General features: G+C 41.0%; 1 protein-coding gene across 1 annotated transcript; it reads left to right on the top strand.

The window, feature by feature from the left end:
- The first annotated feature begins 11,116 nt into the window (after positions 1-11,116).
- On the top strand, positions 11,117-58,593 carry KPNA3 (karyopherin subunit alpha 3). Its single transcript, XM_084226354.1, has 17 exons — positions 11,117-11,256; positions 30,751-30,795; positions 38,849-38,938; positions 39,134-39,163; positions 39,252-39,304; positions 39,389-39,484; positions 41,532-41,617; positions 44,706-44,792; positions 45,197-45,366; positions 46,487-46,531; positions 49,020-49,151; positions 50,296-50,424; positions 52,063-52,167; positions 52,300-52,371; positions 52,493-52,655; positions 53,560-53,654; positions 55,984-58,593. Exons 1-17 carry the CDS (start codon positions 11,179-11,181, stop codon positions 56,080-56,082), a joined length of 1,575 nt encoding a protein of 524 aa, XP_084082480.1. The 5' UTR covers positions 11,117-11,178; the 3' UTR covers positions 56,083-58,593.
- The last annotated feature ends 8,237 nt before the right edge of the window (positions 58,594-66,830 follow it).

Here is a 66,830-nt window from a genome sequence, read left to right as displayed (position 1 = left end):
TTTACCAGTGCCTTGGATGTCCCTGCCCAGGATGTGACAGCGTCCATTGGTGGATGCTGGAGACAGGAATGGCAGTCATCTGCAATGATGACTCCCTGCCAAGCTTGGAGTTAATGGGCCCCCATCTCCTCCAGCAGGGGCCTGCCAAGTCCAGTGCAGCACCTGGCATTGCCCCATGCTGGCCAGAGAGCCATGAGGCCTCAGTCCCCTCATCCAAGTCCCATGGGATGCTTGGGAATGCCCTTGTTCCAGCTGGCCTGCGAGAGTCAGGCAAGGGGCTGAGGACACTTGCCTTCAAGCAAGCTTGCTCGCAGCTGGCGAGATGTCATCGTAGCGAGAAGTTGTCATCACCCGCTCTGCTGGTTGTGATAATAAAAAGAGACAATTTAGAGTTGTACAGCTCCAACTGGGAGTGTTTCCCAGCTGTGTGTGCTTCAAGGCATGCCACACCTTTGCTCAGGGTTGAGCAGAGCTTGAAGTGCCTCAGCCTGTGCGACATGAAAAGCTCCTGTCTGGAGCTCTGCAGGCTCCTCACTGCTCCCTGCCATGCTGCTGGGATCTCTTGGACCCCCATGCAACCCACGTTGGTTTTGTCTTATTGCCCCAGCCCTGCACCTGCAAGCCCTGTTATGACAATCTGCTGTGAAAAGTAATGGCCACAGCGTGAGAATTGCCTTCCTTTTCTGTCTCTCTTCCTATTCCTGGGCTCTTGCTCTCAGCTTACATTAGAGAACACAACAAAATGATGGAATCATATAATGATTTATAGAATCATAAAATCATTTAGATCAGAAAAGACCTCATTGAGTCCAACCAGCAGTAAGTTTGAGTGGGTCAAAAAACTCCCCCAAACCCCTATATACTTACCATGGGAAATTTGTCTGCAGAGAGGTGACAGATGTCAGCAGAGAGGACGCTTAGGGGGGACTCTCCTCTGAAGACCTCCTGTACCTTCTCCTCCCAGCTGGTCGTGGTGATGAGCTTTCCTTTTCCTTCTGTTTCTCTCCTTTCATTTTTTTACATTTTCCAAAGAGTAGCTGTTACTTCTGAAGTCAATGCATGTCACAGCTACATGTGAATAAAGCTCTGTGTGGGTACAGCTGTCTCAACATCCTCCACACAACAACCTAGGTGAGACTGCCAGCAGCTGAATACCAGCCAGCAGGTGAGCACCACTGGTAAATAATGCCCAGCTTCTCGAGGGACTCTGTGCCTGCCAGCTCCTGGCATTCCTGCATAGGGATCACACAGGGCCAGGCTCCAGAAGTGATGCAGAGTTGGGCAACCAGGAGAGAAAGTCCATGTGTTAGCTGGTGGCCTGCAGGGAGAGATTAATTCAGTCACAGTCCTGCTGGACCACCCTCAAAGGACTAAATGAAGGTCCCTCAGGATGGCAGAAAGCCATTCTTTACTCAGAGTGAGCAAAGAAACTTACTGTGTAGCTGATTCTTCCTTCATCACACGTTATCTTCCAACACCTAAGGCAGCACCAAAGATGAAAAGAGATTTCTATTCTTAACCAAAACGACTCACAAGGCTTCCCATTTTGATTAACAGCTCCAGTTCAAAGGGGGAACATATGGTCATCCAAAATTAAGCTAGAATATATTTTTCTCCCTCTGCCCTTCTGTGACACCATTCCAGTGGCTCTTCCCTGGGAAGAGTAATGCCTTTAGGATTCCTGGTGCACGTATGCCACGTCATTAGAAAGCCATTCAAAGGGGTGAATGCAGATCTGGCTTAAAAAGTGACAGTATAAAAATGTCACTCTTTCATTTGACACATCTGACCAAGCAGAGCGTATCTTCATGTGCATTTGGAAAATTGCTGTTTGCTTTCATGACTGAAATGAAACCCTCACCCCACAAGCACACACTGTTACACTTAGCTTTATGCATACGTGGCATCTGGTTTATTCAGTCAAAATAGCTGTGCACATTGTTATTTTCAGGCTTTGAGAAGCTATTGCCATGGGGACTGAAGATCCAAATAGATCCTGAGATCAGATCACAGGAGGTTTTAAAATAAAACTGCCACTTTTGCCAATAATCATGTGAAACCAGCTTCGATGTGTAAGCACAGAGACTCACCACCTTGGTGACTCCTTACAAATCATAGTTACTGAAACAAGAAGGACATTCTATGTCATTCATAGCAGCCTGGTACCAAATGCATTTCCAGGATTTAAATGTACAGAATGTCTCCTCGAAGGAGATGGCAGTAACCAGCTGTAGAGGGTTTGTGTTGGTACCATAACCATAGCTCCAGCTGAATTTTTTTCCATCAAGGAACACAGAGGCAAGATCTTGTTCCAGATTCACATAGAACTGCACTTGTGACCTTCTTATCTCAGCAGGAAGACAAGCTATTACACAGACAGAGAGAGAACATGTATACATATAAAACTATGTATAAAAATATTTATAAATATATATGTATTAACTTATAGTGGAGCAGAAACTAGAACTTGTTTTGCAGAACAGAAGTCACTGGAATCTGCCTCTACTTCTGTGTAATCTCTGCAGTGAAGCAATCTCAAGCTGTGCTATCAGCTCTGGTAAATGAAGCGATGTCAGGGCAGGTTAATACTTGGATATGAGAACGTGAAAGAAAATCCGCCTTTCCAAGGATGCTGTAATCAGAGCTGCATTAACCAGGGACAGAAACAGCCTGCTCTGCCAGGCTGTAGGGAGGCACTGGTTGCACAACAGGCACACAGTGTGCAAATGCTTGTTGTGTTGCTGGGATTAAGGGAGGGGGGGGGTGGGAGGTGGGGTGGAATCAGAAGTCCCCCAGATCCACCTCAGTAAATCTTTGTGGTTTTTGTCATAATTATTGTCATTAAATTGCCTTTGCTTACACACAAAGAAATTCTTAGTCTGAGTTAGTGAAATCAGATCAAATCCAAGTGAAGGCTTTGGTGTCACTGCAATTCCACTTTTGAGATACTTCTGCAGGGCAGATGTAAGCCCTTCAGCTCTCAGCAACTGTGTTTAGGGGAAAGAGTGTATCACTAACATGTACCAAAATCTGAAGCAGGTCATCATGCTTTGTGATGGTGTGGTGGGTTGACCCTGGCTGGACCCCCAGTGCCCACCAAGTCACTTTATTACTCTCCCTTCTCAGAAGGATATGGGGAGAAAAACAGGACAAATACTCATGAGTTGAATTAAGGACAGGGAGGGATCACTCACCAATTACTGTGGGCAACAACAGACTCAACTCAGAGAAATTAATTTATTGCAAATCAAATCAGAGCAGAGTAATGAAAAATAAAACCAAATCTTTAAACACCTTCCCCCCACCCTGTCCTTGACAGCTGGATCCATCTTGGAGCCACATGGCATTGGCTCTGTAGGACATAGGGGAAGCTTCTGGAAGCTTCTCACAGCAGCCACCCCTGTAGCCCCCCTGCTGCTGAAATCTTGCCATGGAAGCCCAGCACAGATGGTAATGTGCTGGCTCTTCACATCTGTGCTAGCTAAGCACCACTGACTATGGGTGATCAAACTACTCTCTCCTATGCCCATGTTAGCTATTGTGTATCAGTCATCACCTCTTCAAAGCATCAGTGTCCCGGCACCGTGGTGTTGAGGAAGCTGTCAGCATGGCTTCTCATTATCCTTCTGGAGCTGATGAAGGTCACGCCACCCACAGAGCTCCAAACCCACAGTTAGGTTATTTCAGAAGTGATCCTTCAGTGCCACCAAATCAGAGGCTATAAGAGGATACCCATCCTTTCTCTTGTGCTGCCAAAATACAAGACCTTGTCTGATATGCAGGAATAAGACTTGGATGATACTTGTGGGTCTGTTCCAACTCAGGATGTTCCATGGTTCTATGAAACTTCTCATTGCTTGGGGTTGTCAGCATAAGGGAGTTTGCAAGTTGAGATCTGACCTCGCAGCACTCCAGAGACTTTCGTCTTCACTAAAATGAGGTTGTCCTGTCTGGATCCCCTTTGAGAGACCAACCAGGGCTCTCCTGTATTTAATGGTCGAACTGAAGCCCTGAGGTGGGTGTACAGGTTTGCAGAACCTTCAATAGTTCTGGGGAGTACAGGCCATGGGCATGCGTCCTGCCAGCTGTTAGGAGTGGGCTGTGACAGCAGAGCTGCCATCCCTGCTGAGCATCACCAGCAGCAGGCCTGGTCAGCACAGCCAGCTCTGAACTGTCCATCTTGTGCACATGCTGTGGCCACACAGACATGTGCAGCACCAGCACCCTGCTGCAAGTGATGCTGACAGTTGTCTCCATGATCCCAGTGGCCACCTCCTCTTAGATGGAGAGCAGTAGCCTTTATCAGGCCCATGACTCTTGCAGGATGCAGTACAGGGGCTTTGGGTAGCTGATGTGAGTCCCACGGCTCCCAAGACAGGCTTTCCCTCAACCACTGTGACATTCTCCACTTGCCAGTTTCCACAGCTTGCATGAAGGTTTTGAGGAGTCCTCTTGCCCAGAAGATGCAGCGAAACAGGGAGTTGGAAGAGAGATGTCAAAAGATAGTGATTCTCACACTGGTGGCCATCATGGCTCATGGGAGAACATCATAACAGGGCTTGCAGGTGCAAGGCCATGACAATAAGACAAAACTCCCAATTATGGCAATTGAGTTATCCACTTTGAAGTATAAATTAAGAGTCATCTTGTGGACAGTCACTCCCAGGTCCTCAGGGACCTTTCCTGTACATTGCATTCCTTTAATATCTCCTTCAGCTACAACATTGCCTATGCCAGAGATTTCCTGGCCCTTTTTGGCTCTGGAATCGGGCTTCAACCAGTGCATTTCTGGGCTGTCTGTGCCAAAGGCTCTGGGCCATGGGGAGGACTGCCCAGAGCCATTTCTACAAAATGTTTTTTATAGAAAAAACACTAGCCCATCAGGCTTTGCTGTTTGTGGCACAGCCCAGCCCAGCCTCCTGAGCACCTGCATCTCAAGGCCAAAGCCAAGGGGGTGGTGGATCCACACTTCTGCAAAGAGTATCTCAGAAGCCCTGCTTGGATCCTCTGGGCAGAATGACATTCCGGCTCCTGATCATCATCTAACTTAAATCTGGAAAAGCTGGCGTTAATATCCGTGACCCGTCAACTTTTGGTGGCTGTCTGGAGCTCAGACATCTGGAGAAAGAGATGTCTTCAGCTCTAGGTGGGTGCCCAGGCCCCCAGCACATCCCCCTCCTCCTGGGGCTCGGGCTGCCTGGGCCCAGGGCCAGCTTTGACAGTGCAGCTGCCTGGCCTTGAATCAAAGAGCTGTTTGAGAACAAGCTGTGAGGAGCCTTGGCAAGGACTCACTCCCCTTATCTCAGGCACTGTTTTTAAGTAGGGCTTTTGCCCTTGGTTTCTGCCTGAGTTACATTGCATCTATCCCTGTACCTGGCCATATTACTCCCTGGTCTGGACCTGGACATGACCTGGCACCTGCCTCAGCTCTTCTTGCTTGGGTGCCATAGCAGAAGATCCTTGCCTATGAAGCCCCTATTCCATGCCCACCTTGCTGTCACCCCCAACAGCAGCTCACCAGCTCTTTTGTGGAGCTGCCTAAAAACAGGGAACAACAGAAGATGAGGAAATATTGCAGACTCTGGGACTTCCTCTGAGAATAGAAGAGAAGGAAAGTGATGCTCTGAACCTCTTCTCCCAGTTAAAGTGTGGACAAAGATGCTGAGACAGCAACTTGGCTCAGACAGAACACATAGAACCTATGAATAACCAGAGGTTTCATGGTTCCTCCTTCATTAACAATGTTCCCCAGATTCTGAAGATGCTGGCAGACTATCCAGCTGCTCCCTCAATGCTTCTGTTCCTCGTCTGCAGATAATGAGGCATTTGTTAATCCTGACCCTGGGCTGTTCACTGGTTCTCCAAAAGCCAGCCTCGTGCCAGCTCCCTCACCAGCTCTTTGTGTTGCCCCCAGAAGTGACTTCTTCCAGCAGAAAGAGCAACTCTCTGGGACTGGTCCTGGCACAGAGATACTGAGGAGGGCCCTCATTTCCCTGAGCCCTTTACCAGTCTGCACAGCTCCTGAGAGCCCACTGGAGCTGCTTATTTGTGCAAGGTGCCGTTGACCATGCTGCTCATGGGTAGTGGGATAAGGTGCTCTGCTGCAGAGAAGTATTTCAGACTGCCAGGTCTACTGAGACACTGTTGAAAGACTGGGAAACAACATCAGAGAGCCAACTGGATGAGATACACACCCCACTGCAGCCAGAGAGTGTTTCCTTGTGGGCATCATCCAAACCTGTGGCTGGAGTTTTCTTCCAAAAAAACAGCTGTTTTCACCCCAGACTGCAGTCTGGCACCAGGTAAGCTGTCTCCAGGGTGGGTGACCTGAGAAGGGACAAAGCAGCAACAGGACAGCCAGGTGACACCCATGCCAGGTGACATGCCTGCTTTGAAACTGGATGACCACACTATACTCTGGGACTACTCAGGTATCAAATTCACATTGACATGGTTCACTGAGCACTAATTATCTGCTGTGAATATATGAACTATTGTGGGTCAGAACAAAAGCATGTCTGAATAAGAATTCAGTAAGACTGTTGCATCTCCAACAGTCACCAGTAAATGGATGTACCAAAAAAGCCTAAGAACAAGAAAAAAAGTGATGCTCCCCCCAGCACTTTCCCAGAGTTTCAACTGTTTTCAGCTTAGGGGTTTCCTGACCTGTGGGTTGTGGATCTTTCTACACAGCAACTCACCATGGGCTTCTCTTCAGTGGATCTATCTCATGTCTCTGGAGTGTGTGTTACCTCTTAGCTCACATGGCATTTGTTGGCAGCCCTTAAAAAAGCTGGAATGTCTACCAGGATTTAGCTCACTGTCATTACTAATGACAGTTGCAATGAGGTGAGAACATAACTCTTTTCCTATGAAGACAAATTTTTTACCTCAGTGATGGACAGAACTGCAAACACGCATAATGGTCTCACCAAAACAACACATGTACCTTAAGGGAAATTGAGTGTCAAAGGCACTGCTTTCATTTACTTCATGTGTTACTCATCCCTTTTTGTAAGAGAGCAACACCCAAAACGCTGCCCAGCCAGCTGCTGGGGATCTGTATGTACGGTGGGACAGGCACAGAGGGCCTGGGCAGGGACACCAGCCGTGCAAGGGTCTGTGCCTGCCCCAGTCACGCTGTCTCTAGAGGTACTAGAAGGCAAGGCCTGAAGGTTAATGTCTGCTGAGAGTCAGAGAGCACATGAACAGGGCAGATTTCATAGGGAAAAAAGGCTTTCTCTCACTCTGTCGTGGTAACATGTGGTGACAGCTGTTGTGCATCCCAGGTCAGAGGTGCCTGGCAATACCATTTTGAGGTGGGCAAGCAGGACCCATGGGCGCTTTAGGTAACAGCTTAAACTTCTGTAGCAATCCTTGTACCTTCCTGTGATTACAAGTTGCACAATTTTACAGACTGTTCATGACACGTGGTTTGTAGCCAAGTGAGCAGCAGTGTTTCAAGATGATCCCACCTTGCCAGCAGCCATCCTGCTCCTCTGCTGGGGAGCCATCCATACCTCCTCCACCCCAAGGCTTCAGCTGCTCCTGGCTGTGAACAGAGACTGGGGAGCTGACACGTTTTATTTGTCTCTCCTGCCTCGCCTCCCAATATCCATTAGCAGGGTGGGACTGCATCTCAAAGCAGTGCACCTAAACCTGCCCAATCCTTCTCGAAGGGATTGCCAGCGAGAACATGACTCAGGTTCATTACATTTTTTTACATGCTGGTTTCCTTGCAGCTCTATTGACTGGTGGATACAGACGAAATCGCTGACTGCAAAAGAACAAGCGACTGGCAACCACAGGGTGAGTGGCCTCTGACTCTGATACTGCACTGAGCTGACCATGTGCTTTTCCCAAAATACAGCAATATTCATTGGGCTGATCCAGTTTTGCTGGAGCCAACAGGTCATCCCAGAAACAAGCACTACTCAGCTTCATCCAGTAATGGGACACCTGAAAAGTTCTTATTGCTCTAATCTTTGAATTATGAAAGATCTTTCTTCCTCATAACTCTTTAAGCTACAGAGTTTAAGTTGTCAGGGCGCTGAAGGCACCCACAGACCTTGATGGCCCTAACCACCCTCTTTTGCTCCCCTTCACCCTTTCCCATTGCCCAGCCAGGACACCCAACACCCACATTTGGGCCAGGGCAGCAACAGAGCTTGAGACTGGCACCACTGCAGCATCACTGGGGCAAGGGATGGAAACGGAGCACAGGGACGCTGCTCAGGGTCAGTGAATCCTTTAAATGTGCTCATGGCCCTGACACATGTCTTGCAGGTCTTGACAACATGAACACATTGATATGAAAGTCATGGTGATGAAGAACAGCCACCCAGATCCACGTGGCTTGTTCTGTTTTTAAAGTAGGAAACTACTGATTCGTTATATTTTAGTACTGTCTGTTAATTACTGTGCCAAAAAGTAGGACTTCCTTAACTGCATCAAAATGTTTTCTCTGATGCAACTTAAATTACCAAATCAAGAGCTCCACCACAAAGCTTTATTCAGGCAGTAAAGCCAAGCAAACTTCCCTGTAGCTCTGTCTAAGAGGTGTTCAAGTCCCGAGTCTCTACCAGAACTAATGAAATGCACTATAGAAACTCTGAAGGGCTTATGTCAGGAAAGAAAAAAACCAGTGAATTTATAAATCCTATCCAGTGGAATGGGTATAGATTTATGGATTGGTAAATTGAGTTCTCCCAACCTGGAAACACCTGATATTTAGTTGCAAGTTTTCCTTTTACCTCTCTGTTTACGCTGAGTGGTGCTGAACAATAATCCTTTGTTCATGGTAAAGGTGGCCAATTCCTCCAGAGGGGAACAGATCCTGCCTAGCAGAGATCATATCAGCATTGCTCTGCTGTCCTACCAGGCCTGAGGCTGCCACAGCCACCTTCCTCGGGGGGTAAAACAAAGCTCTCGGCTGCTGAATCGGATTTAGGAGCTCTCCTGAAAACAACTGGATAGCTGGAGCTAATTTTCCTACAAACTTCCAGGCGACAGAGCCTAGAAGCCATCTCTGACAAACACCAGCCACACTGGTTGTGCCTTTTTGGCTTTGCCTGCTTCTGACTCCTTCTTGTCTCCCACTCTAGCAACAATGGTGCAGCATGTCCGGATAAAGCTGTTGGGGAAAGGCACGGAGGAAAGTGCGCTGGGAGTCGGAACTACTTGGAAAGGAGAGAGATGGAAATGCGATATTGATCTGTCAGATAAGGACATTTGGCACGCAGCTCAATGACGGTGAGGAAGAGCATTCCTCTTCCAGATTTTTACTCATCTCCATCAGGCTGCAAGCCTTGTTTTGCCAGAGCTGTGAGGTACAAGCTACAGTCACTTGAATGATCCAAAGAGGGGTTGGGAGAAGGCAAATAAAAAGCTGAGCTGTCAATTAGAGACCGCTGAAAGAAAAATTTATATATAGCTGTAAGGATCTGTTGCAGACCCTGATGTGGTGTAAGATGAGCTAAATTTGAACGTTACATGTTTTCATATTATTTTGGGGTTTTGGTTTTCTTGGCTACTACTCTGCTTTATGCAAGGTGTTAGATCACTGCTTACCACTGCCTACAACTACATCACCCACGCACATCCTCTCTTCTACCATGAAAATGCCAGGTGTGACTTCAGGGCACTGTATTTGACCCCAACTGCTGTGCCCAGGCTACCATCAATCTGGGGGTGCTGGGTCTGCCTGCAGTCTGCACAAACGCTCCCAGAGCTGCACGTGGGCAGTCGTGCTGCAGCAATTTTGAGTCTGGGGACAATTTGTTGGGCTGGCAGAGCCCCTTTGTGCCCTGCATCACAGTCGGTACGTGGCTCCAGCTGCCTCGTGCACGCGTGGTATGAAGGGCATGTTGGCAAAGTGCTGGATTTGCTTTTTCCAGGCAGGGCCACCAAAGGGGGACTCGAGGCTTCCCAAAACACCTGGATTTCTTAGGTGCTTGTTGTGCAGCTCTTCCCAGGCTGTGTACAGGGATGTTAGTGCAGTCGTGAGGAGCAGAGGGAGGTGCAGAGCAGACCCATGACACAGCTCTGGCTGGAAGAGCTGCTTGGGCCACTCTGTGCATGAGCCGTGCCAGTGGGGCCACCCCGGAGTGCATTTGAGGGAAAAACCCACAGGTAACAAGATCAGTGGAATCTTGGGATGCATTAGGAAGAGCATTGCCAGCAGGTCGAAGGAGGTGATCCTGCCCATCTACTCAGCCCTGCTGAGGCCACATCTGGGGTGCTGTGTCCAGTTCTGGGCTCCTCAGCACAAGAGGGACAGGGAGCTCCTGGAGCAGGTCCGATGGAGAGCTACAGAGATGAATAAGGGACTGGAGCATCTTTCTTGTGAGGAAAGGCTGAGGGAGCTGGGCCTCTGCAGCCTTGAGAAGAGATGACTGAGAGCTCTCATCAGTGTCTATGAGTAAGTGAAGAGAGGGTGCCAAGAGGATGGACCCAGGTTCTGCTTGGTTGTGCCGAGCAATAGGACAAGAGGCAATGGGCAGAAACTGATGCACAGGAAGCTCCACCTGAGCATGAGAAAAATGTTCTTTTCAGTGTGAGTGACCACACACTGGAACAGTTCGCCCAGAGAGGAGACTGGAGTCTCCTTTACTGGAGATATCAAGAACCATTTGGACACGATCCTGCGCCGTGTGCTATCAGCTCGCCCTGCTTGAGCAGGGAGATCGAACCAGATGGTCCACTGTAGTCCCTTCCAACCTGACCTGTTCTGCGGTTCTGTGTGCCCAGTACCGTCAGGCCCTCGGTTCTCCCCAGAGCGCCCGGCGTCGAGCCGGAACGGCGCGACCGGGCCGCCGCTCCACGTGCGGAGCCGCCGCCCGCCGGCACTACACGCCCCAGAATGCCACGCGGGGCGAGGGCGGGACCGGGGTGGTGAGGGGGCGGGACCAGAGCCGCGAGGCCGCGCCGCGATTGGGCGGCGTCCGCCCGCCCTTTGCGTCACGTGCGCTCGCGCCGCCCGCTCTCCTCCCCCCCCACCCCTCTCCCAGTCACTCAGCAACGGCGCGCGCGCGCGCCAGCGGCCCCCCCCTTCCCCCTCCCCGCCCGTTTTCCCCCCCGCGCGCTCGTCACGGAGCGCGTCCCGCTTCCCTCCGCCCCTCGCGCGAGCCGCCGCCGGGAGCCGCCGGAGCCGCCTCGCAGGAGCCGCCGGGAGCCACCATGGCCGAGAACGCCGCCGCCACCGGCCTGGAGAGCCACCGCATCAAGAGCTTCAAGAACAAGGGCCGCGACGCGGAGGTGCGTGTGGGGCCGGCGGGGCCGCGGCCGGGCCCGGCCTCCGCCGGCGGCCGCCAGAGGAGGGGCCGGGCCGGGCCGGGCCGCGCTCGCGGCGGGAGGAGGCGGCGGGGGGAACGCCTGAGGGGGGGTTTTTCTTCGCCGTCATGCGGGCGGGCGCGGCCGGCGGGGGGCGGAGGCGGCGGCGGGGGAAGGGCTGGCGCGGCCGGGCCGCCCGCGGGCCCCTCCGCCTCCTGCCCGGCTCGCCGGGGCCCGAGCAGGGCCGGCGGGATGCGGCACCTTCTCCTCCCGCGGCGCTCCCCGCTCCCACCCCGGCGGCCTCGCCGTCTTGCCGCCTTCCCCGTGCCCGGGGCTCGGATGGGGCCTCGGACAATGGTGCCGGCCGTCTTTTGTGCCGCCCCCCGGGGCGGTGGCGGCCCTTCCGCCGGGGCTCGGGGCTGCCCTGCCCTCGCCCCGCAGTGCCGCTGCCGCTCACGGAGGCCTGTGCTGGTGCCGGGGACCGCTCCCACGCTCTGGTGAGCCTGGTTATAGTGTGCTGTGCTGGCCCGTTTTGTTCCTTGTCCTACCGTGTATCAGCTCCTTTTTTCTTTTCAGTTTTTATATTTTATTTTCAAATGCTGGGAGGCACATCAGTAATGGTTTGCTGGGCATCTGCGTCTAAATGGGGAAGGAGTGCGGTGCTCGGTAAGGTTAATGTGGTAGTAGTTTACTCCCCCGAATTTGAGAGTTTCAAGGGTTATTGGGAGCTTATTATTCCTCAGAGATATTCCAGAGGTCTCCGAATCTGCGTGTCATTATCGGACACATCTTCAGTTCTCGCAATTGAAAGAGGAAATCCCAAATCTCGTGTTTAAGTTTCTGTAATAGGAAAGGAAGGGGGAGGGAGCTCTGAAATCAGGCTAGGATTGAAATCGGCTTAGGCTTCGCTAGAGTGAAAACCTAAATATGTGTCAGATTACTTGGACTTCACCTGAGGGTGTTTTCCATGCTTCTGTCGATTTTATCACTTAACTTTTGTAATCAGTAGACTGGAATTTTAGTCCTCTGAAAGCACATTTTGTATTTTAGTAGAATTCACACTTCTGCTGCTATTGTTTGGGTGGAGACAATTTTATGCAGGTCAGGCTTAGCAGCAGCAGTGTCTTTAAGATGACATTCACACTGTAAAGTAATCTTTAATTTTTATTTAAGTCTGCAACAGTGACTCTTTCTTTCAGAAAATCTTGCATGTAAAGAATATGATAACTTCAACACTTCTCGCTAACATTAGTAAACGTTAGAAAGTAACTAAAAATTGCACATCCTTCTGTTTAGCAGTTGCTTCTCAGGGTAAGGAGGGGGCGTGGTGCATTTCTTTTTCCCCTTCTTATCCAGTGAGGCTCTTCCTGCTTGCTGCTCCTCATTCATTTTGTCCTTGTCTCATCTCTCCGTATTGGTTACCGGCTTTGTTGCTGCTTTCTCAGTCACTGGCCTGAATCCATCAGAGCTCTAAACTGGGAAAGGTTAGGTATGTTCGTGCCTAGTGTGAACTGATCTGTCATCCACGCTTGCTTATATTATAGCATGCCCAAGACTAGGGGAATTGAATGTCTGCCTCCATGGGGAGGAAGGAGGGAATGGACCGCCTCAGCTTTGCTGTGATTACTTCTGCTAGACCAGCTAAGGTGGCTTGGCTCTCGTTTCCCCCTGAAGGGGAGTAATTATTTTGGAATAGTGTATTTGCTCTTATGGAGAAGCATATCCCTAGGGTTGTCTTCCAGTGTGATGACTGATTTCCTTTCTGTGGCTGAGCCTAAGACTGGTGCAGAGCTCCAGTAATGGTAACGTAGTTAAAGCTGTCATATCTGCTTTTGAAAAGGGTTAAAATCTAGGTAACATATTTCTTTTGTACCAACAAGTAGATAAAATGCAGAGGTGTTTTAAGGTTGTATACCCATGGAGATATGCTAAAATGAAATTTAGGTTCATTTAAAGGACTTTTAAAGATTGGAAATGTTTCAGTGTCTTTAAAAACAGCTTAATTTGTATTAAATGTCTGAGGTTTTCTACTAAACCTCCTTTTTGACTCTTTTCTGATCTGGGTATTTAAAAGTTCATGTTAGAAGTACCCCTCTGGAGTAAACTTTATCTAACTTAAGCCTCTAAAAGTGAAACAATGTAAATTAAGTTTAGAGTGGAGAATGAATGAGCACAGCAGAGCTATATAATTGCCATTAGTTACTGTGCCTCTCTTGAGGAACTGGTACACAGACTGACCTGCTGATTGCACAGATTGTCTCTATGTAGTGCAAGTTATTGGCTCTTCACAAAGTGTTTGTTTTCTAAATCAAATATACCTAATTCCCAACTGTCAGTGATTAAATACACTTGGTTTGCTCCCTGTACTGCAATAAAGAGTTTGACATAGAGAACCTGCTTCCCATTTTCTGTGCTCAGCTTTGGAAATCAGGAGGCATCAGTGCTTTCATTGGCATTGATCTACATCTTCTCATTTTGTCAAATTCCACCAAAGAGAAATTAAGTATTTAGAATGATGGCGTAATAAATCCTGGTCTGATATCTAGATTATATCCTCTGGATAATTTAAAATATTCAGAGTTCTACAGTCTCAGCTTCAGTTTGAAAACAGTGGCAATTGAGTCACCTTCTGCCTGGAAACAGTCATTGCCTTTGAACACATCAGGCTTGAACACATTCCTTGGTAATCTTCCTTTGACTGCTATTAAATACTTGAGAGTTACTATTGATCCCCTCTGGGTACAGACTCTTCTGGCAGACCAAAATACTTACTCCTTTAATTTTTACTTAACTCATATTTTATTACTGGGTTTGCTGGGACATATAATTGTCTTTACTTTTTCCTAATGCAACTTTAAGGGAAACAAAAGATGAGTAAGTACTTTGAGATTTTTCTCTGTGCCCCCCACCCCCCCCCATGCAGCTTCTCATTGTGATTTTCTAAGAGCAGAGGAATATATCTGTTGAGCAGAAATCAAAGGTTCTGAATCTTTGACCTGTACAGGTTCATTCTCTTTTTTTCTAGTTTCAAGTTTGGGTGGAAGTTCCATACCTCTTTGTTGTCTTCCTCTTTTAGGGAAGTAAAGTTGTTGATACTGAACTGGAATTTTGATTTTGGGGTATTAATATTCAAAAAAATATTTAGCCCTCCAAAGGGATAATAGCAGTATCAAATGCCACAAATTAAGTGTTCACTTAATATGAGTTTCTGTTCTTTCTTTAATTAGTGAGATTTTTCTATTTTTATAGGTACTTACATGTGATTAGCAGCAGACAAGGTTAACGTCAACCTGCAGAGCTGATCAATAAGGAGCCAAGACACTCATGGCTTCATCTGGACAAACAGCTGCCAGTTCTCTTCTCACTGTCTTCTGAATTCTGTGTTCTCCTGAGATGTGAAAGAGGTTTTTTAATTGTTACACAAAAAATGAGAGGGCTTTCCTGTGTTGATTATGGACATGAGTCTCAGTGAAGTCTTTTTTCCCTAAACATCCAGCACTAATTATTCCAGTACAGTTGAGGCTTCACAGGACAAAATTAAATAGTTGCAATCACTTAATTTGTGATACTCATTGTAACTGTGTTTATTTGTTTATATTGATTCCTAAGCTAGCCTAGTTTTTGTAAAACCTAATTTGAACCTTATGATTTTTGCACTTCTTCAGCTTCATTCTTTGCTTAGTAAAATCCTTCCTAGCATTATTTACTCCTTCAATGTTTTGGATTAGAAGTGTTGCTTATTCTTTATTACAGTAGCAGGCACCCATTTGTTGACTCACAGTTCTGATATTTGAGGTGATGGATCAAACAATCAGCCCATTTCTTTCTGTCAGGATTAGTCAGCATCCCTGACTAAAACTGAGGAAAAAGTCTTGATGAGCAGAGGTGTTATAATTTGTAGGGGTGTCTGCATGACTTGCTGGTGTTTTTTGTGTGTGATATAATGAGATTGTGTGGTCATGAAATTAGCAAAGTGCATACTATATTGAAACTATGTGCTCTCATTTAAAAGAAAATCAAGGAGATAAAGAAACCCAAAACCTAGAAGGGAGTAAATTAACTGAATAATTAACTTTATGTAAAAACACTTCAATGACTGGGATTAAAATTTCCTTTTTGTATACTTGTCATACCCCTAGTCATAAGTCAAAAGAAGATAAGTCCTTGATCTTCTGTTGGTTAGGCTGTAGGGTTATCCTTCTGAGATTTGCTGAGGGCCATTTACCAGAAAGAAATATAGTCACTGTGTCATATTTCACCTACTCCTGCTCTTATTTGATTTTTGGTTTCTGAAGTCCTGGTCACTGATGTCTTTTTCCCAGTTACAGGCAGGTGTGTGATCTTTAAGTCTGTATCACCTTTGGGATCAGGAACTTTGAAGGATACATTTTTATTCTGTGCCTTCAGCATTCTCACCCCAAATGAGGCAGAGAAAGAAAGCCCAGATTTCCGTCATCAGCTCTGGCAGATTCAGTGTATTTACTGCTCCTGTGTTGCTAACAGCAAGGATCTAGTTCTTGAGGATGCTTGAATTCAGCCCCATTTTTCTATCATGCTGCCATCAATTTTTTGTGAGCACAGGAATGTTGTTCTGGGGAGGCCAAATCGGTGCAGTCTCTGGGAATCTGGGAAAAGGTACAGGTTGGCTTAAAGCCATGTTCCTATCAAGTGTCAAAGGCTTTTTGCAGTGGAGGCTCCATACCTGCACAGTTTTAGTGAATGAGTGGACATGCTGCTGCCAGCTCAGTTCTGGGTACTGTTGTGTGCACTAAGTAGAGTTTTTGCTGTCTCCCCATATTCCCCTCCAAGGCTTCATGAAACAAGTAAGCATTGTAGCAGTCCGAGAAATGCTGTTACTCCCAGCTGCTATGAACCAATGCAGTTTCTTTCAAAATTTCACAGTACAGATTGGTCAGCTCTCTGCATTTCATTTGGACACAGGAAAGGATACCAGAAGGGAGTAAGGATTTAACAGCTGGGTTAGGTGGGTTTAAGGTACTATGGACCTGCTGTATTCACTGGCTTGTTTAGTCTCAGTAGGTAAAGTGAAAACACAGGTGTCAGGTAACTTCCTGTTGGGAACTCGATGTAATACAGTACTCTCATGCAGAGTTTTTTAACTCCAGCTGCTTCTTTATTACCCTTTAAACCCAATATATATGCTCTTGGGAGAACAAAAGTGTACATGTTTGTACCTTGGAAAGAATTACATGGGTAGGAAGTAAGGTACAGAGGTGGGAAGCCTCTTTGGTTGCTATTGCTACAGAATTTTCCAAGCTTTAGTCTGCAAGTAAATAGTTCAACACTGAAATGTTCATGACTCTAAGTCCATTTTGATGTACTGTGTAGTGTTTTCTGTGAGGTTCAAAATCAGTTGAATGCATTGCATTTTAAAAGATTTAAATACACAGATACATTAGGAAATCATTGTTTATTTTCAAAATACCTGTGGAGAATGCAATTTGGAGATGGTATCTTGTGATGAACATAATCTTCATAAGCTGATTGGGATCTGTGCTTGCTGTATTGAGGCCCAATTATTGTTGTTTGCTGTTGTGATACACCAAGCCTCTGGTAATCTTCCTGTAATTACAGAATTTGTTTTTCTTCATTTTTGTGTATTTCTAACACTGTAGCAGTGGCACTGGTATCTCTAAAGCTTCTTTTATGAAAGGATTGATTTTTAATTTGTAGAATATTGAAGTCTGGTCACAGCTGGTAGCCGAGTAACAGTCAGACTAGTTTTAAAGGGCTCTTTAACTATTTTTTACATAAGTTCTTTGAGGCTTTTATAATTGTACCGTTCCAGCACATATCTAAGCAGGTTGTTTTGTCCTTTAAAATGCCATTATGTGAAAAGACAGCAATTAGGAAGATGCAGCAGCTACAAGTAACTGATCAGATTTGTATTTGTTGTGGAATTAGAAGTGGAATTAGGTATCTAATTTATAACAGGTTAGAGGAGGCAATGAACTAGTAGATAATGGGTTGTGTCATCAAGTATTAAAGACAAATTATCAACTGACCTGATTTGAAAACGAAATCCAAAACCTGTATCTTTTCCAGTAATAGTCTGTCAGTTGTTTCCAAAATACCTGCTGTGGGAAACTCTGATACTGAATTGATGTTCCTGCTTACTAATATAATAGCAGAAACTGGGCTTTGTATTCCATTTCACAAAATTTGCTGTGGGCTGTCAAAAGCACTGGTATCTTCCAAAAAGTTAGTCCTGCATCAGAACTGTCTGTGCCTTGGAGTAAACTAGTTGCAAAGCTCTTCATGTTTCTTTAATTTTCTGCTTCCTTAGCTTCCTGAGCCAGCCCTTCACATCTGGAGAAGACCAGTGGTGGCTCAAAGAGGTCAGTGTGAAGGGGAGAAGGTATATCTTGTCTAGTGGTATTTAACTGTTGGATTGTTATCCCTTCACAATCAGATTAACAACCATTAAAGCTGCTGGGGAGGCTTCTTGGCTCACCTGACACTTGTCTCCCTTCTCAGGCTAAGCAAATGTTGCAGTCAGCCTTGAACTTGATTTTGTGTGTATTAAAAAGTACAGCAAGTACAAAATAGGAGTATATAATGTACTAGTGTCTGCAGAACAGGAGACAAATTTGTATCTTCTTCATTCAAACACCTGTTACTGAATTACTCATTTCCCTCATACTCTGTCATGTCTCATCAGCTGAGGACCTCTTCTTGAGCATTTTTAACCTTTGTCATTGTCAGATTCAGTAACAGGTGGACTTTGGAGGTGGTGATAGAGTAAGTGATTTGCAAAATCAGTTTGCAGACACAGCTTCCTTTAAAGACTTGTAAGCCTTCATGGAGATGTGTTTTATTGAGTGTTCAAGCCCCGCTGCAAACTTGCTGTGTGGAACATAGAGCTAGCTCATCTGTGTGAGGAGAAAGTGGTCAGTCTCCAAGGGTGCTAGCGTGGCGTGTGCCCAGGTTTTCAGAGGTGCAGTAGGGGATTCCTGACCAGGTAGTGTGTCAGATTTCAGGTTTGCAGTTCTTGGAGTGCCAGTCCTTGCCTTTTCTTAGTCAGCTGCAGTGTAAGTCAGAAGGTTGATGAAATTCTGCAGAGAGTTATTGTGTCTTGCTGAGGTAACTGAAGTCACCCCTAACCAGCAGGTACTCTTTGCATGCAGCTTTTGGCATCAGGGCCTCTCACTTCTTTTCATGCACATGTAATGTTAGGTGCAAAGTCAGTGGTAGTGATTTCTCTGCAATAGAGATCTGACTTTCAGCCAGATACAGAAGGCTTTCCACATCAGGAGAGGGTCCTGAAATGAGAGCTCTGCTGTGATTGATCAGGATCCTGTTAACCACTGTTTGCCAGGTGTGCAAGAAGAATCTGTAGTGTTCATAGCACTGATCAGACATCACTGAGGAGCAACCTTCCAGACAAGAAAAGGCATTAAAGGAACACTGACGTGTGCAATCAATGTGACAGCATCTTTTTTTTTTTTTATAATGGAAGGATGTATAAATTGGAATTTTATGAAACTGAGGGAATCTTCCAGGAGAGCTGTATGATACCCAAAATGTTCAAGTAATGTAAGCACACTGATTCTCTGTTTCTGTCACATTAAAAAGTGAGGGAGAAACATCTAGAATTTAGGATACTGAAATGATTAAATCAAAAGGGCACCTGACAAGGTTCATAAGATTGTGGGGTGTTGCTAGAGTGTATTTTCTGATTCCTAATGCTCCATCTTCTTCCTGCGTTGTCGGCTGGGTTTGTTGTTTGCATCTTGAGCAGAACAATCTCTTCATAGATTTAATTAGGCAGCTAGCACATGTTTAATCTTTTTTTTGCCTTTTGATTATATCTTTCAAAAAACAGCAAAGAAAATCTGATTTCATTTCAACCATGTAATATTATACCAAAAAAGTCTGCTGTGGTTGAATATAGAATAGCTCTCTAGGGACTTGATTTATTGGGTTTTTTTCGTGGCACCCATGTGAATGTATGCAAATTGCAATTATTTTCCCATTTTATAGATGGAATAACAAAACTTTTTTCCCTACTTCACAGGGAGGTGTTTATAAATATATCATGGATTCATAGAATTATAATTTTGATTATCATCTTGGGGTACTTTGGTGTTACAGTTGAAGACTGTTTAAGTATCTGAAAAGGGAGTGTCCTTATTCAAACACATATTGCACAAGAAGGTAGCTGGCTAGTATTTAGCCTTGTATGGGGTTTTTTTGTTGGTTTTTTTTTTCTTTCTTTCTTTCTTTCTGAGGGACACTAGTATAAATATTTGGCATGTTTGAGAATCTCTGGTCTTCTGGTGTTTGCCCCAGAAATCTGTGAAGCCTTTCTGACCAAACACTTAATTTTGTAATGAATTTCTTGAAAGTGGTTATCTACAATTTCATATAAGTTTTTATGTTTGAAAGTATTTAAATCTTTATGTTGATGTGATCAAAATTGAAGTCACTTGTTTGCACCTAGTTACCATGAAAGGTTCTAATTTTTCTTTGCTGCTTTGATGTCCTGTACGCATGTGAATATGGTATTTTGTCTGTGCTAGTTACCATGAAAGGTTCTAATTTTTCTTTGCTGCTTTGATGTCCTGTACGCATGTGAATATGGTATTTTGTCTGTGAAATATGGCATTAGGTGGTAGGTTAGGCTTCTGGTAACATCTATTAGTAAAAAAAATGAAACTGTACCTGAGTTGGTCTTCTAGACTCTTCTTCAGACACTTCTAGTCTTCTGGACTGTTGAAGGGGAAAGGGCTTCCTTGTCTTTTGTGAAGGCAGTTAGGTTTTTCCATCTGACTGACAGGTCTGCTGCTTTCCTCCCTCAAAAGGGATGGGAGGGATGCTTGCTTAGAAACTTTAGGAGAGGATAGAAGAGGTGTCATGTCTTAGGCAAGACCAAGGAGTTGTGTAGGTGTTTCATTTGTTCTCCCTCAAGGACAGGGTAAGCTTCGCTTTCCAGGAAGCTCTAAAGCATTTACTATACTGCTCGTGCAATATAGCAAAATAACTAATTGCCTTTTTAGAAGTTTGTGTACTGGCAAAAGCAGATTCCTGTAACATAAAAGTACCAAATCTCAAATCCTTGTACCTATTTAATGTGTCAAGAAGCCTTGATCTTTTAACTTTCAAAAGAAGTATGGACTGGATTTTGTATTCCTTCCTTGAGTTTTCGTGTTGAATAGAGAATTCCAGCTCTTTTATTCTATACCAAACCAGGAGATAACATGTTCATTGTATTCCGTTATTGGTGCAATTTGTGTTGAATGCAGCCAGCTTGCTTTGAGTCCAGTCTCCTGAGGGTTGTTTGATAGGTTTGTACTTGTAAAGTGGATAATTGGTATATGGGAATGAAAACAGGAGCACTTGCCTCTCGCTTCTTTGCTGGTAGTAGCTCAGTATGGAGGTTGACCAGTTGCAGGGAGGATTTCAGGACCTCAAAGAATATCCTTACAAAAGAGTTGGTAATAAACAAACATAGCAATTGCTTTTCTGCTAAGATCTTTTGGAGCAGTAGAAGCAGACAATGTGGATGGGCATTGGAAGCTCTGTCATGGAAGCTCTGTCTGCTTCCACAGGGCTTTCAGGTGGGTCAGCATCGTGAGTAGTAATAATTGGAGGTTTGTGGCTTTCCATATTGGCATGAAAATCTGACTTCAGTGTGTCCTTACCGTCCACTAAGTAAAAGCGTTAAAGTAGATATCTCATTTTGCTGAGGCTAGCCATGCTCAGATACTTGAATTATCTTGCCACAGACTAGTTAACAGAAGGCAGCTGGGCTTAATTTCAGGGGCCCCAAATGGGGGATTAAAAAAAAAAGTGTGGCATCTCCAACTGCAAAAGAGCTAGTTTTCTTTTAGTGGCCTTTATTAACCCTGAGGAACATAGATCCCAGACAAATTATTGCATAAGATACAAGAAGCATAAACACTGCACTCTGCTCATTATATACCCAGTACTGTGCTAAATGTTACAAGCCAAAAGGAAGATTTAAAATATTGTGGTCCTGCAGTACACCGGGAATCTCAACTAAGTTTTAATACCTTCTGCAAAATAATAGAATGTTTACCTAAAAGAAGAGCAAATACCTTTTAGGTCAAATAGTAATCAAATGAAATAAAACTGTCTTGGAGTATTAGATTAAGGTACAGACAGATTTTAAGTTTGTTTGGCTGCTTTGTACTGTGGAATCCATGCCCCCTGCCTGCATTTTTAACTGGGTCAGCATAATTTAATGTGGAGCTATGATAACAAAGCCAGAAGTGAAGTTGTTCTAACTTTGTGGTCTTTACAACTGGGAAAAAAAATCCCTTTTTTTTCTTAGAAGGACAATTTGGAACTTTATATGGGAGCACTTGATAATTAGGCTAGTCTCAAATTTAGGCTTGGGCAAGAAGAGTCTTCCTAGAACATACTCTCGTTGGGGGAGAAAAGATGGGTAATAATCCATGATGCTGGTGAGTAAGGAAATAAACCTAGCTGGAAGGGTTAATTTGGACTAAACATTTGGTTTACTTTGGCATGGATGTCAAATCTTCTTGTATGTCCAAAAGAACTAGATGGGATTGGTGTACAGAGCATCATTGTTTTTAATTCCTCCAATTGTGATTAAGTAGTTGCAGTCAGATCATCATGATGCAGTCCCAGAATTCTTCTCTTCTGTATTGTGTGATGCTTGAAATTCTTGGAGTAAGTGATATACAATTTGAAGGTGTGAACAGGTAGAACAGCAGCGTCACCTCCTGTCAGTGTTCTTAGTCTTTGTTTTTATCTGAAGCCAGCTGTTATCAGAACAAGTAGAATATCATCAGTTTAAGCCTCAACTTTACACGTACTAATTATATGCCTATGCAAATTGGGAATATTTAGCTTCTGATGTTAACCAAAGATAGGCAGCTGGCAATCTTAATCATCTCATCAATTGTATACAAACAAGCATTTTTATGGGGTCTTTTCCTGCCCCAAATCAGCCTGGCTCCTGAGGCTTCTGCATTTTCATGTGCATTGTGGTATTTTGTACTTTTGAAGAGGTGTCAGGGAAGAAATAGGGAAAAAAGGCCAGTAAAGCAATTTCTAGGGAAGATTGGTGTTTACTTCATCTATACAAACATCACCTTTTATTGTCTTGCACCCACACCTATGTTGTGGAATATAAAAATTGTACTCAATGATATGCTCGCATGCAAGAGGGAAGGCATTAGCTACAGCCAATCCAGCTGTTGGAAGTGGGCCAGATTTTCTTTCAGTTAGGCAGGTAGAAGTAGTCTAGAATTGACGTGCAAATGCTAAGCTGGTTGGGCTCCCTGTATGTTTAATCAAGCTGCTTTACTAACCCAGCTATGTGTTCAGGGTAGCTCTTTCCTCTAAGCATGTAACTGCTGATTTTCTGAGACCTGTTTCTGTAATGTTGAAAGACAAAAGCAGAAATAAAGGATTTAATGATGCTTATAGATTCAGAGAAAATAGAATTGGTCAGTGAATTTGTTCTCTCAATCTAATAGCTGAATTTTCAAAGGAATTAAATGCACATCTTAGTAAAGTTCCTGGAAACATAACTTGTGTATCCACAGGATAGCCAAAGCTGACATAGGGCTGTGGTGCTCGTCTTGATGCCTAGTGAGGCTACCTAAACAGAGGCTAGACAGTATTAAAGGAATAAAGTAGATATTTATTAAAATGCCTTTAAAGGATACACCTTGGGCAGTGCAAGAGCCCAGCCATGGCTCCACCCAAGATGGACCCTGGGTCATGAGTTTTCACACTTTTATAAGTTTTGGTCCATTTACATGTTGGGGTTAATTGTCCTATTACAGCTCGAGAGTCTGAAGTCCCATCCTCCCAGATTGCTCTCCTCAGTTCACTGTTTACACTTTCTGGGCCTGAAGCTGCAACGGTGTCCTTGGTTCTCAGGCTGGATAAGGATTGTTTTGTCTGACTGAACTGTGACAAGAACTTGCTAACACTTTATATGAAGTTCGGAGTTCTATACTAGCACAGTTCAGAACATGAAAAATATCAAAGCTAAAACTTAAGGCATGAGTCTTGTCAAGATGATGCTGGCTTTCCCACTGCCATGGGCTTGCTCGAGGCTGATATTGCTTGCTGGCCTACAGGAGAGTGGGGATAGGCAGATCTCTGGTTGTGGGGCAGCTGACAGTATTGACGTGCTGCCAGGGTAAAAACATCTGCTTCCTCCCTCTTAATTTCTGATGGTTTGTGGACTTGCTTGCTCAAGTTGTAATGGAAGTGGTCTAAATGTGTTGATTACAAGTTGAACTGCAGAGGTATCCCACTTAATGAGGTGAATGCTCAGGATAAGCACCACCCTGAGCTCCCTATGTTGTTGTTACAATGATAGATAGATTTTTAGTTGTAGATGCTGGTTATGCTTTAATCTTCCTTCTGGCACAATTGGTATAGCTAAAAGTAGTTAAAATTATTAAAATTCATACCACTTACTGTTGCAGCATTTGATTATTTTTTCTGTGCAGCAAATTACATCATTAAGCACTCTGTACATGAAACTTAATTTTTAATTTTGTTTAAGGATTCTGTATCCCAGCACACAGCCAGTCAGAAGGTCAGGTCATTGCATTTAATTTCCTATCACCCACATATTTAAATAGTTTTGGTTTGCTGATTTCTGCTGTAACTGGGGATGAAGTAATTTTACCAAATGTCCAAATTCTGTGACTCCAAAAGTGATATACTTAAGGGACCTCAAAGTGTTTATAGTCAATTAAGATTGATTTTTAGATATGAAGCAGAAACTTAAAATTAACAGAAACCCTAAGACTAGCTTTTGTATTTAATTGTGGATGAGATTGAGTTGCTTAAAGTAGTAACATTGTTTTAAAACTGTTTTAAAACATTGTGTCATAAATGGATGACTGTTCTGACTGCTTTGTCTAAGGTGTGATTTTTATCCTTTTGGATTAGTTTATTTTTTTTTCCCTGCAATAACTATAATAGTGTTTGGGCTTTTGTCCCTTCCCCATTCTGGTATAACACTTTATGTATTTGCTACAGACGATTTTGAAAAATGTAATCTTGTTCTCATGTACAAGTACAGCTGATTGGTTTTGGGATTCCTTGAATTTTTATTTTTTTTCAGTCTACAGAAGTGTGTAGAGGCGGCCACTGGGCCGCTTTTAGCTGGCTAGCGAGATCTATGCAGGACCAGGGTTCCTCAGGCGAGCAGTCTCGGGCCGAGCAGCTCAGCCTTCCGCAGGCTGGGTGTCTGAGCCCTAAGAGCTGTCTTAGCCTGGCACCTTAGCAAGCACAGTGGTTATCAGCTCTTAGTGATTTTCAGCTCTTTTATAATTGCAGCTCTCAGCTTGCTAAGGTGCTGGCCGCAATGGCTTCCACAAAGCAGATGGAGAGAGAGGAGAAGGCAGCCTCGGAGATTCCACGATGGTTTATTTGCAGGGAGTTAGCAAAGGGTTCCGACAGCAGCTCTTCTGCCAGAATGGGCCAGGGTGGCTACTTATATAGGGTTAGGGGGGATTGGGAACTGACCAATTGTAAGGGTTAGGGTGAATAGCCTGTAGGGTCACAGAGAGATAAGCTAGGCCGGAAGACCTAAGTGAAGACTCCAGGCTTAGCTATTCTGACTCAGCATTTCCTTATCTCTAAGTTTCCATCCTCCATGGGGCCTTAGCCATCTCAGTGTCTGCTACACAGAGGGTATATGGGTTGCCTTTTCAAGTAGTTTAATGTATTATGCAGTTAAATGGTTTTATGTTAAACAAAGGCTCAAAAAACTTGTGGGACTTAGCTCCATAGAATCTTAATGTTATTCAACACTTGAAAGTAATCCTTTTCTTTTTCAGAAAGGTCTGCATGGCTCGTGGTAAGGCACCAAGTGGCAGTGTGATAGGAGTGGTATTGGCTCTTTAACACATTATGAGCACATACATCCTGTGCACTCTCATATGCAGTTTCATGAATGGTACTTGTGCAGTGTGTGTGGTTCGGTAAAAGGCTTCCAAATATTTGAAAAATAAATCTTTGAATTGCTGGTGGTATAGCTTATACTAATAATTCAGAATTTCAGAGGCCATTGCTTTTTGATATCAAGAGTTTGATGCAGTTTTGTGTTCTGTCATGTAACAAGTATCAACTGAAAAATAAGGAAGACATTTCCCTTCACCTCAGGTGGCTGAAACTGAACTTCTGAGTTTCTTGTCATCTTGTTGAGAGAGATGCCACCCTTGTTGAGAGACCTGAAACATTGATCTGATGAGTACAACTATATTCTGTGTTCTTTCTGCCCATTGAGTGTGTCAAAGGCAGTTGTACAGGGACCGTGGCATTCTTTTCCTCTTTTTTCCTCAAGGTCTAGTGTCTCTTAAATCTCTTGTCTTTTGTCAGCTTAGCATTTTTTTGTTTTGTGTCACAGTGAAACAAAGTTCCCTTGCAGCCCCTTAACACAGCAACCCTAATGTGTGCAGTAATCTTCTTCTTTGGCATATGAAATTAATTTCTGGTTTGAGGGAACTAGGAATTATTTTTCCTTCAAGTGGAAGGTGCTAAGGAGTGATTCCTCATAGGTAACTGTATCTGACTTTGGAAGAATATTCAGAAATTCAGGGTAGAAGTGAAACACTGATTTATCCAACAACATGTAGCAGATTTTGGGGGGTTTTTAATGCTTTATTTTATAAAATAACAAAATGCTGAGGAATTTGAAATTAGAAATACTGCTCAACATCTACTTTGGACTTCTGTTACAAGACTTAGAGTCCTCGGTGCATTACTGTGGTCATGTCAGCTTGTCAAACATACTGGTAAATAATTGTTCCTTACATACAGTGAACTGGGGAGAAGAAATCTCTTGTTACAAAAGCCTTATGAACTTAAGTCTGCCTTGAGTCATGTGTAACAATTGAGATGTAATGTTGTGAAGGGAGACTAGCAGTGGTACTTAAGACTGCTTCTTTTATACGCTATTGCGTTATGTGTGACTCTTCTGAGGCTGTAGGATCTTCCTGTCCTATCCTGTCCCACTCTCCTCATCTCACCCCACCATTTAAGATTGGAAATTGTGCCTTTTAGTCTGCAAGTTTTAAAATAAAGCTTCCAAAAGTCCAGCAAGAGTATGCAGAATATGGTGCTTTATGTGTACCTGCACTTCTTATGATTGGATGAAGCTAAAATATATTTTAGGTCTTTCAAGGCAAGGATGACTAGATTGTGGACATTCAGAGTCTTACCATAGAGTAGTCTGTCACTAGTGTATCAGCTCCAATGGTAAAGAGGAGAAAATCAAGCTGGGCAACAGTCTGGAGAAATCCCCTAGTAAGAAGCATGAATAAAATTAGGTAATCAAGCCAATGTGAAGTGCATTCATGTGTTTTTCATGTTCGTCTGTAATTGCCACAATTGACAAGTATGAATTAAGTGGAATCCATGGGATTAAACACATTGATATGCAGTGGTCATGTCTTGTGTCAGGGACACAAGTGTTGGGTTAGAAGTAGTGTCAGCAGACTTCAAGCAAGGAGCACTGATCATGATCCAGCCATGGCAACCAAGTTTAACTGCCAGAATGCACCACAGGTTCTTTGGGAACTTCAGTCCCATGTGCTTGTAGGAAGCCTCTAGCCCCAACATTTTATCACTGATTCTTGATGATCTTAATGACCCTGACAAATGGACTTTTTTTTTAAAGATGGAGAGCCCTGGGAGCAGGGGCACTAAACTGTTTAGTAACAGTCATTGGTTCCATGGAGTTAAAACCGATATCCCAGTTATCAACCTGTACTGCCTTTAAGAGGAGGAAGGTAGAAAGAAAAAGTACCAGAGCTGCTTTAAAGAGAAAATACTCATAGTAAGTTTAAAATTGAATACAAAAAACCAGCTAAAACCCGGGTAATACAAAGATTGCCTGAAGAGTACTAGAGCTCAAAAAATCTCTGGTATTGGACAGCAAAAATGTCTGCAGAGGTGATAACTTTTTTTATGAATGTTTCTAAAGAGTGGTAGCTCTCTAAATGAGGAAAAGATGGGAGATTTTTGTACATTAAATGTGAAAACTGTGTGTAATGGAGTAGTGAAATATTTTGAAGATCAACTTGATAAAAAAGGAGAAAGAGTAAAAAAATATTGAGACAGATTTGTAATAGGGTAGGATCAGACAGGCTGAAGTAATGGAAGCTTGAAGAAAGATAAAACCCTAATGGAAAATCTGAGTGAATTATTTGTCCTTAGAAAGAAGCTTGGGGTTTTCAATAGAGACTTTATGGATGGCTGACTCTTGAGTAACTGTCTTTAGTCAAAATATTGTTAGAGAAGGTTTTAGAGTAAATTGATGAAATGAGTAGTAATGTCTTGTCTGGGACTGCTCTGTGTTTGGTTTTTTTAAACCAGAAATATCAAACTGCTGAGCACAGCATATAGTGTTCCTTAAGTCTGCCCTGCTTCCACAAGAGTGATAGGTGATAAATGGTATCGTCTGCTAAAGAACTTCAGATTTAGTCTAGTTTTTCTGTTCGGTAGAAGTGTTCTAGAGTATTCTTGCATAGATAAATGAGTAAATTGTAGGTAGGGAGCAAACCTAAAAGTGAACTGTGCCTTGCGTCAGTTAAATCATTGAGACTTCAAATTTGGCACATACAGTATTTGATTTTGGAGAGGAACATTCTAGTGGACGCTCGAGTTCACTGATTATGATAGGGGGCTGCTCAAAATTAAAGATCAGTAGGAATAAAAGGTGAGATTTTAGGGGAAGGTGGGATGATGTCGCTAGTGAAAAGTTCAGTAAAGAGTTTTGGTGTCTAGAACACAGAATGATCAAGAAAAGGAGACTTTACAGCATTGTTTAGTTACATTTTTTTTTGAAATGCAGAGTTACAGAATCAGAATGGAGTGAGTGGAAAGGAGCCTTGGAAATCCATTTCTAACCCTCCCACCATGGACGAGGATACCTTCCACAAGACCAGGTTGTTTTCAAAGCCTCGTCCCACTTGGTCTGGAACAATTCCAGGGTTGGAACATTAACAACTTTTCTGGGAAGCCTGTGCCACTGCCTTACCACGTCACCTTAGCACGACTTCTAGCGTCCTTATAATAAGCGCAAGGGATTTTATATCTCCAGGGCCTCATACCTCCTTGAAGTTCTTTCTTAACGCAGCTCCTCTATGTGCTGCCTGTCCCTGGTCCTTGCAGCAGTCATCTGACTCCTCTTCCTCACAGCCAACATAATCATCTTGCTTCACAGTGCAGCCAACAAATGCCATCTCTCCTCACAGCTACCCAGCCTGCTCTTTTGTAGCACTTGCCCTTATTGGATACAGGTATGGCTTGTTAAGAGCTGGGCCTGTTTCTAATCTTTAGTAATTGCCTCTGCAGCAACTCCTCAGGTGTGAGACTACCTGCTGCACTATTTTCTTACATTCCATCTCTCCACATTACCACTGCACAGTAAAGAATTTCTTCTAATGTCTAGTCTACACCTGCCCTCTTTCAGTTGAAAGCCATTCCCCCTTGTCCTATCTCTCCATGCTCTGGTAAAAAGCCCCTTTCCAGCTCTCTTGTATCCCCCTTTAGTACTGCGAGGCAGCTGTCACAGGGAAGAAGTGTTGAAAAACTTCAGGCTATATGGTGTCCTTAAATTTGACACAGTTATTAAGATTATTCAAATATAAAGTTCTAATAAAACAAGAAATTTGAATGACTGGTCTTGCTAGTTGCATATGATGACTTCTTGAGTTCTTCGTTTGTTCAGACAAATGAACCTATGCAATGCCCTCCCATTCCCCAGCTACCCAGTGCCTATCATACTGAGCTGTTGCAGCAGGCTCAGATGGTCACAAGTATCAAATAGTTTACCAAAATGATGAGAGGGGGAAATAACATGTAGTTCTGGTGGATGCTGTAGTGCTGGTGTCCTCTTACGGCAATGAGGACTTATTTTGTTTAAAGTAGAGTTCAACCCTGTAGATGTGAAAGGAGAATTTTGTCCATGTTTACAAGAGTGAGCAGTAGGCAGGAAGACAAGCCTTTCTTACTCTCAGGTGAACCCAGGGTAATGAATTTCATGGAGAATTTGATGAATTTCATAATGGAGATGAGACAGCTTCAGGGAGACCTCATTGCAGCCTTCCAGTACCTTAAGGGGGCTTACAGAAAAGGAAGGAGAGAGGGTGTTTATACAGGCAGATAGCAAGAGGACAAAGGACAATGTTTTTAAACTGAAAGAGGGCAGGTTTAGATTAGATGTTGGGAAGAAATTCTTTACTGCGGGAGTGGTGAGGCACAGGTTGTCCGGAGAAATTGCTGATGCCCCTTCCCTGGCAGTGTTCAAGGCCAGGCTGGGTGGCGCTCTGAGCAGTCTGGTCTAGTGAGCAGCACCCCTGCCCATGGCACTGCTGTGCAAACTGGCTGAGAACAGTGAAGCTATTGTAGCTGTCCTGTGTATATTCATAGTGCTCATTTTTTCTACCTGTGTTTTGTCTTTAGCATGCTTGGTGTTTTCTTAGGTGGCTAATGGGGAGTGCTGGTGTTTACTGTTTATTGCTGATCTTCACTGGTAACTTTTTTGCTCAGGGAGTTATTTGCCCTAACTCAAAAGGAACATGATAGTGGCAGTGAAGGTCAGTAGCAAGGATAGGACATAGAAAGTATTTTAAAAGGCTAATTTTAGTTAGTGTGGGTGATCTTGCTGGACTGCCAGCAGTCATCCGGTCCAGTTCTCCTTTGAATTGCCTTCTGATGGTAAATGTCTTTCCCACTGATACTTGAATGAACTTCAGGAGATTGCCTTCAGCAGGCTAAAATTCTTTTTCAATCTTCTGGTCTTTCTTATCTGAGAGGTACAGCAGCATTGTCAGGAATGCATTCTGAGTGCCCAGTATCTTTAAGGAGCTGAGATGCTTGTGGGTTGGTTTTCCTTTGCAGTGTTTTGGCAACAGAGCCTAAGGAGACTCAGTACCACTGTACTACTTTGTTTCCTTTTTCTGCAAGCCTGATTGGTCTTGTTGCATAGAGCTCAGTCATGATTGATTTTGGACAAAGAACTGGTATAGGTTATGTATTTAGGTTGTGAATGTGATTATATGGGAATATGAGATTGTCTGATATGAGAATATGAGAACCTGGATTTACTGCTGCCTATGGTCTGCACATATAAACACACCTGGAGAGTCATTTCAGTGAAAACGCCTGGAGAATCATTCTAGTGGAACTCCATGGGGAAGTTGATATTTTGTACCTTTGGGATGGATACTTGTGGTTTATGACAAAGCTATCTGTAAGGTGTATGATTATAAAAAAAGAGAACAAACCAACCAAACAAAAAAAGCCCAACCGATCAAAATATCACAAAAAACATGTGCGTACTCCTAGAAAAGATTGAGTTATAAATTATGCACAGTTTTTTACGTCTTTTGATGAATAACTGTGCTTTTTTTTTTACCTAGAAACAGCTGGTTCCAAAACGGAATACTACTTTCTTGACATACTCTTTTTTTTTTTTTTTAACAGACTATGAGAAGACACAGAAATGAGGTTACAATTGAATTGCGGAAGGTGAGTCTGCTTTTCTTTATCAACTGTGTTACTTTGCTAAAAGTGCTCTGGTGTCTTAAATAAATATTTTTCCATAAGCTTTGCTTTATAGCCCCAAACTTGTATAGAAAAGGTGTAAATTTGTTAAATACTAACTGTGGCTTCTAATTTTTCTTCTCCAATTTGTGAAGCTCAGTACAACAGAACAGCGCTGCTTTACTCCAGTGTATCACTTGGAAATAATCCATACTCAGTTTCTGTACCAGTTATTACAGTAGAGTTCTCAGCTGTTCAAATGTTTAAAATCTCTGAATGGGAAAAGGGAGAGTTTTAGCATTTAGAAAATGAAGTTGTTCCTTTATCTTGTTTTCTGAAAATTATTGCTTCCATGCTGTAAAGGGAGTTAATTTGGGGGTCTGATTTTGGCTGTATTGGGTAAATGTCAGTATGGTTGAGAAGATCATGAGTATGAGAGCTGATCTAGTTTATGGTTCTGCCTAATTAGAGCATTTGTTACAGCCTCATCTTTCATAACTCTTCCAACTGCCTTTCTTGGCACCTCAAATAGGAAGGGTAAAACTTTTATTTGCTTTGTGGTACCTTCAGTGTACTTGAGGACTTCATACTGGCCCCTTTACCTTTATCCTATTGAGACACCTTCAGTTCTTCACCCTTTTCTTGAACATTCTCTTTCCTAGATTTGACTTGTTGCTGCTTCTTAGATCCAAATTGCCTGTATTTTTCTGGAAGTGTGGAAATCTGAAAGGATGCAGGTTGCAGCTGAGTTTTAAATGGAATAGTGAAAACCAGTTCCTGATACCATATTCCTCTTTATACTAAGTATAAAGTTGACAGGCACACAGTCTGTGTATGCTTTGTACACTTCTTCGAGTACCACAAAGCAAGTGTAGTTATTTGTTTTGTTTGCATAGTTGAATAAATGCAGATTTTTTTTTTACAATTGACTTCTATCTTCTGAATTAGATATGCTTTTCCAGGCTTTCCCATTCTGTTCCCCAGGATGTTTCCAGGCTTCTCCAGCTTGGTATAACCTATATTTTCTATTCTTTTCATTAATGACCTGGTAAGTATTTGGTTGGAATATTCTCAGTATAGCCCAAGCTCCTTTTGGTCTCCCATTTGATGCTTATCTCCAGTTTGCCAGTTGAATCCTTGACAGTTTGAGTAGTGCTTGCTTAGAAGTGCACACCCATCAAATTCTCTCTTTTTTTTTATTTTTTGCAAACTGAGAATGCAAAATCCTTGCTAAAATCGAAGTGAAGGGTTTGTAAATAGAAACTATGTTGATAGAAATTAGCTTGACTTATTTTTTGAGAAATTTTGTCTGCACTTATCACCTGATTGTGTAGGAGCAACCAGAAAGTTTTGTGCTAGTATTTTCCTGGGATCCTTCTGTTCCTCTTGGAAAAGGGGACTTTGTTTTTTCAGGTCTTACAGAAAAACTTCTCTATCTCACTGCCATGTAAACTATAAATATTTCTAAGATTCATCCTGAGACTATAATAATTAGTCAAAGAAATCTAATTTGACCCAGAAGACTGGAAAATGATCAGGAGTGAAAGTTTATGCTGACATGTTAGAGGTCCTCTTTGTTCAGAAATGGTATAAAACTTGCTGTGTAACTGTGAAATCTGTATTGGGAAAAGTCATTCATAGCACTTGGGCAGCCTGTGCGTGCTAGCAAAGCAAACCTGTAAAAGGTGGCTTAACTAATGCAGCATATCCTTATACGTCTTAGTAAATTGAGATGGAATGTGAGCATTCCAGTGCAATCTTTGGAGAGAACTTTGCAGTGCAAAGTGAGACTTTTAATTTTAAATTAATTCTTATAATTGGTGTTTGTAACAGGTCACAATTTCAAGGCCAGTTTATTACAGAAGCATGGTGGGGAGCAAGTCAGGCACTTAAGGCAAGATATTATCCTGTGTGGAAGGAATCCAGCATGTGCCAGTAATATGTGAGTGAAAATGAGGAGGAAGCCTATGAGCTGCCAGTGACTTCTCACTGAAAGCTGCACATGCAAAGATCAGTTACACATTTAGAGGAGAAGCCTAAGCACTGGATATAGGTCAGACTGTTAATCAAGATTGAACAGCAGCTGCAGCACTCTTAAATGCAGGAATTGGTGTTCTTGAGTGTTGGTTAAACATCTTCACTGCAGGGACCAGAAAAAAATCTGCTTTAATAATAAATTCAGTGTGTGTAAACTCAGCTGGTGTTGGTGGGCAACTGGTTTGCAGTGAGAATTCTGTGGCAGATGAGATTCTGTACCATTGCTCCTGGTACAGAATTGAGACTGAAATATTAAGGGATATGTTTTATCAAGTTCCAGCAGTGGAAAGGATAAGTTGTAATATCATTGCTTTAGTCTTTACAGTTAACGCTGCTGCTCTAGTGTGAGTATGCCAAAATCAGGAAATTTTTGGCATCACCTTAGTAATCCACTGATGCCGCTTCAAAGGAAAGGGATGTGTTCTCTTCATCCCAGCTACCCAGATGCTACATGTACACCTGGCTTTAAAGAAAAGAGACAAATTGAGTGTATTCTTGATCTGTACAGTTGAAGCACAACACCATCATGGGTTTGTCTTTTGAATCAGTGTGGATATAAATATTAAATGAATGGATCTGATGAAATTGCTCACATCTCTGTTTAGTAAGATGGAATAAATAAAAAATCATGGCTTTGAACAGTAGTAAACAATTTCTGCATGCATCAGTGTGAGGTGTTTATTCTGTTGAAATTACAGCCATCAAGGTGCATTTGCAACTCAATCTGTGTTTCAAGAATGTATTATCTCTATTCACTGTCTTCACACCACAGCTCTTACTCAGGAAGAAACTATTTTTTCCCTGCTTTTTATTTCTCAATCACTTATTATTTGTTTAGGAATTTATTTGACAAAGATTAACAAAGCTGTCTGACATGAAAAGGTAGCAGTAGTCTGGCAGATTCCTGGTTGAGGCATGAGTTGGCATCATGAGCCAGTCAGATGACACTCCTCATGGTCAGGTGCCCTTTTACTGATTCCATATTGGCTTTGTGTTTTATGCATTTTGAGAATGGATCTACTACATTTCTGGAAATATAGTCTTGGTTTCTGATTATATTGTTTGTACAGCAACAGCTCTGAGAGCTTAAACAATAGCTAATTTCCTTTCCTGGTAGATAACAGTGTCAGTTTTGACACTGTAAGCATCAGGTGATGGAGACTGCATCAGGATGTAGACTGTCAAGCTCTTCAGTGCAGTGTCTTGGTGAAGTCTCATTTAGAGTGTTTATCACTTGGTTTCAGCATCCCAGAAACGTGAAGGCTGCTCTTAGTAACAGGGATCCTGGAATTAATTGGCTTAGTCTGTTAGTCTCAGTCTAGAGGGCCATGGTGGATGAACAATGGTTAGGATTCAGTTTAAGGTTCTATATCTAAATGAATCCTGTAACTCCATTGCTCTGAGACATTCTTTGATTCTGGTTCCTTGGCTTTCTCTGAAGATGAAGTTTGACTTGGGCCACTTGTATGCCTAAAGAAAGGTAGTCCTTAGCGAGGTTGATGATACAGTCATTAAATCAGATGTCACCCTTCAAAGGAAGCCTTAGCACTCCTAACTTCAGCAGAAACACAGGATACTGTCCCACTAACTGGAATCCTAAGAACTTCCATGATCTCTTGCAAGGTTTATTTTTGGCTTTCTTGGCAAACTCAGCTGCCCCTGAGAGCTCATAGACATGAGCACATGAAAGCTCTAATTGCCAATTAAGTTTGGTGCAAGGCAAAGCAATTATTTGCTAAATAAGTGGTGGATTAAAGAGTCATGGGCATATGTCTTTTTTTACCACTTTCCCTGGCATACCGTCCTTGTTTCTACTCTGATCTTTCTTAAGTAAGATTGCTTATGTCCATGATAGCTCCTAAATAAAGGAGAACAAAGAATTTCTTTTATGCTGCTGGGAGTGCTAGGGTGGAAAAAAATCCTTTTCTGATTCTCAGTAAGTCTGAAAATCCAAAAGAAAAAGAAAAGATTTAGTTTCAGGATAGTAAAGCTTATATCAGTTGTGTCTTTTCCAGTTCAGTGTGTATGTATAGCTTTTTGTTCGCTGTAAAGAACATATTTTAGTACATAATATAAGTCTACCAGTTTGAAGAATGACTACAATGACAGGGACACTGAAGCACTATTAGTGTGTTCTTCTGGAGACTTCCTATAAAGTGTTAGTAGCACAAATTCTTGGAAAATAATTTGCGTTTACCCTGCCTCAACTGATTCATTAAAAAAAAAAAACCTAAGAGGAAAATTACATTCCTAATGGATTCTTTTAGAGGCGTAGTTGAAAAGGGCTATGAAGAAATTCTTTGGAGATTTGCTTGAATCCATTTGGGTGAGATCTTGCTGTTCCCTGACTTAAGAGGTCTCAATCTTTGCAATCCATGCTTAGGCTATCTACTTCTTTTTAGTCAATTTTCTCCTTTTCTGAGACAGATGAACACTAACCAAACAGGAACATTTTGATGGCTCTGTGTTGTCACAAAGGTGAATTAGCAGAACTCAAATGTAGGGAAGTTGCCTACCTCTTCTAATTGTGAATCTGTAGCTAAATCTTTATCTGATGAAGAATCTTGGAATCTGGCTTGGGCTCAGTGGTAGCTTAAAAGGGATATCCAGAAAACCTCCATCACTGGCTTGAACCCTTAGTCTCTCCTTGGATGTAATTACAGGGGCAAGAGCTGCTTGTTGTCATCTGTGAGTATATCTAATACTGGCCAGCATTAGGAACTCCAGTTTCTAATGTTGAAATGTTCTTGAAGTTCTCATTTTTGTCCTCAGAAGACTCAAACATAATTATGCTAACTTTTGTGCCTCAAGAACTTCTACTGGCTACTGAGTTCCTACTAAACTTTCCCCTGACATGAAGAAACATTTTGTAATGGTATTTGTTACCTGCAGGCAAAGATTTTTCTGTTAATTTCTTTTCCCTTTTAATCTTGGAACCTCATTACAGTTGGCACTCTTTACAGAGCTTTCCTGCATGTCCAGTGCTGAAAAATATGTATAAATTCATATTTGACACCTTTCCCAGTTCTGTTAGAGCATCCCATTGGCTATGTCCCCTAGTACTAAGTTCAGTGTAGCACAGAGCTTTTAGGATGTTCCCTTTACCCACAAGAAGTCTTCTGTTAAATTGGGTTTTTCAACATTTGAAACTGCCTTGCATTAGTCTATATTTTTTTTAATCCTGTGGCCATCTTCCAAGAAGATAAACAAAAGAAGTACCAGGATCTGCAGGACTTGAATACTTACTGTTCGTGTAGCTTAATCATCCCACTGTCAGTGAAGCAAATGATTGGCATCTGTCATAAAAACTGGACAGGAAAGTGCACTCCTGGTATCATTACTGTTATCTATTCATTTGGCATGTTTACCAATGCCTTCTGTTTGTACAGTTTGTTTGTTGAAACCCTTGTAGGCTGCTGTAGTGGGATCTCTCCAGAATGTTGGCAATACTTATAACCAGCAGTCAGCACCTGTTTATGAGCTTCCGTACTTACTGCACATAGTATACATGGTTCAGGCAGCAGGCAGTGTTGAGGATCTTCCCTTTAGAAGGAGACCTGCTGCATTTTGTTTGTGACAAGGTTTTACCCTTCATGAGAATTCTACTCTGATGCTTCTACCTTTGAAAGGGCTCTCTCACAGGCTTTGAACACGACAGCTGTATCCAGGTATATTCATTTGTCTTCATTTTCAGCACAGAAGCCTGCAGAAGAGGTCACTGCTTTGATTTAGGCAAAACCTTTTTGAGTTTGCTACAATATGTCCAAATACAAGCATTTTAAAGCCATGGCAGACTGCAAATCATCTTCTTTTACCTTCTGTAGGAGAGTGATTGGCCTGTCAAATTACTGGAGAGAGCATTTTAGCTGTCTGGGGATTGGACACTTTTGCAGATGGACAATGATATTTCAAATAGCCTTAGGGGCACTGTTTAGAACTGAAAGGTTTTGTGAACATTTTGACTTTATAATAAAAGCTAATTAGAATAGAAACTTCTAGTACTTCTCGGTAAGTAGTAGCCTCTCTGTCTCAGGCTGCTGTGGAAACTTCTCTACTGGTCCTGACAGTTGTTTTTCAACCACGCCACCTGCAAACAGTGAAGTAGCTACAGAAACGTCGTTGCTCCTCCTTTCTTTCCTTGGCTGAACTAATTTTTTCTGGAGCCTATCGCGCCATACGACTGAGGGCCTGAAGACATTGCCTGCACTCACAGAAATTGTGGTGTTATTCTGTGGTCAGTTACATCCTGTGAAGTTTCTTTCTCTTAAGAGAGTGTAATATCTTGGCCTTAGAATATGGACTGTTACTCATAGTTACTCATAGTTGTTTTGTTTAAGGTTAACCGTAGAAGGCATTCTGGGAGGTAAGCTCGTGGTGCTGAACAGTTGGATAGTTGGGTAGTTGTGTGTGCAGGTATAGAAGGCTTACTGGAACAGGAGAGGCTCTTGTTCAGCTCAGTGTCTGGTGTGGGAAAATCAGGTGAATACATTATAGGTCTTTCTGGTGAACCCATCAGTTAATGTGTTCCTGCCTGATGCTCTTTGTCTGCATACACTGCTTTCTTGGTGCTCAGCTGCCTGCTCCTTTCCATCTCCTTCTCTCCAGATGCACTTGCCAACAAGCTGCCCGTGGTGCTTGTCGGTGTTGATGTGCTCCATGTATGCAGCCGTTACTGCACGGCTCTGGAGCCAGTCTAGGTGGTCTTGTGCACTCTGAGGATCTAGTTTCTGTACTTACAACTTGACTAAAATTAAACTATGCTAAGTCTGTGGGATGTTGTCTTCTGCATTAAAGGGTTATTCTCATGCTTGTTTGTAGTTCTAGCTTTCTTTTATATGAAAAGAAAGCATATTAATTGGGAGGATTTCAAACTTGTTTTAAGTATTTCTAAGATGTCTGAAAGGTAAACAAGTCCCAGAAATTTTGGACCTGGAATTGCTGGTTTTTATAACATAAAATAAAATATTGGGGACCCTTCAACGCATCATTCTGTTTAGATGCTTTTTTAGATATTACAAACCAGGTGTGGTATAATAAAATTTCTAATGAGTACTGTGGTTACCAGATAATTGGAGACTGAAAAGCCTGCCTTTCCTTGGTAGTATACTGGATTTATTCTAGATGTTAGAGCTAGCTCTTACTCTTTTTCAACATTTTGAATCATTAAAGAATTAAATCTGAATTAACTTACAAAAAACCAAACATAGAAAGGTGTTCCGATATATATACTGTATCATCATCTTCCATTGCCCCTTCTGTCTTTGTACCTCTAGACATACCAAACAAAATATAAAGTCTAAAATTTAGAAGAGACCATTTCACAGTTTTGGTATAATACTTTTAATGCATTTTAAATTTGTAAAAAAGTGTAAACAATTGATGGTTTGTTTTCTTTCTTTTTAAATTACTGTTTTATGTCTTCAAATTCATTAATTAGGAATGTTAAAATGAAATGTTAAATGGGTATTTTACCACTGAAAAGATAATTTTTATTCTTTTGTAATTCCTTAAAGGAACTAAGACTGGAGGGTGTCTTGTTTTTTGTCAGAAATTAGGCTAATAGCATGAGTGGGAAATACTGCAAGTACCCAGTGTGCATGGAACATGCTACTTTACACAGAAAATGCAAATAGATGTGACCAGGGAGCTTCAAAACAAGGTTTAGCTAAAAAATAATCTTACACTGAAAAAGAATTTCTGTTACGTGTGGCTAAATGTTAATATCATGCAGAGCTATGAGTATTATGAATGCCTGTTAGAAAACCGATCCCCAGAGTGTGAGTTTTAATTAATTCAAATGTCATGGATTGTTGTAGATCTGTCTGATTAGCAAGCTGCCAGATTATTACAGCTAAAATACTGCAAATTCTATTTGCAGTTACAAATGCCTTTAAAAAAAGGCAACCTTATCTATACTTATATGTTGAAAGGGTCCGTTGTGCATCACCACCCTGTACTAATAAGTATTAAAAGTGGCTTTATTTTTGTCATTTCTTTACAGAACAAAAGAGATGAACATCTTTTGAAAAAAAGAAATGTTCCTCAAGAGGAAAGCTTAGAAGATTCTGATGTTGATGCTGACTTCAAAGCAGTAAGTTCCTTGATTCTGGAATTATTTTTAAAACTTTGGTGATGTCTCTATGAACAAGATATTCTGTTATCTTGCAGTTATTTGAAAGTAAATATATGAACTGATACACTGTTAAAATAAGTTTTCATGTATTAAATGTTTAAGAAGGTTATAATTTATCAGCAAAATTACTAAAATTTTTTTTTTCTTTTCAAGCAAAATGTAACACTAGAAGCTATACTACAGGTATGTTACATTTAACTTTTTTTTTAAACTAGAAGTGTGTGTTCTGTGCATTCTTAATTTTTACTGTGTTTTTAATTTTTTTTTTCAGAATGCCACAAGTGACAACCCAGTGATCCAACTGAGTGCAGTCCAAGCTGCAAGGTAAAAATAAATAAAAATACAGAAACATAATTTCTAAACATTTTTTGTTATAAAAGTTACTTACTTTTACTTTCAATTTCACAGAAAACTCCTATCCAGTGACAGAAATCCACCTATTGATGACTTAATAAAATCTGGAATTTTACCAATTCTGGTAAAATGCCTAGAAAGGGATGATAAGTAAGTATTCTTTTAAAAATCTTCATTGTTACTGGAAATTTGCATTAAAAAAAAAGACTATTTGAAACAAAATGGAGGATTCCAGCACCATATAATCTGACACAGTGGGTCACATTCCATGGTGATACATCACAAGTTCTCCAGGAATATTCATTCTGCCACTGAAATGTCATTTAATTTTTTCGAGTGTGTTTGAACAGATCCAAGTAATGGAGAAAACCTTACTACATTTCTCATTGGTTTTGAATATTTCAGCCTTTTACCAGCTTTTTTTAAGAAACCTGCCACAGACTTGTTGTGTGTATTTGCATGAAGGCAGAGAAACACACCTGGTTGTGAACAGGGGATTTTTCCAGAATACATTTGTCTTTTCCATTAAGATTATTAGCTTAAGTTTCTGGTTTCTTCTCACTGCAAGGTGTGTTTCCTTCTGGCTCTCTGCTGCTCTCTTATGTGATGGTAGAACATGGTGAGCATGCTCTCTGAATCTATTGGAAAACAAAGAGCTTCAGTAAAGAATGTAGAGAACACTGAGCATATAGCTGCAGGCATTTAATGACATGTAAGAAGCAAAGCATGCCGTATTCAACCAATCTTGAGCCCCTGATTCAGATAGATAGGGATTAACACAATTGAGGTAAATATTTTAGCCTGTCTTTGATCTCAGGCAGACATGAATGTATTTATATTATTTCCATTTTCAATGTTATTTCTGCAGCTATGAGAGCTAGGTACTTCAAAAATATGGTTTTGGTATATTTGGTATATTTTGATGGCTGCAAAACTATGAACTGTGAGCAGGATTTTTTCCGAGCTTGTTTAACAAAACAGTTGCTTAGAAGGCAGCTGACAATAACATTCAAATCAGGAAAGAATTTTAAAATGGGTCATGAACGCTTGTCTGTTCCAGAGGTAGATGGTTCAGTGCTTTGAAAATTCTTTTTAATTTGAATCTTCTGCTAGTTTTTATATAATTTACCCTTGTAAATATTTAATAAGTCTTTCAAAATTGAACTCAATGTTTTTTTAAGCAGTCTTTTTAATCGGGATTCCTATATAATATTTAGCAGAGTTAAACTCTGAAAAGACTTTGCATAACAAATCATTAAAGCTGTTGTTCATGGTATACTTGAAAGCTTATCATGAGAGAAAGAAAAAAGGGACTAACCTAAAACTAGAATTTTAATACACTTGATTCTAAAATTTAAAGGTTTATAGGTAGCTACTGACAGGTGTGATTTGTTTTTACCTCGTGTTTAATTCTTTTGCAGTCCCATCCCAAATAAAACCTCAAATTGCTTTGGAAATTAATACACAAAAAAGTTTAAAATAAGCAGGAATTTAAAACTATATATAAAACATGACTGATAAAGATACAAAACCCATGGAAATGAAACAGTCACCTAACAGTAAATATTCTCTGTTCTTCCTAAATCCAGACACTTACAGTTGTGCTAATGACCGTGGGCTCTTTTGTAGCTTATAGAACTCTTAACTATTAGTATTTGCATAAACAGCAGTTTTTATGCAAACTGTTTTACTAAACTGCTGTTGGCATAGACAGCAGTTGACAGACATCTTGGAAGAGATGTTGTCCCAGCTATCATGATATTTTTTACTAATTTTATCTGTATTTAATAAGACAGGTGTGATGCTGTCTTTTCATACTGATTCTAGATATTTTGCCTGTCAGTGATGGTGCAGTAAAATTTCTGTATCCAGGTATAACAGCTTGCCCTTGATCTGGAATGTAATGGTGGAAGAATCAAGTTTAATTGGTTGGTTGGTTGGGGTTTTTTGTTACAAATGTTAATTCAGAGTGATGGATGGTTTACAGAAGGTCACGGAATGCAAGATCTCTTTTTTTCTTAGAGCTTTTCCCCTGAAAAGTCCAGGCTTAGATGTTGGAGTTTTTTACATTTTAGCCCAGTGGTGCTGCCTAACTGTAGAGTATTTCTTATGGATACAGCTAGCAATATTGAAATTAACCATAAAATAGTCTTCAGATGATGTATCAACTTACTAGTATAAAATTCTTTCATTACAGTCCTTCATTACAATTTGAAGCTGCATGGGCATTGACTAACATAGCATCAGGCACTTCTGCACAGACTCAAGCTGTTGTACAGTCGAGTAAGTATTACAACTTTATTTTTTCAGGGGAGGAGGCGGTGGGGGTGCATATTGTGGGAAAAAGAAAGTATTTGGATAACAAATGCCATTTCTCATCACTACCATTAAAGTAATAAATACATGCTTGTCCTAAAGATTTAGCGAAGATTTCTACATTTGCTCATAAACATAAATCTACTTGTCACTAACAATTAATGTTAAGGATGCCAGACAGGATTTCCCATAAAGAAAGTAGTGAATGACAGATGACACAATAACTATGACAAAAATCTAAGTCCTTTCTTGTTCTTGGTTTGATTTCTGAAATCATGTACCATTAATTGCTCTGTGGCTAACACTTAAGTTAGGAACAGAGTCTTTCTGCCTCAAAGGTGTGTTCATAAATCTTATTAAAGTTGTTAAATACATACAGTTATGTAAGGTTGCACATTTAAATTGTTAAGAAAATGACCATCCTTTCCTTGTCTGTGTGATTAGTGTCTCCTGTACACACAAGTTTGTTGAGCTGCTTTCATTTCTTGTTTAACTGGACAGTGAGAAAGGAAAGAAACTCTAAAGTCAAATGTAGATAAATTAATCAAATAATTTTTTCAGGATTGTATCTATAGCTTTTATGGATCACCTTACTTATCTTAAAACAATCATCTTTGTGCTAAATACAATATGTTGTCATTAAACACTAAATTATAGATGAGCAAATATATAATAAGCTATCTTGACTAACTTGTATTCCCGTTTTTATATGGGAAAGTGGTGACTTAGTTGTTTGAATTTTTTTTTTTTACTGTATGAACCTGCTTTTCAAATTAAAATGCTGGTTTGTATGTTTTCATGGCTAATAAAATAACTAAATAATTATTAGATTCTGTATATTTAAGATATTGGAGCAATATTTTTGTTGTTGTTATTATTGGTTTTTTTGGGTTTTTTGGGGGTTTTTTTTTTTGTTTTTTTGGTGGTTTTTTTTGGTTTTTTTTTGGTTTTTTTGTTTTTTGGGGGGTTTTTTTGTTTTTTTTTTTATTTTTTTGGGTTTTTTTTTAATTATACTACAAAATAAGATTTGGATAAAATTATCTTACCAAAATGAGCTTTGGATAAAAATCCAAAGGCATTAAAACAAACAAAAAAAAAAAATCAAATAGGTATCTTGAATTTGTTTCAAAAATTTCTGATGTGATTTGGGCACCTCTGTTTTTAGATTGCTTTTCTGGTGTCTAAGTACATTTGAAAATCTACTCCCAAGTTTTTTCTTCCTTCTCAACTTGTACATTGGTTAGTCTTTGTTTTCTTTCTTTTTCGTGTCCCACAATGTTGTCCTGTTTGTATGAAGCTAACAGAAAGGATGCTTATAGTATTAGCTTTGCAGGAAAAAATCTCAAAGTAAAAATTAAAAGTAGAATAAAAGTACGTACAGCACAACTAAAAGCATTATTGTTACCTGAATAATTACTAGAAGTTCAAGTTGGAACATGTTTCTCCTGATATCTGTTTAGTTAATGCTTGAAAAGAAGAAAATGTGCTAAATGACTTCAGAGAATCAAAAAGCATTTTACTCATGAAGAGAAAATTGATGAAGTTTAGTCTGAAAGTCTTGCTGCTTTGACTGGGAGATGACGAAGGGAAAACAGTCTCCCAGCTCTTCTCCCTTTAGATAAGGAAGGATTTGAGGGAACAAAGCAATAGACCCTTGCAGCTACAGAAGAGCCTGATACAGCCTTAATACAAAAGAAGGCAGCCTCCTGCAGTCGGGAGGGACAGATGGCACTTGGAAGGCCCAGCAAAAGAGGAGAAGTACTACATGCACAGAATAGCTCTTGGCAGAAGCCAGTTTGGAGCAGGAATAATTAATTTTTTGAGAGTGGTAGGTGAGATAACTTCAACTCATGCTGTCTCAGGTTGTCCTCCTGCCTGAGTGCCATTATGAAATAACTTAATTTCTGGTTTTGAAAGCATACCAGGATTGCAGTGTAATATAAACTACATAGTTGACCCTCTTCTCCAGAAAATGTTGAATGCATGTATGGCTGAACTGTAATCTCAGTAATTGTTGAGAAGGAAGCTAAAATATTCCACTTGAGCTAATGGAAGTGGGGTAATTTTACTACAAGAGTGAGTGTTCTTAAGCAATAGTGTGTTACTGTCCCTGCTTGTCAGTTACAGGCAATGGCTGAATCACTCCTCTGGGGTGGGGAAGGAATTTTACGTTGTCTTTGTTCTTCATAACTCTGTATTTTTCAGGAAAATATATCAGTTTTTTGGCTCATTATCACTTTACGTTATCAACACGATATTGATTCACAGTTGCTCACAAACTGTGTTGCACTTTTAAAAAATTTGTGAAGCTATTTCTGCAAGAAAAATACTCTTTTAATGGTTTATAAATGGATCTAGTTTATTCAGACTATAGGATGAGTATGATCATAAATAGATTTAATAAACTGCTGCAAGAGTTACTGTCTTTCAAACAGTATGGCTTGTCTGAAGGAAAACAGTGAATGTGGATGGTAGTGGGACGGTTACTTAGCTCAATCAAATGTATTTAATTCTACAGAGAATGATATCTAAAATCAGTACCACTTCCTTAATTTGGTATGTTGCTGGCATTATATAAGAGCAAATTAAAACGTGTCTTGGGACTGGCAGATGGATGTAAATCTTCACTGCATATGGAAACTAACTATAGCCACCTTTGGGGAGGAAGCTATTTTCTCAAAGTCAGGATATGAAGCATGTTTTCACAAGTAGGCATGTAATTTTGCTCGGTATGTTGTGATCCTGGATAACTGGAAAATCTGAATTACCGGGACATGAAACCTCATGCCTGCATACTTGAGGATCTGCCTATCGCTTTGAGAAATACGGGGAAATGTTTTAATGTGGGGAGCATTGTTGATTAATAATTCTGTTCTTAAGTCTATTTTTCCCTTCTCCAGGTATATATAGAAATGTTCAACTCAGGTTTTGTGCACCCTTCATAATAGAAACATTTATAAGGCATGGTGGAGAATGTGTTTTGTGTAAATTAGTGAACACGTTGCTCATATACCAAGATTCGGCATTAAACAAGTCTAATCTTTGCATTCTGCAGATGCAGTACCCCTCTTTTTGAGACTACTTCATTCACCACACCAGAATGTTTGTGAGCAAGCTGTCTGGGCTCTTGGAAATATTATAGGTAACTTGTTGTTTTAATGATTTGAATTCAGGGAACATTTCATTTTAGAACTTGACTTTTTGAACATTGGCATTATCATAAGAGACTATGTTTCCTCTGAATTCTGTGTCTTGATACAATTTTTTTGAAAGTACATAATATGGCCAGAATTACATATGTACCTCCTGGTTTTTTTCTAAATAATAGTATCACTTGCTATGCAAAATATTAATAGGATAAATTTTGTGTTTCCTAAAATATACATACATAACTTCACGTATGTATATTTAATTAAATATGACCTTTTAGTAGTAGATTATTGGTGAGGAAACATAGAATTTCAGTATCCCAACACATCATTGCATACATTTCAAGATTTTCCATTTTTAATGTAATTTCTTTTGCAACAATTTTCATTTCTGTAGGTGATGGTCCTCAGTGTAGAGATTATGTCATATCACTGGGAGTTGTCAAACCTCTTCTGTCCTTCATCAATCCCTCCATTCCCATCACCTTCCTTCGGAACGTCACATGGGTCATTGTAAATCTCTGCAGGAATAAGGACCCCCCACCGCCTATGGAGACAGTTCAGGAGGTAAATAAAGAATTATGAGACAGATAATGTTTTATACTCTGGGCTGCAGGCCAAATGATTTACATTGTCATACTATGAATTTTTGCATGTTTTTTGTCACTGCACATATGTTGTGCCACTCTATCATATATTAGATGAAATAATTTGACCAATTTGGTGGTTCTTGCTACGGCTGTAATAAAGGTATTTGTAACGTCTGAAACTGAGTAAGACTAGAGTGATGAGCTATACAACAAAAAAATCAACACACCAGAAAGCATTAAAATACTCAGCATTACATGTTTTCACTAAAAAAAAAAAGGCTACAATATGATTTTTTTATGTAGAATAATTGTATGTAATTATTTTCAGCAAGAGGAAGCATAAGTAAACAGTGACATGTACTATGGTTTCTGTTTCTACTCGGTGTGCACATGCAGTCAATGCCAAGTCCCAGCCTGAGCAGAAATACTGAAAATCCTTTTAAACTGGTGAACAGAGCAAATGCTCAGTTCATAATGTTGGCACAGTTAGTAAAATGGAGTTGTTTAACTAGAACTGTAATTTTAAATAAAGTTCTTGATTTTAAGATAAATTCAAAAGTGTAGTTACAGTTTTTGAAGCCATGTGAAGTGTGTTACTGTTAACAGCTAAACTTTAATGACATTTTAAAAATTAAGCAAATAGGGAAACTTTTGCAAGTAGTGTTTTACTAAATAAAACATTCTGTTCAAAGCAGTTTTATCACAGCCCACTTTTACATTTTCTCCATTTGTGATTATAAAAAAAAAATTTAATCCAAGAGGTTTATATATTGATATTAAGCTAATAATTTTTATTGTGTGTGATAATAAAGCTTTTAAAATAGCAGCAGGGTATCTTTGTTACTTGCTTGTTTTCCCTCAAAATACAGTCTACATACTGTGTCTGGAATCTAGTACTGTCTCATATTTTCACAAATCTGAAATACAGATAATACAGGTATTTTTATACATCTTTGAGGGAATAATCAGCTGCTGGAAAGTGTGTAATTACAATATACTAAAGCAGACTCAAGCTAAGCTTTGTGATTGCAATACTTGGATTCATAATTTTACCACCAATTTTGTTCTGCTCTAATGATTGATGAACTTCTTTTCAGATTTTGCCAGCATTGTGTGTTCTCATTTACCATACAGATATAAATGTAAGTAATTTCTAAAGTTCTAGATACTTAGATTCTTTGTTTTCTCTAGAAAGATAATGCTGCAGGATTTTGTTAAAGTAGTAAACTTGGGTTTGTGTGTTAATTTATGTATAATTAAGTCATAAATGCATAATTAAATATGAAGACTAATGTGATTGTAGCCATTCAGAGCATGAAAAAGAAAGTGCAAATACCTTTTCTGAAATACATTTTGTAGAAGATGGCATTTTTTATCCTGTACATTTGAAATAGCTTTAAAAAATCCTATCTTGAATTGAAAACTAGAAAATTAAAGGGTCAGCTTTACCATCGGCTGCACTTTAATTCTGCCCCAGTTTATAATTTTGCATAGATGATATGTAATATGTGTAAAAAAATTAGATGTAATTCTGTATATCAGTCTAGTAAAATATTGTGATCGTAAGGGTAGACCTGACTTCTGTAACTTGTTGGGTGCCTGACTTTGCAGTGTTTAATTAAAGAAATCACATATGAAAATACATTTAAACAAACAGCAATAAACTATTGTTTTGTGGCACCTTTGACAACCTTCATGTTTTTAATACTAAACTTTCAGTACTTCCCACATTCCTGAATCATGAGTTTACCTGTGTTTTTCCAAGTAATTTCCTAGGGAGTGGATTTACCTCATGAAGCCTTGTATATTGAGACTTCAGAACAGAGATCTGTGTAACTGACGGATATTGAGCTGAGCTGTTTTTCTCCTCCTTCTATCAGGACTTTGTAATCCCTGTAGTGATCCTTTAGTTTAGGGAAGAAGGAATTGAACCCTTGTGTTGGATTTGGGGATAAAATAAAGCATGAGATCAGTGGGATTGTCATTAGTTAGTTCAGTGCTGTAGTAGCAGTGTTTCTGCTGCTTTTTTAATGGTGAAGTGGGCTTGCCTCCACAAAATATTTGTACAGTTTAAGCTGGGATTTTGCCAGGGTTTTCCCAGTGTAATGTGAGTGGGAGACAGCACGTGGTGACTTTTCAGTGAGTAATTTGGACAAAGCTGAACAGAATTCATTGCAAAACCAAATATACTTCTAACCTGTAGGCTCTTTTCCTCTGCCAAATTTTAAAGCTTTTTGCAAGCAATGATTGTATGAGAGCTTATTGATGTAGGTATGAGACTGTGATGCCAGGTTTTGACTGATCTCAATTAGGGTGTCCGTCATTTTGATCCTGAGAGTCAGGTGCTAGTTTGGAGGTACCAGTCTGGTCCCAGCCTCTCCGTACTGGAGCAGCAAACCTATCTTTGGAGATGAGTCAGTGATGCAGGTAGGTCAGCCCACAGTCCTGTGAGCGCTTCTGGCGGCTGCTGCTCTCGTCACCAGCAGGGCTGTGGGGCAGCAAACCGGTGAGGCACCATCTCTCACTGCTTCTGCTGCCGTAGTGGCTCCACTGCAGCACAGGAGGTGAGGGCAGCAGCAAGCTGTGGCAGGAAAGCCTTTGGGCTATGCTGGCTGGCATCCAGAGCTGGGTGGCTGCAGCTGGGTCAGGACTGTGAAGTCCTTCCTGTGCTCTAGTACTTCAGTATTCAGCTGTTCTCATAGCTGGAAATTTTAAATGGCTATCTGTTTTAAAAGTAGGCTAGATCTAGGTACCTCAACAGATTATGTCCTTAGTAGGGTCCAGATTTCTTTTCTTGCAGTTCCTAACGTCATCTCTATGTGATGTGATATCTCTCTCTGCTGGCTTTATTTCTGCTTCAGGTACTACCTTTCAATGACTAACTTTTGTACCTGTCTGGTTTTGAGGGCTTTCTAATCATCCTTATCAAGTCATCAGTGACTTTTTTCTTTTAAGATTCTCAGATGGCCCTGCATGATAGGCATTTTTCTGTGGGTTTTGCTTTGCTTGAACACTTCAACAGTTGCCACATTACAATAGTTGCCAGTCCTTTAGTTGGTATGAGAACTCCTTTCCTTTGCTGCTTTTTATTCTTAATATGAAGGCAGGAAAAGGCATACATCCAGACTTGTTTCACTTCAGAACTGCACTATGGATCAGAAATGCTAAGATGTCTGATGGATTAGAGACTTAAAGGAATTTATGTATTCTGTAATCATAAGATAGGACAGCTGACACATTACAGCTATGCTAAGGAAGCTGTATTGGTATTTTCTCCAGAAAGTTACTAGCACACCTACTTACCTGAGCTGGTTGTTTCTCTTGGAAATGCAAATCAAGCCCAACAGTTTACCTTTGTGAGATGACGGATGCTGTCACTTCATGCACCAAAATGTGGACATACAGAAATTACTCTGATGGAACAAATGGCCCTGGTTTTTGTAGTTGTACATAATAATCTAACATATTACTGATTAGGTCTCATCACAATCATGTTTAAGTTTTTCCTATAACTAAATTGCATGTTTTCCCCTCTCCACCCCAGATAGTAGAATGTTGTTCACTAAATTAAGCCTTCATTGTACAGATTTTTCTGTTCAACATGTAAACCATATTCTCTCCAATTTGTAGATTCTTGTGGACACTGTTTGGGCTTTGTCCTACTTAACAGATGGTGGAAATGAACAGATACAAATGGTGATTGATTCAGGAGTTGTACCTTTTCTAGTTCCCCTTCTGAGTCATCAGGAGGTTAAAGTTCAAGTAAGTCTGATTCAGTTGTGTTTGAATAGTCTTTTGTATGCTGTTTGCTAAAAAAATGTGCCTTACAGTATTTATTAGTGGAGTTAGTGAGATGAATATTTATAGCTACATTTTGTGTAGGTAAAATGCAGAAAAAATATTACCTACACTGGGGAAAAATGTTAAAGAAAGAAAACTCAAGCAAAACAGTACAAACACATTTTTAAGTAGTGACAGGTTAAACATTAACTTCTGTTATGTGATTACCAGGGGTGCCCTCCTTTTGTAGTCCTAAAATATTTAATGACAATAGATTTTATGTTTTCCAGAATTCAAGTAATATGCACTTTTTCTGGTGCTGCATACATGGTTGTGCATGTTCTCTCTGAATAGTTCATGGAAATCAGTATTTTGGAACCCTTAGGGTATGGAAATATTTGTGACTGCTGAGTCCTTTTAGTAAAGTAAATTTGAAATTAGCTGTGAAAGGTTAACTGAGCTTACTTGATTAATTTTAAAGACAATGGGAAACTAAAAGCTGGTTAATGTGTACTGGGTTTATTATGACCCATCTGCTGTAATACAGAGATCTTCTGTATATCTGTGCATTTGACACATTTGTTTTGTTTGTACTTTGGATGAGATTTGGCTGTCTTGAAATTTGTCAGACTAGTTCACTTGATGAAAGAAGTCTCTCCAGTATTCTGTCACTTGTAAAGCATTTACTGACCAATACATGAAGATGTAAATTCCATTTCTGAAATCACCTGAGACTCAATAAGTAGTTGTGAGGTTTTGAATACCCTAGTGGGGAGCTGAATGGAAAAGTGAGCAACCTCAGCAGACATAGAGCCTAATAAAACCTGTTGTTGGAATTGTAACACAGATCAGGTACATGATGACTAATCTTCTAAGGTTTTAATACTCTTTTAATTTCTAATCTTTGCACTGTTTGTGTTGAGCTGCAGTGCATTTATTTTATGATGTACTGTCTTTTGATGAACCAGTATCCATTTTTCTGATGTAGCTCAGAGGATGAAGTGCTAAATGGTATTTTGCAAAGTGTTTTTATAAAGAGATATGTTAAAATGCTCTTTGTTATAGCGTAAGTAACAGCAATGTCTTTAACATGCAATTTTTTTTCCTTCCCACTTTGGATATTCAGACAGCAGCACTGAGAGCAGTAGGCAACATAGTAACTGGTACTGATGAGCAGACACAAGTTGTTCTCAATTGTGATGTTTTGTCTTATTTCCCACACCTCCTGACGCATCCAAAAGAGAAGATAAACAAGGTATGATTTGCTTCTTCCTAACTTAGTATTTTTTTTTAAGAGATAAAACAGTAGCCTGTGGAATATTACAGAAGAATTTCCTACAGCTGTTATTTCCAGGATGTGAGCAATTTTGTATAAAGATGCAGCCTTTGAGGCTGGTGCTTAATTAGGACTGAAACCAAACAGCCATAGTGAGTATCCATGCATTGGTGTTGATGCCTCTTGCTTCTTGGGAGCACTTGAAGGGTTTTGCTTTGGAGTGAGATACTTTTCTTTTCATTTGCAAAGTGAGTAACTGGCTAACTTCAGTTACAGTTTTTCATAGTTTTAGTTGAGTCCAGTGAGTTGCATAAGATGGATGCAGTTTTCCCACTTCACCTTTTCATAGTGAAGTCTGTTCACTTGTTCATCTTCAAGGAAGGAGGGTGTCCTTTCCTGAAAATTGCCTCTGCATTTCATCTCCTCCCTTTTGGCAGAAATAACTTAATTGCTGCAAGGATTGGGTGGAATAGGGAGAGTTTGATGAAAATGACCAGTGCCTCCTTTTCCAGAGCTGTATTTGATGTTATTTGGGTTTTTTTAGTCATTGTGCCATTTTCCATTACAGAGGTGGTCTGGCTGAGGAGAACGCTTTTTTGTTTAGATTATGTAATTCCCCCATATAGTGTATCATTGAGAAAAAATCTATTTGTGAGGAATCTCTGTTTCTTCAGGCCCTGTCAGCTGTGAAGATCTCTGAAGAAGTTATCTTTGACAGTCAAACTGATGTGATTTATTTTTGTCTGCCCTCTTAACTCTTATGAAAGAGTGATGAACAGCTCTTTTGAAGGCCAGGGAATTATTTTTGTACAAAAAAATAAAAGTCCAGAAATGCTTTGAGTTTAGTTTCAAGTCTATATTATGAGAGGCAAATAGAAATAAAATACTTGTCCCTAAAAAAGTGGAAACCCATGGGGTTTTTTCCTGCAGTGCTTCATAATTGCCTTCTTGCAACATCTTTTACTTAAGATTGGAACCTTTTTAAGATGTTCTGGATTGTCATGACAAGTATCCCCCTTTGTTACTGGGAATTTATAACTGCCATCAGATAGATTGTGTATGTGGATGAACCTCCTGAAGGAGTGACTGCTGAGCAAAGTCACAGGACAGTGTCAATGTGATACTTGAATGAGATTTGTGGACACTGCTTCATGTTATATGAAGAAAATGGGAGGTGGAGTCTTCCTTTTATCATATTAAAAAGGGACTACTGAGCTGTCAGTAGTAGGATTACAGGGCAAGTCCTTTTTTTAGTGATGCTTTACCAGTTTTCCTATTTTCCTCATAAAACTGATTGAAAGTTTAAAGCCTGTCTGAGTCCAGCAGTGCAAAGTGGATATAAGGCATACATCTCCTGATGTATGGAGACACTTCTTGTGTGAGAGAGAATCTGGCCCTGTGGATCAATCATATTAATTTTACATTGATTTCCTGTTATCTTTCGCAGCACAATATAAGTTTGTGTGCTAGAAGTGCTGCTGAGGAGGGGGAGGCCTGTTTAGTGATTGTTCATTGTATGATTTTAGGTTTTGAGGTGGTCAGGTTTGGTTAAGGTCTTTTTTTCATCTGCTGACTAGTTTTTAAAGTGCTTTGCTTTTTTGCTTTATCCTGTTGTAGGAAGCAGTTTGGTTCCTTTCCAATATCACAGCAGGAAACCAGCAACAAGTTCAGGCTGTAATAGATGCTGGGCTAATCCCCATGATCATACACCAGCTGGCTAAGGTCAGTCAAGCTATCAGCTATGCAAGTTGTCATCCTCTTTTTATAAATCTGACATGAGGAGTTTGTGATTTTTAATAAGTTTGACAGATGTTTCCATGCTGATTTTAATGAGCTATTAATTTTATTTTTCAGGGGGACTTTGGGACACAAAAGGAAGCTGCTTGGGCAATTAGCAATTTGACAATAAGTGGGAGAAAAGATCAGGTATGTGTAGCAGGATTTCAAGCTGTCACTAAAATGTTGCATATGCAGCCATTTATGTAAGAAGCACAATGTTGAATTTTTTTTTGTTTGTTTGTTTTTGGTTTTGTTTTTAATTATTTAGGTTGAATACCTTGTACAACAAAATGTAATCCCACCGTTCTGCAATCTACTCTCAGTAAAGGATTCTCAAGTGGTGCAGGTGGTGCTGGATGGCCTGAAAAACATCCTGATAATGGCTGGTGATGAGGCTAGCACAATAGCTGAAATTATAGAAGAGTGTGGAGGTAAGAGCTCACTAGGCTTTTAAAAAATTTAATTGGCTGGTTGTTATTCTGTCTTCCTCTTGCTGCTGTTGATGTTTACTGTAGTGTTATTCAACTTGGGCTATTTGAGTAAACAAGGGAGACTTTTTAATGATAGACATTACCTTTTTTTTCTGTTTATTTCAGTTTGGAGATGGCTGTGTAGAGGCAATTGTTGAAGGAGCTTTCTGTAGCATAGGTATTTTTTAGGTTTCATTGAGAATTGTGGTTCTTTTCATTTGATAATTGCACATACTTTGTCCTGTGGTAAAACACACAATTCTTGCTCTAGTTCATTGCCCTGGAAGCAGTTTTAGGATCATAATTTCATTACAGAGCAAAGCAGGATGAGGAGTCTTTTCAATATCACAATCCAAGTTGTAATATATGGTAATTAATGTATTATAATAAAGAGATACTGAAGAACATAATGCACTGGAAGCTTTTCCCTTGTGTTATTCCATATCCAGTTTGAAAATGGGACTAGTCTTTTAGCTGCTTTGTCACCTTGCTGTTTTAAATTTACAGCCAACACACAAATGTCGCCACTTCTTTTTGGGGATGCATAGAAAGCACAGCGACTAACCCAAAGGTTATGTAGTAGACAGAAGTTTTAAAAACAAAACTGTTTTATGTAAGCAAAGAGAAGACTCCATTATCCATTGCTCATAAAATGGAATATTCTCTGGCATATGAAGTTCAGAAACTACTTCTCTTTCCTCTTAGAGACGAAGATAGCTGCTGTGTAGATCATATTTTCAAACTGAGCTACATCTTTTCTAGTGTGTTTCAGTAGTAATGTTTAATTATTTTTCTTATTTTTTTAAAGTAGTCAGTAACTCTTGGTTTAATCTTACAAAACTCTTCTTCATTTTCTTTTATTCAGGATTAGAGAAAATTGAAGCCTTGCAACAGCACGAGAATGAAGACATTTATAAACTAGCATTTGAAATTATAGATCAATATTTCTCTGGTGATGATGTAAGTATTCTAAAGATGGAAAAGTATATGCATTGTGCTCTTATCTCAGTAAGTACATTGTCACTGTTCCTTAGCTCCACTGGTCACGAACATACGTTATCTCCTAAGTCAGTTTTCCTGGTCCTTGTTCAGTACAGTTTCCATCAATTTAAAGTCTTTGAAGAGTTTCTCAATACCAGGACTTTTCTTCATCAAAATCTAGAGGACTTCTCTAGTTTTGCCTAACAAATTGATCAATGTTCACTTAATTTTGTCAGGTTGATGTGTAATTACTTGTGATTAGAATCTAAACAGTTCTCTGGCTCTCCTTTTTATTTTTTCATACATCAGTCTTTGAAAGGGGCAGCGGATCCTTACTTTCAGAAAGATGTTTGTATTTCAACTCTGTATTTGCTCAGTCTGGATTCTGCAGTGAAAAGAGTCATGAAAATTTTAAACACTTTCTGCAGCTGTTTGATCTAGACCATCCAGTATTTTGTTGCACCCAGGTTAGGTGTTTTGACCCTCTGGTTCTAGCTCCTCCTGCTACTGGCTGCTTGTGAGTTCCTGAGGAGCACTTCAACATGCAGTTTGAAGACAAATTACCTTTTCTAGGCTTTGCAGGGTGTCTAGTTATACAACCTAGTAGAACTATGTTTTCAGTACTTCTCTTAAATTGAACTCTCTAAATGCCAGCTCTAACTTCAGGACTCAATAATTTTCAATTCATGGGCCCATCATATGATTGGGAAGTTAGTCACCAGCGGTTAAGATATGTGAGAAGTTCCCTATGCTTGTAGTGCTTCTGTGAGCAGTGTCCTAGAGTCTCCACAGAGACTCTAAAACTTCTGTGTCTAACTGAAGAGCACAGTCTGGTTGATGTGGGTTGAAAATATCCCTGTTGAGGTTAGTACTCCCTTTTGTGCATTTACTTTTTACATTAATACAATTTAATCTATGCCTGATGGGCTGAATATGCCTGCTTTACTCAAGAGCAGGACTTTCCTTCAGATTATTATGTTGTTACTATGTTTTCTGGAACTTCTGAAACCCCAAATTGTAGGAATTCTATAATTGCTCCAGGGAGACAAGAGATTGGTTATGGTAGCCTGACTGGCAGTTGTTATGATGGACTGTCCAGGAGTGTTCTTGCCTTCTGTCACTTCAGGAGCTTCTGTATTCTCATGAGATGTTGCTGGCTGCTTGATGTCCCTTCATTGCTAATCCCATCTGTTCCTTTGCTGAGTCCTGTAGAGTGCACAGCCTGTACTTTAGAACCAGCACTAACAGCTTCCTGACTTCAGTTTTGTGTGTTAAAGGCAGGTGGGCTTAGGTGGGGTTACTTTGTAGTAGCCCTGCAGAAGGCAGAAGTGCCAATTTATCAAGACAAAAACATTTTGTGAAACATTGTGAAACCAGACTCAGTCTTCATGTGGGCATGACGTGCAGATTGTTGTGGCCACAAAGGCCTCAGTCTCCTCCCCCTGATTTAGACAGTGTCACCCAAAGCAAAGAGAAAGATTTTAAATGAGTCAGTTCTGATGTGTGCACTACTGCAAGGCCAGGTCTCAGAAAGCTGTTCAGACCCCCCATACAAGGGCTCTTTTCCTGCTTCAGAATGATGCATGATCTCAAATGAGACTCAGAGGGCAGTGCAGCTGGTGATTTGCAGGAGGATGGGTAGGGTTTGAAGTTGTGCATTTTGTTGCTACCGACCATGTTGATTGCTATTCCTTGAGACTGTAAATACCAAATTCTAACAGCTCAGAGGAAGCTGGGTGAAGTTGGCTGCTGATGCCTTTCATTCTGTATCCGTAGAGCAATGAAGTACTGTTGATGTAAAGCCAAATTCAGATTGTGCTTATGAGACTGCTCTGAAATGAGTTCTAAATCCTTCAAATTCTGATAGGAGATACTAAGTCTTTTAACCTTTATATAAGTATTTCTATCAGCTGCTGATAAAAATATATTTTCATGTTGAAAGAAAATGGGAGAAAATACAAAACTAATTTTGGAATCCACAACTAGTGATTAGCCAACTCCAGAAGTACTAAAAATTGGCACTGAAAATTAAACTGCATAGCTAAAATAGCAACTGCTTTGACCAAACAGCAGCACTGTCCCTAAATTACCATTACAATTTTCTTTTTCCCTAATGGTATTAGAACAGAGTTGATGTGTTGTTCTTTTTAAACATATTTGGGGAATTTAATTGGAAAAACGGATCTAATTTTACTGCGATAATACTTTAATAAAAAAAGAAAACATGAACGTTTGTGAATTTCTTCTCTGTGTACCAAATCATGCAGGAAATCAGCCTCTCATGTGTTTCTGCTGTTGTGTTTTGTAGATCGATGAAGACCCCAGTCTCATTCCTGAAGCCACTCAAGGAGGTACTTACAACTTCGACCCAACGGCCAACCTTCAAACAAAAGAATTTAATTTTTAAGTTCAAAAAAAGTGCAGCTTCTCTTGTCCCACACCAGTACGAAGCACCACCAGATGGCTACCAAGTGAAGAAACAAAAGGCTCCAAGACACACATGCCTCTTCGTTTTGATGCTTCTAAAGCAAGCCATGTATTGGTCACTTTGCAGTTGCCAAACATCACTATCACATGGACTGTAAATGCATATGCATGATCTCTTAAACTGTTTCAGAATTCTTTTTAACAGTCCCAACTACCTTTTTTTGCCTTTTTCCTGGTGCCACATGCTGACAACCGCAATCTGCAGTTTTGTTAAGAATATTCCATAGTGGTGGCACATTGGCTTTCCACGGAAAAGTAGCTTCTTTGGAAAATGGTGCGCTGTGGATCAAGACACTTTGGTATGATGCATACATTTTGGAAGACTTTACAGGGGCCCAGTTTGCTCTGAGCCTCCATCATTGTCCTCCACAAACATATTTTCATAAACTTTATGTGGAAGAATAGATTCAAAAACGCAAGCCAAATGAATTTCATTGGTGAAACTGAAATAAAAGTAACTTATAGAAACACAACACTTGGCAATTGATTAAACACTTAAGTTTAAAAGAAACAAAAAAACTACTTCAGCTATCAGTAATTGATGTGTGTTCATTAACTGCCTCAGAAACCAGGGTTGGAGAATGAACTGTAGATTTGGACTGGTAAAGCTTTTGCCATTATACCTAATTTTTGAGAACAGCGAGCCCTATTTGACCACTCACTTCAGCCTGTGTGTTCCTGCTGTTTTGAAGTAATCAAATGCTGTGCATGGTATTTTACCTGAGCTACAACCTGTTATGGACTTGAACTTCTGTTTAAGCTGAAAGCAAGAGTCCCAGACTGTAGAAAAAAATTCTGTCCAAAAAACGTATTAGTTAAAAAGAATCTTGCTTTCAACTTTCAGTAGTCAATATCTTCTGTTTTAAATTGATAATTGGATATGGTTGATTTATATTGGGTTTAAACTGTGGAGCTTTCATGTTTACTGTAATTTAGTCTTAAACTATTTTTTACTTAGTAACCAGTGCTTATGATGATGTGGTTGGCAACAAACCAGCAACTACTTAGAAGCGTCATAAAAGCTTCATTCTTGGAGTATTGGAAGAATAATTCACAAGTTAGTCTCAAATCTTATTCATGTGATTAAAAACATACAAACTGGTTGATGTGTGAGGCTGTATCGAAGCTGCCGTTACTCAGCGTAAACCTGATGTGCAGCGCACATTAAATAACTTTCTATAGGGTATGTGAAGTCATTGCTTTTGGAAAATCGCCTGACCCAGTCACTTTCAAAGGGATTTTGGTATTGCTGGGGCGAAGATGGGTAATTTTGAAATTCTGTAAGCTATCACACAAACTGGTTTTGTTGCTGTTGTTTACTGGGTGTAATTTCCCAATGCATTGATGTGAAGGGATAGAAAAATCTAAACTAATTTAGTTATTGGATGTGGGTTGTATTTACTGTGATGAAGATAAGGACAGATGCCATCAGAGCTTTGTGGATCAGCTGTTTTTCCACTGATGAACAACACATAGCAGGTGTGCATTCATTAAATATATATCTGCCAAGGTGGAGCCACTTTAAAGAGTGAGTTGTCTTGTATCTCAGCTGGATACAAGCGTATGTTTAAACTGCAAGATTTTTACTTGCTAGATAATCTGTTTTAATATAGTGGTTTGGCCTCTGATTATTTATAGGTTTTATAAATTTTAGAATCAATTTCTCTTTAAGGTGGCTCAGATTTTTCAACTCTTGTGCACATAAAATTGAGTTGAAGTTCATTGTGCCTTTTTTCTTTTCCCAGAAGTTGAGTTGAAGCTTCATATGGTAACTGCATCCTATTCACACACTATAGTCTAAAATCTTGAAACTGCGTGGTGTTCGCTAAAAAAACTAAACAATAAAAAGTCAAAGTTAGGTAAGGTCACAAAGTTTTTGTGAAATTAGACTTCCAGCAGATGTTATTGTGAACAAATATTTCCCCCTTCTAATTCAGTCTAGTCTCCTGTACGCCATATAGACTGATGCATACCCGGTTCAGCCTACGCTCACTGTTGTTCTAGAGATTACATGCAAATTGATGCTGAAACAACAGTTTTCCTTTACTGTCAAGATTCGATCCTTTTCTTGCACTCAATGCATAACAATAAAAGTGAACATCGGAGAACTGGGTAAGGCAGGTCAAAGTGCTTGCTCAGTTCTTTCTGCTGTGACCTTATCAGCTTTTGATTGGGATTGCACCATTTCATAGTTAATAAAGGAAACAAAGTATATTGCTGCACTTTTACGTTTTCAGAACAGTGTTTAAAATTGCATTGTTTTTATTATTTTTTTAAACTATCAGTTAAAATAGACTAAAACGTTCTTTCAAAGAGGCATCTAAATGTGTTCCTAATTTTGTATATGGGCTTAGGTTTTGTAACCAATAAAAAGCTGCTATCAAATACTATAAAACATTCAAGAACTTATTTTGAAGGTTATGGAACTGCTTAGTCTTCATGGATTGACTTAGGGGTTTTTGTCTTTGACTAGATATTAGTTAGCAGAACTCCCCATCAAAGTTTGAAGTATGTTACAAGTATGAATAAAGCAAGCTAATGCAGTCATCTCTGAAACTTTGGATACGGAGTTTTATACTTTGTATGGAGATGTTTCCCAGGTGTGTACAGGGGGCTGTGGTAAGTGGGCTGCAGCTGTTCCATGTAATTATTGAAATAATGACTTCATTTCAAGGGCTTGAAGGATGACCAAGAGTGTCAAGGAACTTCCACAGTCAACTTCTGCCTCCAGAAGTGTCCTTTCAGGCTCCTGGTGCAAGGCTGATTGCTGATTCAGCATTAATTTAAGCTCAGGATGCTGCACAAGGGGGACCCAACTCCTGCCCAGTGTGGGTTGGGAGGGAGTGTGCACCAAAACTGGCCTTGGGCTGGACAGCCTTTCATGGCCAGTATCCCTCCCCCTGGCACAAGGGACCCCATTGGGATGCTGCTTGGGAACAGCTTGGAAGTGTCAGAGACTTGCATTGTCCAGCAGCATCCTAAGTAGTGCAGTCCTGCTTTAATTGCAGGACAGCACCAGTGGAAGGGGAGATCGCTTGAAAGGTGCCTGTGACTGCAGCTGTGGCTTTGCCATGCTTTCTCTGTGTCATTTGGCTGAGCCACCTGGAGAAACCCATCTCCATGGGTGGGAGATGGAGAAGAACTTCCAGTGCTGTATTTAAGTCTTTACAAGTGTTCATCCATGGGCATATAAAGGAAAAAGATTTCATAAGATTTTCAAAAGCTGTTTATTCCCTTTGGTTCCTTCAGCTTTCAGTTGACAAACTGAACTGTGTTGGGTTTTTGTAACCTGATAATCATCTTCTAGAGCCTACCTGGAGGACTTGAAAGACACTGCATTGGAATAAATAATGCACTATTTTAAGACATGTCTTGTTTAGAAAGAGTAAAATGCAGATGATATCCTAATGTTCCCCATACTTGTAAAAGTACAGACGCTTCCATTCCGTTTGCTTGATCTGCTAAACAGAGAATAACTACTGACAGGCAGATGTTTAATTGATTTTTTTTAATCCCAGTGTGCTCAGTGATAGTTGAGGCCCAGTTTGTTATTCTGCTCTTCTCTAATGCCCTCTAGATTCTGAATGTCATTCAAGCTAGTCCTTTCCACCAAATGCAGTGTGTTGTGTTCCTTCTATTTTGTTGCATAAAATGTATTCCTTTTTGTGGCATAATTATACTTCTATTCAAACATATGTAGGACAACAAATTATGCCAAGCCATTAGGAAGCCCTTTTCAGGAAGAAAAGGATAAAAACCCAATCAGTAGAAAACTGTGGGCTCCAGCAGGCAAAGCCTTGGGAGATTTTGCTGCAGGGGTTTGTTATGATTGTCACTGTCACCTTGACAGCAGTGTGAGCTGGTGCTGCCTGAGATGCACAGGTCTGCTTCAGGCTGGGACATTAGTTGAGGCTGCTCAGGAAAACTGCCTTGTGTCAAGATGCAGAGTTAGGAGCTAGAGCAGCTTTCTGCTTCCCTGATCCCGATTTGTGTGTGCATCATCCTGCCACAGAAATGGTAATGGGCAGGTCTGCTCCGTGCTGCTGGCTTGGCCTGGAGCTCTCCGGCTGCTGCTGCAGGCACATGAGCAGCTTTGTGTTCAAATGCACTCATGATACAGCTTTCTTGAGCAGCAGCCCAGTTTGTAAAGGAACTTAAAAGCTGATTTTTTTCCAACCTTAGTTGTAAGGTTTTAATGTTGGAGAGATTGCAACCTTGTGTATCACACCTAAGAATGTTAATGAGACGATTCTTTTGTTTTAAAATGAAGGTTGGAGCCTTTAGGCTGCTCCCTGCCTCATCTGTAGCAGTGGAATCCAACAACCTCAGAGGAAGAATGACAAGTTCTGTGAAGGATTTAGATACCCTGCAGGGAGACTCTTCCCTGGGCGTATTAGGGGAGCTGTGGGAGGAAGTTGGTTCTCCATTTGCTCTGTACCCTAAACAGGCTCCAGAGACACACAAAGGTGTGGAACATGGATTAACCATCCTCTTTCCTAAGTAGGGTCCTGTGGAAAACTGGTGGTTGGATTTTTTTAATGTGCTGAAATGAAGTGTAAGGGAGCTCATGTCTGCACCTGCTATTTGCAGGCTGATCGTCTTCAGTGGCTGTATTTGCTTGTTTTTAATCCTGATTCATGGAGCCAGATGATCGCCCATACAAAATTGTTTGTACACAAAGAGGGAGGATGAAATTGAAATATTTTGCCAGTGGGCTTCAGCAAGGTCAGTTCTAGGTTTGTGCAGAGAAATGCTCAGGGGAAGCTGCAGCTTTTGCCCTGAGATTAGACACATCACTGTTCTATCTGTTTGATGCAGTTTGCAGCTGGTTTTCCCTGCATTTCGTACTTTTATATCCCAGTAGATCTCCCTGAAATCTGCATACTGCCTGCATGTTATAACATTGACAATAAGGGATAAATTCCTTCTGTTCTTGCCATGATGATCCCAGCTTGCAGGAGGTCTGATCCAGTAATTGTGAGAGGATTTATTTGACATTGGTTCTCTAGGAGTGGTTTGCCTGGTCATGTTAAGCACAGCAGCACATAAATCTCAAGAGGCGATGGGTGTAGAGGGAGAATTTGGACTTGTCAAATTCTCATGTTTAAATCACATCTATAGAAAAATGTGTTGCTTTTTCAAAAGTGCTCTTTCAGTTGTTTCAGATCTCTCAGTCACAGTCTTTACCAGTTTAGAACAAATATAAAAAAAATTAGAAAAAAAAGGGGCTGAACCTCCCACCTTTTTAATGTGTGTTTGTTTCAATTGCTGCTAAAATGTTGCATCTCACATGGAAAAATTTCTGTCCGAAAGGCTCATTTGTGAACACTTACAGGGAGCTGCATGTGCTGGAGACTTAGCAATAATACTTCCAGCTCTGTAATATCAGTCTCAAATTGTCACATTTCAGGGCTCTGTGCTGAAATATTTAACCCTTTGGTGAGAAAAGGGCCCAGTCCAAGGGGAGTAATTACCAAGGTGGCACCTTGCTCCTGCAGCAGCAGCCTGCCTTTCTCCCTGCCATCGAACTGCTGGGGTTTTATGCAACCTCATTGTCAGCACCATAGAGCCAAGAGTTTGCACTGAGCTTTGTGCTATTGTTATCCAGGGAGGTGTTTTTATGTGAACTCAACCAGAGGTCTGTTCTTGAAATATTAATAACTAATGGAAAGGGAAAAAATCACTTCTTGTAAAGGTCACAGTTTTCTCTGTGTTTGATATTTTAGTCAACATCTAAACTCCCGAATTTTTCCAGGACTTTTACTCACCTCAGTTGTATATTAGTTTAAATTTAATAGAAGAAAGACTTGGTCCCTAAAGATGGGAAAGAAAATTTGCAAATGTGAGTTTCCTGCATGTTTAGAAATGAAAGTATACTGAAGTCCATTATTTTTCTTGATGTAACCTGGGGCCTGCTTCTTGTGCTTCCAGTTGCAAGAGTACAAAAAGTATTCCTCAGTATATAGGAATATATATATTTGTTTGCTCTTACCCCTGTCCCAGTCACCTACTCAAAGAGAAGCACAGCAAGCACTAAAGTGTCTCCACTGAGGACTTGGGGGCTCTCTTCTCCCCCCATTGGAAATCATCAGACAGGCTGCTGAACTGCTTCCACATTTCTTCCAATCTAAGAGAGTGTGAGAGCTAAAAGCGGTGGCAGAGAAGCAAAAGCTCCTTGCTAGGTGGGTGTCAGTGCCAGCTGCAGGCTCTGTGCCTGGGGACTGACTGCCCAAGTCAGGCTGTCCCCCTCCATTGCACAGGGAAAGCTGGTGTGGACATAATTTGCTCCTTACTCAGTGTGTAGTTGCTCAGGGTTATAAAGCAGATTACTAGAACTGAACCACTGACTTGAGGCTGCCTGGCTTTTGCTTTCCAGCTGAAATTTCCCGCACTGTCCCTGTATTTTAGGGTTTGGGTGTTTGTTTTGGCAGGGGTTGTTTGTTTGTTTGTTTGTTTGGGGTTTTTTTAACAGCTGTATTATTTAGATTGCTATTCTATCATGGGTGTAACGCGCAGTCTCAAAACTCACAGCAGGCATGTCATCTAAAGCTCTTTCCTGGGGTATTACCTTCAAGAAAATGGCAAGGAGATCCATGAAGTTCCAGTACCAAAGAGACTGAAATAATTCAATGAGGATGCATCTCCTGGGAGGAAGATGGCAGAGACTGAGATGCTCCTGCGTGGCCTGGACTGGGTGGTCGGGGGCCGCATTTCCGCAGGCTGCTGATCCAAGTGACAGATGAGAGCCAGGGCCAGCCCTGAGGGCACAGGAAGGCACAGCCTGTCAGAAGCCATTCTGAGGCATTTTCAGCCTCTCTCTCTGGTCGAGGCCCTCATTTTTCCCAGAGAATTAATTCTCTAAGGATCTGTTTTCCAGCAATTTTCCTGCCTCCAGAAGCACTTGAGCGACCATGCAGTGGTGGAGGCAGCCAATGAGGTCTTCAGCTCTGCCAGGGGAGGGTACAACAAGGTCACTTGTTACCTCTGCTGATGGTGCTGGGGGAACAGAGAGCAATGTGAGTGTTTTTGTGGTGTGGAAGAAAGGCCAGGTGCAGAAAAGAAAAACAAGTCTGGGGTTTTTTTTATTTAAGACAGAGTGGCATCTCATTGAAGTAAATCATGAATGCTTCTTCCCAGGATGGAAATATAGGAGAATAAAGGTCTCTCCAAGGGAGAAAGCCTGGGGGGACCAAGGGGTCAAATCAGCACCTTCCTGCCAGGCTGAGGTGCCTGTACAACCCAAAGGCCTGGGGTTGCCTGCAGCCATCTCCAGCAGGACGTGTCCCCCACTCTCCCAGTCATTCCCAGGCACTGTCTTTGCAGAGCTGCTTTTTCTCAGAAGCACAGCACACATCATGCCCATTCTTCCCAGAGCAGCTCTGGAGACTCAGGATTATTTTCCCATGTTTACATTCCAAAACCTGCTCTTCCTGGCTGAGCTTCCCTTGCTTTGCTAGTGATGGGTCCACCCCATCGTGCAGAAATGGAGCATGCTCAGGAAGGGTCTGTCATGTTTTGCCTCTGTATTGGCCTTCCCCAAGGAACAGGGACAAGCTACTTCTCCATCCTTGTGCCAGCTCCACCCTGAGGCACGTTGTGCAGACATCTTAGAGCTGGTGCAGTGCTGAACCCCTGCTCCAGCCCTGTACTGATCCAAACCTCACCTCTCTGAAAATACTGCCTGTGTTGAAGGGTGGACTTTTAGCGCTGGTCTTCATTTACACCATTATTAAACAAAAGGACTACTGTCAGGCGCTGTCAAAAGCCAGAAAATCATGAGGTGTAAATTTTGTGTCTTTATAAGCAGAACAGACTGTCCCCTGGTCCCCCAGGGAATGAAGGTCACAACTCTCCTCCCAGCTGGTATTTTTCTTCCCCGGGAAAGCCCCAGTTTGGTCTTTCCAAAGTCCTTTCCCACCGTTATCAAACCTCACGTGAGCCCATATGACTTTGTTGTGCAGAAACCAGCGGCTTTGTAACCCCACCACTGTTCGATTAAAAAGCAAATATTTCTCTTATGCCCAAGGCACAGCGTTGCTGTAGAGCCACCATTCACCAAGCAGGGCTTTTTGTGCAAGTGGTTGTGGCCTGTTGGAAAAAACCCCTCCTTGCCACATCCGAATGTGTTCAACCAGCACAGGCCAAAAAAAACCTAATAAAAATCTGAGGTGTAAGGGAGAATTAAAGAACAGTTTGTCAGCTCTAGGAGCTCCAGGGAGATTGTTTGCTGTGTCTCACAGCAATTAGCAGACAAGACATTGATGGTGCTGGTCTGGCTTAAAGCATTAGAGCTCTGGAGAGGAGAAGTGTCCAGGTTGGGTTGGAGCAGGGGTTTGTGCTTTGGGCCACAGAGAGGCAGGTGGAGAACAGGCAGAGGGGTACACACTTGTCAGGTCTGGGTCATAGCAACTGGTTAAATTATCTTCTTTTTTTTCCCCTTTTGGCAGGAACTTTCTGCAAGTCACACTGTGTGAAGTGTGTTACGTGGGGATGATGCACTCCTGGCTATGGATGCATCCCTGAGTTCCTAACCCAAATCCCAGCCTTCACCTGGCATTTTTAACAATATCCAGATGGCAGGCTCGGGGCTTTGACTCAAGCAAATGCATCATGAAAAAATCAAGTGTGGAAAAGCTTAGATGAAGGCCAGTTAATTAACCCTTTGAAACCTGTGATGTATTGAACAGTAGTTTGTCATTTGTCTTAATCAATTATTGCATGACTGGCTTTTAATACCATTTAGCACCAGTTTTGATTTTTTTAAGAGATGGCATCACATGTGGTTTTGCTTCTTGTTTTTTGTTGGTGAATTATCTGTGCAGAATCTTTATAGGTGGCATTTCAGGGTTTCTTCAAGAGGAAGAAATTACAGCTGTTAGGTGTATTAAGCAAAAATTAAGACATTTCACTGCATTATACAGCCTGTCTCCTAACAAAAAAGGGGGATTGGAATATTTTTTTCCACACTGTATTTGAAAAGAAAGCTCTTCTTAGCCTTTATAAAACTTCTTATTGACCTTTCTTCCCCCAAGCATTTTCCAGGTCTCTGGCTGCTGCCCAAACACTCTCCTCCCAGTGTTACATCCGGTCACAGATCCCTCTCATGCACCCTGTGCCTGCCTGTTCCCTCTTGAAATACTTTTGGCAGCCATCCATGCCCTCACCCTGCAGCCCTGGGATCTCATGGTTCCCCTCTGATCTCAGGCCCTTCAGCAATACTGAAACCCATCAGGGAAGCTCTACCAGGAACCACAGGACAAATGGCATCTAGCTCCATCTGAAAATAAAGCAACAATGCCAGCAGCAGAAATCAGCTACTGTGCAAGTAGAAACTGTTTTGTGTCATGGACTGGCTGAAAAATGGAAGTTGTGAAGAGAGCAGGGAAAAGGTGAGTCACCCTTCCTGTGCTGGTGAAGAGGGAAAGATGAATTGTCCTTCCTGGTTTTAATGTTGGCTCTTTGGGTTGTTTTTTGGTTTTTTTTGGTTTTTTTTTTTTTTTTTCCAGTTTGCTGCTTTCCTGCTCTCTGGAGTAGGATGGAAAACTTCTTGATAAGAATTAAAAACTTAAATCTGTGTTGCGTTCATACTCAGGAAGCTGCTTAAAAACCAGTCCCACAGAAAAGTTAGTAAATCAGTGAGGAATAAACTATGTCCTTTCATAACCAGTGTGAAAGAACAATGAAGTGTCTTGGTGTCCTTGAAAAAATAGCAAGACATGGTGGTAACTCCCACTGCAGTGATCCCTGCAAAACAGAGAAGGGGTGGGAGGCCCAGGGGCTGGAATTGCTGATAGGCCCGGGCAGGGAGGCTGCTGTGACAGCTCCAAGCAAGGCTAGATGATTGTATGGCTCATCTCACTGGAGGCCATAATGGTGGCTGGGAAGATTAATGCACAATTGTGGATTCTGGTCATGTCCCTGTAAAGGTTAATACACACCAGAGTGCATCCAGCAAAGTTTCTAAAAAAGGGTCTTGAGCAACCAGAGTGGGCTCTGGGACAAATAACTTGAAGGATGCTTTAAATCTGTGAGGAACTTGAAGCAAAGTTCTAAGGATTTTTCTTTTACCTGCTATCCAGAGAGAAGCTATGTTATTTTTAGAAATCAGTGCTGAGACTGGGATATCAATCACATGCCCAGGAAGATGGAAAATAAGTTTGAGGGTGCTCTCCTGGCTGAAATCCATGAGGAGAGATGTTTTAGGGATTCATATCACTCCATGTGGCAGGGGCCCTCCTGCAGAATTGCCGGGAAAGAGGTAACAAACTTCCCTCCCTAGAGCTGGCTGCTTCCTGCAGACTGCCTTTCAACCAGGCAGGAGTTTTGACACCAAAACATTTCAGTGCTGTTGGGTGAGTGTCCTGCAAGCCTTTGATTAGAGCAGGGCAGTGCTCATTAGACTGACTTGTTTTAGCAGCTGTCCAACACAGGAGAAAAGAGAAACCATTAGAAGTAAACTTGTGTTGCTGTTTCAAATATTTTGACCCATCATTGCTCTGACAGTCTCTGAACAATGGCATAAATGGGCTGAGTAATGTGACCCAGCGTCCAGAAAAGCCTTATTCCAGAAAACAGGGATGGTAAATCACATGATGCCCCATGAGATGGGGTGTTTTGCCAAATTACTGCTTCAGGGGAAGTGAGAACAATTTCAGTAACTGGAATGTT

The sequence above is a fragment of the Fringilla coelebs genome (assembly GCF_963513975.1).
Source record: "Fringilla coelebs genome assembly, chromosome: 2".
NCBI classification, from domain to species: domain Eukaryota; kingdom Metazoa; phylum Chordata; class Aves; order Passeriformes; family Fringillidae; genus Fringilla; species Fringilla coelebs.
The sequence above is the reverse complement of the archived record's forward strand: the minus strand, read 5'-3'. Positions and strand labels throughout refer to the sequence as shown.

What these genes read in the sequence shown, in the direction of transcription:
- KPNA3 (XM_084226354.1), top strand. Translation starts at nt 11,179, where the DNA reads ATGGCCGAGAACGCCGCCGCCACCGGCCTGGAGAGCCACCGCATCAAG. An exon ending in CAAAAGAGAAGATAAACAAG is followed by an intron (nt 50,425 to 52,062) that starts GTATGATTTGCT and finishes ATCCTGTTGTAG; the next exon opens with GAAGCAGTTTGGTTCCTTTC. An exon ending in AATTATAGAAGAGTGTGGAG is followed by an intron (nt 52,656 to 53,559) that starts GTAAGAGCTCAC and finishes TCTTTTATTCAG; the next exon opens with GATTAGAGAAAATTGAAGCC.